Below are 72,089 nucleotides of genomic sequence, written 5' to 3'. Positions count from 1 at the left end.
AATCATGGTTCAATTCTTGAAGCTGTTCAGAAAACGCATTCTAAAATTTGAAAGTCTTTTGGAAATTCTCAAATAAAAATATTGTCAAATGGGTTTGAAAATGTTCGTGCTTGTTTGACCATATTCAAACCTGTTTGGTAAAGTTCTTGTTGGTTTGCACAGGTTTGAGTTAAACTTAAAACAATTTTGGTGGTGTTTTATAGCGAGTTGTAAAAAAAAATGTCAAACATGAGCCTTAATTTAAAAGAAGATTTTTTTTACATTTTGTTTTTTTTGAAAACTAAAAGCAAAAGTTGAACATCATTCCTGAATTGTGAACCTTGAACACACTTTGTGAACCATAATTAGTAAGATTTCTGAACCTTCAAGTTCGGGGTTCATAACTGATTGAACCACAAACATATTTGCAGTAATTTGATCAAATTTCAAAGGAAATAAAAAATTTTGGCCATAACTTTTACAAATTAGAGTAACTGGAGTAGTCTATTCATTAGTCACTTTCCACTGAAAAGAATGCATTTAGGGAGCTGAGCAGGATCAAAGATAAGTAGTGTATATAAAGTTGGAAGTTGTAAAACTTATATTGGTGAAACTTTCAGACAGTTGGATGATGAAAACTTTTATATAAAATTGAATTTACAAACCTAAAGGAAGATGCCCTGTTGCAAGGCAGGTTGATGTCAATCATTCTGATATTATCATATGTCATCTCCCTAAAATTCAAAATGCCACAAATCATCTCCTGGATGTGCTATAAATCTGGCTATTTGTTCTTTAATCTCTTTTTATCTTTATATTTAATTTGTAACTTAATATGCAATGACATATATATCACTGACTGGCAGTATGAGTTCATTTTGAGTTAAATCATATTTCTTATAACACATAATTAGTTTCTATTTGTTTCACACCTTTATCTACCAACATTGTACATGAGTTTGGTACTAAGTTTGCCTTACCTTTACAAATACTTATATAGGAAAGTTTGAGTATGAGTGGGAGGACACATTCATGGAAAACCTCATATATTGATGATTTATTTTACTTAGCATGAGTCTTTAGATTTAGCACAATAAAATCGTTTAAATAATTGATATGGGAAAGTGGACTGCTGGTCTTTTTTTTTTTTTTTTTTTATATATTTTATCTTTTTCTTAACTTTTCCTGAGAGAATCATGCACAGATCTCACTGATTCTGTTAAAACTCACACCTTGTAATTAAACTTTCATTACAAGCTGCAAGTTTACTAGAAAAAATGCCATACATTGCACATTGTAATAGGCTCCAGCTTATAAACTTGCAGGCTATTGCTTTGTGCGAGTTGCGGGACAAACCCGCACCTTTCAATGTGCGAGAAGGTGCGAGTTTGTCACGCACAAAAAACTGGGACCCTAGTGCATCACGCACAAGTTATTTAAAATTATATCTTCAGTAGATGGTACAAAATTTATTTTAATAGATTGTATTAGCTGTGAATTGTCATTTGTTATCCACTTGCTGAAGTGTACATGCAGTTTACAGTTTACAAAGAGGATGACTCAAAAGCTAGAGCGAAGGCTGACCGTATATGCACTGAAACACACTAAACCATGAGGGGTCTTGAGTGTTGCCACTTTAAATAATGTGATGATACAGTATTTCTCTTTTAGGTAGTCAGCTTATGCACCAACCAATAGTTGATGAATGGGGAGGAACGTTTAGAGTTAAGACTAGTGTTAGGCAGAATAACTTCCTCTTTGTTAGTTTTCAGCACAGGGAAGTACAGTACTCCATTGTGCTCTGTATTATATTACTGCAGTCATTTCTCCTTTTCCTCCTATATCCTACCACTTTCAGACATACGACCTGAGACCTGGGAAATTACCTGGTCATTCCATTTCAGATATAAGCTTGGTCTGCCCTGGCATTTTACAAGCTAGGGCTGCCGGGCTTATGTAGTACACACCCATACAAGTCATATACACACATGTCACACTCATACACACATACATGTCACACTCAAGCAATCACATACTCCTTCTAATACCAGCTGCTTCTCCAGGCAGCACGGAGATCAGGTCCATCCTGGCAGCACGGAGTACAGCTGCCTCCTGGCAGCACAAAGCACAGTTCCTTCCTGGCAGTACACAACACAGCCCCCTTTCGGCAGCCCTACCCCAAACAGCCAAACAGAGGCTTCTAAGTGTGACCAAGGAGTAAAACCCCGGGTCGCACCATTCACACTTAACCCTAGTCAATAGCAGGGGCGTCGACCCAGGAACGTGTACTTTTCAGACATACAGAAATCCTGGGTTGATGTGCGTTCACGCACAAAATCCCGGAATGTTTAAGTAAGTCTGAAAGAGTTATTAGATGTTGTTTCTTGTCCCTTTCTTTTATGTCATTCTTATTTCTTTCTTTTTCCCCTTGCTCCTCTCTACTCACCGTTCCCCCACAATACATACAGCATGGCAGCTGTCAAAGGATTTTCCAGTTCCAGATACATTATTCCTGTTAATCCTAATCAAATAACTTAGAAGAGGGTGGGAGCACATACATAGATTACTCACATGAGATGAGCTGCAGATTATATCACCTGACCATGCTGCTTCGTGTATAGTAAGGACAGGGTATGTGACCCATACTAGTGATTTTGAGTTATCTATGTTGTCTTAGTCAGGTCTAGCTGCTGGATTTAGCATATACTGATGTGTCCACTTACATCTAGCCTCCTGCGCATTAAACAGCCCTTCTAGTCATGTAATGGCGTGACTCAGTAGAGCCTAGTGTGCTACTTTTTTAAATTATTATGTGTTTTATTCACAATAAGATGCCAATTGGACACACAGGCATCTTATGCTGAATACAATGATATGCGGCATACAGATGTGTCCTCCTACATCGTTGCTGCAGTCACGTTAAATAGCACTTCTATTCATGCTCTGTCGTGGCTGAGCATCTTTATGTGTGACTTTCTCCATTTAAAAAAGATGCCCGATGTTAGCAGAGCTGCCCGGGAGCAGCCGGATGACCACGCCAGGCATCTCCTGCTGCGTGGTGAATTGATGCAAGCTGTATGAGGACACATCTGTACCTACTGTATATTGTGCATGCAACCATGGTTGTATCTGCATACGAAATGGGGTGCTACAGAGTTTTTCTAGAAAAGATTGTAACATAACATTTCTTATGCAGTTACAGCTGCAGACGAACAGAGAATATAGGTATGCCACATATCATTTAATCAGTAGAGTCTGCTTGTGCCTCCTATTAGCATAGCAATGCGAATAAGAGGCTTTTTGGAAAAAAAAGATTCCTGACGCTAATGGAGATGCATGGGACCTCCCCAGCTACGTGGCATACTGAGGCAAGATGTATGAGGGCACATCTGTAAGACATAGGAAGAGTCTGCTCTGTGGCCCAGCCACTAATTGCATAGTCTGGGATGTATTATTTTTCTTACACAGTTTCATTTCATTGCAGCTGCAAGTTTTATACCCTGCGATGACACATATTGGTTTCAAGGCATGATACAGGATTATACCAAGGACTGTGTACTTCATGAGTGTATCCCTGTACTTGCTGTCTGGTGCGCTAGCTAACTGCCCCTCCCATGGCTACTGTAGGTGCTGCCAGAGGGTCCAGTCATGAAAGATAGTGTGCCACCTATTTGTTTTGCTGTGAATCGCTGCTGCCATTTTAGTGCTGGGGTGCTGCCTATGCCTGCTGTAGGGTCAGCAGCCAGCCCACCCAAGGGGATATAGACTGCATTGGGGAGCCCCAGCCTAGGAGAGGTTATGATGTCACTAATGAGCCCTAGAATATAAGGGGCACTCCTATGGGCTATGAACCGTAGTTCCTGAAGGGCAATCCTCCTTGTAATAGGGAGCCCCAAGGGTTATTATGGGTCAATCCCTATGCTGGAATGTGGGTTTTGGTTTCAGTTTAAGTGATCTGATTGAAGTCCTGACGATCAAACTGTGTATTTGTAGCTCTAGCTGGTATGTAGCTTATAGAGGGGGGAGGGTGCATGGTTACAGCTGCATTATATTTTTCATTCCTCTTCCATCCTCCACAACCACTCCCCATGTCACTTGCGCCTGCTGCAGTTCTTTTTGTGTTACGTTGTATAGAGTGTATAGCTACAGCGTGCTAGGGAACTTATAGAAGGGGTGCCTAGATCTGCAACAGTTGTCCAGCTTTATTTTTATGAACATCATACTACTTTATTATGTTTATACCATCTGTATTCTCACATACTGCACCATCTTCCTGTTAATCTTCAAAGTTATGTAATGCTATGAATATATTAACCTGTACTAATCGTAGGCCCTCATTCAGCATCAAGTGCAAACCTGCATTTTCACACAGATTGATCGATTTTTGGCTGTCTGCGCATGCGTAGAGTTTGCATTCCGTGTGCGCGGGTACTACAGTGTGATCACATCCCGTCATGATGTGATTGCACTGTGATTGACAGCAGCAGCCGTCGGGAAGGGGGGGGCACAAAGTGGTATTAAGGGGGTGTGGTCCGTACAATGCAGGCATGTCTGGACCATTTTAGGGGGTTACCAGTAATCGATGCTTGCAATGCATTTTTAAATGCGAACACAGCACTGGGCGGCGCTTCTCATGCTGGCCGGCCTTGCCCGGTGCTGGGCGGCCCTTTACACTAGCAGATTTTGCGATTTAGCACACTCTGCTACTGAAGCTAAATGAGGGCCACAGTAAGGTTTATCCTACAATCTGGACCTTATTCAGTAAAAATTGCAGATTCTGCTTTTTAGATGTGCTGGTGGCACCATTGACACAATTATTCAACCCATCACTAGATACAGATGCCATTCCAGAGGACTGGAGTTGAGCAAATGTAGTTCCACTGCACAAAAGTGGAAGCAAGGAAGAAGCAAGTAACTACAGACCAGTAAGCCTTACATCAGTAGTAGGAAAAGTAATGGAAAAACTATTAAAAGAAAGAGTTGTGGGATATTTTAAATCAAACAATTTACAGGAACCAAAACAGCATGGATTTACTGGTGGGAGATCATGCCAAACAAATCTTATTGACTTTTTGACCCTGTGATGAAAATAATAGATCAAGGAGGGGGCTGTAGATGAAGCATATCTAGACTTTAGTAAGGCATTTGACGCTGTCCCAGACCGCAGACTGCAAAATAAAATTTAAAGCATGGGGTTGGATTATAAAACAGTTAAATGGATAACAACCTGGTTGCAGGATAGAAAACAGACAGTTGTAGTACATGGAGTGCAATCTATGGAGGGAAATGTTATCAGTGGACTACCCCTGGGATCTGTACTTGGACCACTTCTCTTTAATATCTTTGTTGGTGACATTGCAAATGGTATTGAAGGGAAAGTATGCCCTTTTGCAGATGATACAAAGATATACAACAGGGAAGACACGCCGGGAGGGGTATAACAAATGTTTGTTGACCTAAGTAGGCTTGAGAAATTGTCAAGAACTTGGCAACTACAGTTTAATGCTAAAAAATGCAAAATCATGCACTTGGGTCTCAAAAACCCAAAGGCTAAATATAGTATCAAGGGTACTATAATGGAAACTACTGAGGAGGAAAGGGATTTAGGAGTCACTATTTCAAGTGACTTAAAGGCAGGAAAGCAATGAAACAAAGCAATGAGAAAGGCTAGTCAGGTGATTGGTTGAATAGGGAGAGGAATCAGTAACAGGAAAAAATAAGTAATAATGCCACTGTACAAAGAAGGGCAACTAAAATGGTGCATGGACTACATCCAGGGCCGGTTCTAAGGTGCTCGGTGGCCCAATGCAAACTATAAATTTGCGACCTCCCACCCACTCGTAATAATGGGGTGTGGACTCACAAGGAAGGGACGTGGCCACACAATAGTTACCCCAATTAAATTACACCACACAGTAGCACATTCTTATTCACATTACACCCCATGTAATGCCCGATTAATATTGCAGCACAAAGTAGTGTACCTTATTCATGTTATATAAGCGCCTTGAGTCCTATTGGAGAAAGAGCGCTATATAAATAAAATTATTATTATTATTACGTCACACAGAAGTGCCCCTTAGTCACGTTAAGCTACACAGTGTCACGATCCAGGTAATTCCTTATTAGTATTTACCTTCCAAATGCCTCCTGAGACTGTCCCAGTGTCCCAAGCCTGGATTCCATCTGCGCTGTCTGTGTGCAGCATGCTGCATCTCATTGTCTCAAATCTCTTTACTGTGATTCTGGCAGCTTCATGGTTAAACTCACATGCAAGTTACAAACAGTCTTTCCCTCCAAGTTCAAACATGGGCGCAGCCATGTTTGTTTTCATCACATGTTACTTTTCAGCCAATCAGCTGCACTCTGCTCCCAGCCTGATTACACAGCAGCTGCACTCTGGTCTCTGGTTAATTGCCCACCAATCCCTGCTAACCTGTGGGTTTAAATAGCCTGTCCCAGCACTGAAGGATGTCAGTGCTTCCATGGTCTTCAGTGTTTCCAGTGAGCAGTTCTTCCATGGACTTTCTCTGCAGTGCTTCATTTGTCTCCAGTGGTTTCTGTGTGCAGTCTTCTACAGATTCTCCAGTGAACTCTCCTGCATTCAAGCCTGACTCCTCTGTGTTACACTCTGTGGTGTAACACGACACCTCTGTGATTAACCCTCTACAACATCACCTTACTCACCTGTGTCTGTATTCCGGCTTTCCAGCAGCCACTCTTCAACAACTACAGTTTTCCAGCGAACCCTAGTTCATTTACAGTTTACAGAACTTTTCTCTACATTCCAGGTTACTGGTATTAACCAGTTGCACGCCTAAATTTCCACTTGTGACTTTCTATTGTTTTTGCAAGTTTTATGACTTTTCATTTAATAAAATCACTGAAAGATATTTCCAGTTGTCGTGGTCACGCCTTCGGGCATCCTTGCTACTGTCTTTACGCATGTCCAGGAGTCACATGGCTCCTCCTAAGTTCAAGTACCCGTCAACCCCTACAACTGAGGCTCCCAATCACGGTCATCAGCCCTCAGTTGTGACAGTAAGCACTGACCAAATGGATCCAGCCGGAGACCAGGCCCAAGCGATTAGGCTGATACAAGAACTGGCAATCCGCCTTGAACGTCAGGAGGATGCTCAAGGCCATGTTGTTCGCTGTCTCCAGGACCTCTCCTCCCGGTTGGATGAAATTCAAGCGGCCCTCCGTGGTTCAGGGGCTTCCAGTGTCCTGACTCTCAGTCAACTGTTGGTTCAGTTACAAGACCTTCTCTCTAGCATCGTTCCAGTTATTTCAAAGTGTCTCTGTGATACTCCTATTATCTCTGCTCCCATCTCCATGAAAGCCTGCCCACAGTTTGCTGAGAACACAGATGCAACAGCTGCCAATCTCTCTATGTCCAATTCGTTTCCCCTTGCTCCAAGTAAAGATAAGTTCCGGAGTAAGCCACGGTCTAGACTTTCTGAAGAGGAACGCAAGCGTCGCATGCAGTTTCAACTCTGCTTCTACTGTGGGGGTTCTGATCACTTTATTAATGACTGTTCTCTCCGTAAGCAAAGGAAGTGGGATAGATCTCCACATCACAGCATTCTTAGTTTCCAACCTTCCTATGTGGAATCTTCAGCTCCTTCTGAGCCGGTCAAGAAAAATATAAAAGTTGATCAAAGAAAAACCCAATTCTACAATTGGGGTCCTGTGTCCAGGAGCCCCATTTCCAATTCTGGGAAACAAAAGAGATTTAATGAGACTTTCTTCACCAAAGGGAAATCCAATTCCGCAGCCCAAGACGGGGCGTCTGTTTCTGCAGCCCAAGACGGGGCGTCTGTTTCTACAGCTCCAGGAAAGGTATCCAATGTTCAAGCTCTACTAGGGGCATATGAGTCTTCTCAAAAAGGAGTTTCTGATCTGTTAACCCCAGGAGGGGTGCTGGAGAAAACAACCCTGAGAGAGGTGTCTGATTCGTCAACCCCAGGAGGGGTCACCGAAATTTCAGCCCCAAGGGAAGTATCCAGAGCCAAGTTCCCAGATGGAAATTTTTGTGCTACAGATGCAGTTATGAACTCCTGTTTGCCGTTTTCAGAGAGCACCACCCTGTTGGCATCCAGCATGGACCAGGTCCAGGATGGTCTAACTGAACACTTGGATACCACTCATTCCGGTTCCAACCGGATTCTGACTCCTTCGGTTCCAGCCGATTCCAGTAAGCCTCCTTCAGTTCCAGCCGATTCCAGCACCTTCAAATCTAATCAAGTCCTATCCGTTAGTCCAAAGACTCCACTGGTTCCAGCCAGTTCAAGTTCATCAGGATTCAATTCAGGTTCCGAAGGTGAATTTGTTGATGACTCAAGCTACATTATGGGAGGTCCTGCTCTTTCCTGTTATGCTTTCACGCATGAAGAGGTTCCAGAATTACCAAAAAATTCTACAGGTCTCTGTATGAAAAGTCCTCGTTCTAGAACAAGATTTAATTTAAGACTTATTGGAGTGCTAGCTTCAAAAGCACGATTTTCTCGTACTTCTAATCCAGGAAAGGGACCTTCTACATGTTATTCCTCAGTCCTTTCAGATGAAGAAGATTGGGAGGACTTCTAGCAATCCGGTTGCTTCAGGCTTTCCACGCCAGATTTCCTCCTCAAGCCTAAGAAGTGTCCTGGGGCCACTCCTAAAGGGGAGGGTACTGTCACGATCCAGGTAATTCCTTATTAGTATTTACCTTCCAAATGCCTCCTGAGACTGTCCCAGTGTCCCAAGCCTGGATTCCATCTGCGCTGTCTGTGTGCAGCATGCTGCATCTCATTGTCTCAAATCTCTTTACTGTGATTCTGGCAGCTTCATGGTTAAACTCACATGCAAGTTACAAACAGTCTTTCCCTCCAAGTTCAAACATGGGCGCAGCCATGTTTGTTTTCATCACATGTTACTTTTCAGCCAATCAGCTGCACTCTGCTCCCAGCCTGATTACACAGCAGCTGCACTCTGGTCTCTGGTTAATTGCCACCAATCCCTGCTAACCTGTGGGTTTAAATAGCCTGTCCCAGCACTGAAGGATGTCAGTGCTTCAATGGTCTTCAGTGTTTCCAGTGAGCAGTTCTTCCATGGACTTTCTCTGCAGTGCTTCATTTGTCTCCAGTGGTTTCTGTGTGCAGTCTTCTACAGATTCTCCAGTGAACTCTCCTGCATTCAAGCCTGACTCCTCTGTGTTACACTCTGTGGTGTAACACGACACCTCTGTGATTAACCCTTTACAACATCACCTTAGTCACCTGTGTCTGTATTCCGGCTTTCCAGCAGCCACTCTTCAACAACTACAGTTTTCCAGCGAACCCTAGTTCATTTACAGTTTACAGAACTTTTCTCTACATTCCAGGTTACTGGTATTAACCAGTTGCACGCCTAAATTTCCACTTGTGACTTTCTATTGTTTTTGCAAGTTTTATGACTTTTCATTTAATAAAATCACTGAAAGATATTTCCAGTTGTCGTGGTCACGCCTTCGGGCATCCTTGCTACTGTCTTTACGCATGTCCAGGAGTCACATGGCTCCTCCTAAGTTCAAGTACCCGTCAACCCCTACAACTGAGGCTCCCAATCACGGTCATCAGCCCTCAGTTGTGACACACAGTAATGCCTCTTATACACACTATGCTACACAGTAGTGCCTCATACACATTACCCACAGTAGTAGTTTCCCTTACACATAATGCCCACAGTAGTATTGCTCCTTACATATAATGCCCACAGTAGTAGTGCCACACATAATGCCTACAGTAGTAGTGCCACACATAATGCCCACGGTACAGGGGAATTTTAACAGAGGAAGGGGCCCATGTGCAGACTCCGGGTGGACCCCTCCTGTCCTCTTCACAGTAAGCACTGGCACTGTGCTAATCACTACTGCGCATGTATGGCGGTCATTTTGCTGGTGATTTTGACACAACGCCATCATACAACGCACCACACACACTGCACCCAATAAAGAAATGTCAGTGCCACAGTAGTAGTGCTCCTTACACACAATACCCACAGAAGTAGTACCCCCTTATACTTAACATTGACAGTAGTAGTGCCACACATAATGCCAACAATAATAGTGCCGCACATAACATCCACAGTAGTAGTGCCCCACATAATGTTCACAGTAGTAGTACCTCTTATACAATGCCCACAATAGTAGTGCTACACATAATGCCCATGGAGTAGTACCCCTTACACTTCACGCCGACAGTAGTAGCACCACACATAACACCCACAGAAGAGGTGCCCCTTACACATACAGATGTAGTCACGCTTATCATTGCCAGCAGTGGTGCGGCTATTGTGCCTGCAACTGTGTGCATGCGAGCGCGTGTGTACGCACATGCACACATTGAAATCTATGGAGCGAATGCCCGCTGTAGCCAGCTGCAGAGCAGGGCATTTGCATCATGCTGCAATGCGTGCGCACATGCGTACGCATCACGGCAACAATGAGCATGGCTGCATCTGTATCGCCATAGGAGGTGAGACGGGGGGGGGGGTGAACAAAACTGGAAGGACAGCAGGACAGCAGCTACCTCCAATGCTGCAGTCCACAGGATGGCAGAGAGGAACAGCTGGGACCAGCAGCGAGGGCAGCTCCCTGCAGGACAGGACTGCAGCAGCCAGTGCAGCCCACTCCCTCCTGAGGACAGGCAGCAGGGATTCAGTACCAAGCCACAGCTGTCAGAGGCCAGTCAGGGATGCAGTCACCCTCCAAAGAAGCAGGGAATGGAGCGGGAGCTCGAGGAAATGACGGGGAGTTCCCTACCGCAAGGAGGCACATGGAGAGTCACTGATAGCTGCGCTACCCACTGCCGTCGCTGCTGCCTGTCATACAGTAACAGGCACAGTGGCAGCCGGCAGCAGCAGGGTAGCATTGCGGGGACAGCACCTCCTCTGCCCAGCGCCTCTCTGCATTGCATACCCTTGCTGAGCAGGTTGCGCCGGCACTGGCCACACCTTTCCTGATGCTGAGGTAGCAGATGGGAGAGGAGAGAGCAGGGCTCTCCACAGTCACACAGGATGGAGAGGAGCTGGGTGGCTGGCTCATTAGCAGTTAATGGAGAATGATAGCTTACATGACCTGGCCGCTGATGCCTTGCGGCCATTGCCACTGCCTGATGAAGTATTTTGGGACTACCATGCAATTTTACCCCTTGACCGCGGAGGGCACCACCGGGCAGCACCCTCCCTCAGCCAGGCACTCCTGGCGAGCGCCACCCTGGCCAAGGAGTAGATACACCCCTACACACACATACACACACACACACACACACACACACACACACACACACACACACACACATATACACTTTCTTTCTGTCACTCACTCTTTTCATGCACTTACCAATCTGGCTTTCTGGTTTGCAGGCAGGATCTGTACTATCCTTCTGCTGTGTAGCTCCACCCCTTAGGTCCTGTGTAGCTCCGCCCCTCGTTATTGTGTATCTCCACCCCCTTTTTGGGCGGACACTGCCGCTGTCACAGGGGAGGTGGAGAGGAGGCTTCAAGCTGCCAGCGCCGCTGCCTGTCAGTGTCAGTGGGTTCCGCCGGGCCTGCCTACATCACAAAACTTACCTGGAAAGGCTAAAAGATCTTAACATGTATAGTTTAAAGTAGAGATGAGCGCCTGAAATTTTTCGGGTTTTGTGTTTTGGTTTTGGGTTCGGTTCCGCGGCCGTGTTTTGGGTTCGACCGCGTTTTGGCAAAACCTCACCGAATTTTTTTTGTCGGATTCGGGTGTGTTTTGGATTCGGGTGTTTTTTTCAAAAAACCCTAAAAAACAGCTTAAATCATAGAATTTGGGGGTCATTTTGATCCCATATTATTATTAACCTCAAAAACCATAATTTCCACTCATTTTCAGTCTATTCTGAATACCTCACACCTCACAATATTATTTTTAGTCCTAAAATTTGCACCAAGGTCGCTGGATGACTAAGCTAAGCGACACTAGTGGCCGACACAAACACCTGGCCCATCTAGGAGTGGCACTGCAGTGTCACGCAGGATGTCCCTTCCAAAAAACCCTCCCCAATCAGCACATGACGCAAAGAAAAAAAGAGGCGCAATGAGGTAGCTGACTGTGTGAGTAAGATAAGCGACCCTAGTGGCCGACACAAACACCGGGCCCATTTAGGAGTGGCACTGCAGTGTCACGCAGGATGTCCCTTCCAAAAAACCCTCCCCAATTAGCACATGACGCAAAGAAAAAAAGAGGCGCAATGAGGTAGCTGACTGTGTGAGTAAGATTAGCGACCCTAGTGGCCGACACAAACACCGGGCCCATTTAGGAGTGGCACTGCAGTGTCACGCAGGATGTCCCTTCCAAAAAACCCTCCCCAATCAGCACATGACGCAAAGAAAAAAAGAGGCGCAATGAGGTAGCTGACTGTGTGAGTAAGATTAGCGACCCTAGTGGCCGACACAAACACCGGGCCCATTTAGGAGTGGCACTGCAGTGTCACGCAGGATGTCCCTTCCAAAAAACCCTCCCCAATCAGCACATGACGCAAAGAAAAAAAGAGGCGCAATGAGGTAGCTGACTGTGTGAGTAAGATTAGCGACCCTAGTGGCCGACACAAACACCGGGCCCATTTAGGAGTGGCACTGCAGTGTCACGCAGGATGTCCCTTCCAAAAAACCCTCCCCAATCAGCACATGACGCAAAGAAAAAAAGAGGCGCAATGAGGTAGTTGACTGTGTGAGTAAGATTAGCGACCCTAGTGGCCGACACAAACACCAGGCCCATTTAGGAGTGGCACTGCAGTGTCACGCAGGATGTCCCTTCCAAAAAACCCTCCCCAATCAGCACATGACGCAAAGAAAAAAAGAGGCGCAATGAGGTAGCTGACTGTGTGAGTAAGATTAGCGACCCTAGTGGCCGACACAAACACCGGGCCCATTTAGGAGTGGCACTGCAGTGTCACGCAGGATGTCCCTTCCAAAAAACCCTCCCCAATCAGCACATGACGCAAAGAAAAAAAGAGGCGCAATGAGGTAGCTGACTGTGTGAGTAAGATTAGCGACCCTAGTGGCCGACACAAACACCGGGCCCATTTAGGAGTGGCACTGCAGTGTCACGCAGGATGTCCCTTCCAAAAAACCCTCCCCAATCAGCACATGACGCAAAGAAAAAAAGAGGCGCAATGAGGTAGCTGACTGTGTGAGTAAGATTAGCGACCCTAGTGGCCGACACAAACACCGGGCCCATTTAGGAGTGGCACTGCAGTGTCACGCAGGATGTCCCTTCCAAAAAACCCTCCCCAAACAGCACATGACGCAAAGAAAAATAAAAGAAAAAAGAGGTGCAAGATGGAATTGTCCTTGGGCCCTCCCACCCACCCTTATGTTGTATAAACAAAACAGGACATGCACACTTTAACCAACCCATCATTTCAGTGACAGGGTCTGCCACACGACTGTGACTGATATGACGGGTTGGTTTGGACCCCCCCAAAAAAAGAAGCAATTAATCTCTCCTTGCACAAACTGGCTCTACAGAGGCAAGATGTCCACCTCATCATCACCCTCCGATATATCACCGTGTACATCCCCCTCCTCACAGATTATCAATTCGTCCCCACTGGAATCCACCATCTCAGCTCCCTGTGTACTTTGTGGAGGCAATTGCTGCTGGTCAATGTCTCCGCGGAGGAATTGATTATAATTCATTTTAATGAACATCATCTTCTCCACATTTTCTGGATGTAACCTCGTACGCCGATTGCTGACAAGGTGAGCGGCGGCACTAAACACTCTTTCGGAGTACACACTTGTGGGAGGGCAACTTAGGTAGAATAAAGCCAGTTTGTGCAATGGCCTCCAAATTGCCTCTTTTTCCTGCCAGTATAAGTATGGACTGTGTGACGTGCCTACTTGGATGCGGTCACTCATATAATCCTCCACCATTCTTTCAATGGTGAGAGAATCATATGCAGTGACAGTAGACGACATGTCCGTAATCGTTGTCAGGTCCTTCAGTCCGGACCAGATGTCAGCATCAGCAGTCGCTCCAGACTGCCCTGCATCACCGCCAGCGGGTGGGCTCGGAATTCTGAGCCTTTTCCTCGCACCCCCAGTTGCGGGAGAATGTGAAGGAGGAGATGTTGACAGGTCGCGTTCCGCTTGACTTGACAATTTTCTCACCAGCAGGTCTTTCAACCCCAGCAGACTTGTGTCTGCCGGAAAGAGAGATCCAAGGTAGGCTTTAAATCTAGGATCGAGCACGGTGGCCAAAATGTAGTGCTCTGATTTCAACAGATTGACCACCCGTGAATCCTTGTTAAGCGAATTAAGGGCTCCATCCACAAGTCCCACATGCCTAGCGGAATCGCTCCGTGTTAGCTCCTCCTTCAATGTCTCCAGCTTCTTCTGCAAAAGCCTGATGAGGGGAATGACCTGACTCAGGCTGGCAGTGTCTGAACTGACTTCACGTGTGGCAAGTTCAAAGGGCATCAGAACCTTGCACAACGTTGAAATCATTCTCCACTGCGCTTGAGACAGGTGCATTCCACCTCCTATATCGTGCTCAATTGTATAGGCTTGAATGGCCTTTTGCTGCTCCTCCAACCTCTGAAGCATATAGAGGGTTGAATTCCACCTCGTTACCACTTCTTGCTTCAGATGATGGCAGGGCAGGTTCAGTAGTTTTTGGTGGTGATCCAGTCTTCTGTACGTGGTGCCTGTACGCCGAAAGTGTCCCGCAATTTTTCTGGCCACCGACAGCATCTCTTGCACGCCCCTGTCGTTTTTTAAATAATTCTGCACCACCAAATTCAAGGTATGTGCAAAACATGGGACGTGCTGGAATTTGCCCATATTTAATGCACACACAATATTGCTGGCGTTGTCCGATGCCACAAATCCACAGGAGAGTCCAATTGGGGTAAGCCATTCCGCGATGATCTTCCTCAGTTGCCGTAAGAGGTTTTCAGCTGTGTGCGTATTCTGGAAACCGGTGATACAAAGCGTAGCCTGCCTAGGAAAGAGTTGGCGTTTGCGAGATGCTGCTACTGGTGCCGCCGCTGCTGTTCTTGCGGCGGGAGTCCATACATCTACCCAGTGGGCTGTCACAGTCATATAGTCCTGACCCTGCCCTGCTCCACTTGTCCACATGTCCGTGGTTAAGTGGACATTGGGTACAACTGCATTTTTTAGGACACTGGTGAGTCTTTTTCTGAGGTCTGTGTACATTTTCGGTATCTCCTGCCTAGAGAAGTGGAACCTAGATGGTATTTGGTAACGGGGGCACACTGCTTCAATAAATTGTCTAGTTCCCTGTGAACTAACGGCGGATACCGGACGCACGTCTAACACCAACATAGTTGTCAAGGCCTCAGTTATCCGCTTTGCAGCAGGATGACTGCTGTGATATTTCATCTTCCTCGCAAAGGACTGTTGAACAGTCAATTGCTTACTGGAAGTAGTACAAGTGGGCTTACGACTTCCCCTCTGGGATGACCATCGACTCCCAGCAGCAACAACAGCAGCGCCAGCAGCAGTAGGCGTTACACGCAAGGATGCATCGGAGGAATCCCAGGCAGGAGAGGACTCGTCAGAATTGCCAGTGACATGGCCTGCAGGACTATTGGCATTCCTGGGGAAGGAGGAAATTGACACTGAGGGAGTTGGTGGGGTGGTTTGCGTGAGCTTGGTTACAAGAGGAAGGGATTTACTGGTCAGTGGACTGCTTCCGCTGTCACCCAAAGTTTTTGAACTTGTCACTGACTTATTATGAATGCGCTGCAGGTGACGTATAAGGGAGGATGTTCCGAGGTGGTTAACGTCCTTACCCCTACTTATTACAGCTTGACAAAGGGAACACACGGCTTGACACCTGTTGTCCGCATTTCTGTTGAAATAGTTCCACACCGAAGAGCTGATTTTTTTGGTATTTTCACCAGGCATGTCAACGGCCATATTCCTCCCACGGACAACAGGTGTCTCCCCGGGTGCCTGACTTAAACAAACCACCTCACCATCAGAATCCTCCTGGTCAATTTCCTCCCCAGCGCCAGCAACACCCATATCCTCCTCATCCTGGTGTACTTCAACACTGACATCTTCAATCTGACTATCAGGAACTGGACTGCGGGTGCTCCTTCCAGCACTTGCAGGGGGCGTGCAAATGGTGGAAGGCGCATGCTCTTCACGTCCAGTGTTGGGAAGGTCAGGCATCGCAACCGACACAATTGGACTCTCCTTGTGGATTTGGGATTTCGAAGAACGCACAGTTCTTTGCGGTGCTACTGCTTTTGCCAGCTTGAGTCTTTTCATTTTTCTAGCGAGAGGCTGAGTGCCTCCATCCTCATGTGAAGCTGAACCACTAGCCATGAACATAGGCCAGGGCCTCAGCCGTTCCTTGCCACTCCGTGTGGTAAATGGCATATTGGCAAGTTTACGCTTCTCCTCCGACAATTTTATTTTAGGTTTTGGAGTCCTTTTTTTACTGATATTTGGTGTTTTGGATTTGACATGCTCTGTACTATGACATTGGGCATCGGCCTTGGCAGACGACGTTGCTGGCATTTCATCGTCTCGGCCATGACTAGTGGCAGCAGCTTCAGCACGAGGTGGAAGTGGATCTTGATCTTTCCCTAATTTTGGAACCTCAACATTTTTGTTCTCCATATTTTAATAGGCACAACTAAAAGGCACCTCAGGTAAATAATGGAGATGGATGGATACTAGTATACAATTATGGACGGACTGCCGAGTGCCGACACAGAGGTAGCTACAGCCGTGAACTACCGTACTGTGTCTGCTGCTAATATAGACTGGTTGATAAAGAGATGTCGTAGTATGTATGTATGAAGAAGAAAGAAAAAAAAACCACGGTTAGGTGGTATACAATTATGGACGGACTGCCGAGTGCCGACACAGAGGTAGCCACAGCCGTGAACTACCGTACTGTACTGTGTCTGCTGCTAATATAGACTGGTTGATAAAGAGATGTCGTAGTATGTATGTATGAAGAAGAAAGAAAAAAAAACCACGGTTAGGTGGTATACAATTATGGACGGACTGCCGAGTGCTGACACAGAGGTAGCCACAGCCGTGAACTACCGTACTGTACTGTGTCTGCTGCTAATATAGACTGGTTGATAAAGAGATGTAGTAGTATGTATGTATAAAGAAGAAAGAAAAAAAAACCACGGGTAGGTGGTATACAATTATGGACGGACTGCCGAGTGCCGACACAGAGGTAGCCACAGCCGTGAACTACCGTACTGTACTGTGTCTGCTGCTAATATAGACTGGTTGATAAAGAGATGTCGTAGTATGTATGTATGAAGAAGAAAGAAAAAAAAACCACGGTTAGGTGGTATACAATTATGGACGGACTGCCGAGTGCCGACACAGAGGTAGCCACAGCCGTGAACTACCGTACTGTACTGTGTCTGCTGCTAATATAGACTGGTTGATAAAGAGATGTCGTAGTATGTATGTATAAAGAAGAAAGAAAAAAAACCACGGTTAGGTGGTATACAATTATGGACGGACTGCCGAGTGCCGACACAGAGGTAGCCACAGCCGTGAACTACCGTACTGTACTGTGTCTGCTGCTAATATAGACTGGTTGATAAAGAGATGTCGTAGTATGTATGTATGAAGAAGAAAGAAAAAAAAACCACGGTTAGGTGGTATACAATTATGGACGGACTGCCGAGTGCCGACACAGAGGTAGCCACAGCCGTGAACTACCGTACTGTACTGTGTCTGCTGCTAATATAGACTGGTTGATAAAGAGATGTCGTAGTATGTATGTATAAAGAAGAAAGAAAAAAAAAGCCACGGTTAGGTGGTATACAATTATGGACGGACTGCCGAGTGCCGACACAGAGGTAGCCACAGCCGTGAACTACCGTACTGTACTGTGTCTGCTGCTAATATAGACTGGTTGATAAAGAGATGTAGTAGTATGTATGTATAAAGAAGAAAGAAAAAAAAACCACGGGTAGGTGGTATACAATTATGGATGGACTGCCGAGTGCCGACACAGAGGTAGCTACATCCGTGAACTACCGTACTGTGTCTGCTGCGACTGGATGATAAATAATGATATAAAAAATATATATATATCACTACTGCAGCCGGACAGGTATATATATTATATAATGACGGACCTGCTGGACACTGTCTGTCAGCAGAATGAGTTTTTTATAGAATAAAAAAAAAAAACACCACACAAGTGAAGTCACACGACGAGTGTTTAACTTTTTCAGGCAATCACAATATAGTATACTACTAACTATACTGGTGGTCAGTGTGGTCAGGTCACTGGTCAGTCACACTGGCAGTGGCACTCCTGCAGCAAAAGTGTGCACTGTTTAATTTTAATATAATATGTACTCCTGGCTCCTGCTATAACCTATAACTGGCACTGCAGTGCTCCCCAGTCTCCCCCACAATTATAAGCTGTGTGAGCTGAGCACAGTCAGATATATAATATATACATAGATGATGCAGCACACGGGGCTGAGCAGTGCACACAGATATGGTATGTGACTGTCTTGTACTCCTGGCTCCTGCTATAACCTATAACTGGCACTGCAGTGCTCCCCAGTCTCCCCCACAATTATAAGCTGTGTGAGCTGAGCACAGTCAGATATATAATATATACATAGATGATGCAGGCATGCAGCACACTGGGCTGAGCAGTGCACACAGATATGGTATGTGACTGAGTCACTGTGTGTACCGTTTTTTTCAGGCAGAGAACGGATATATTAAATAAAACAACTGCACTGCTGGTGGTCACTGTGGTCAGTCACTAAACTCTGCACTCTCTTCTACAGTATCAGCCTCATGTCAATCTCTCTCTCTCTCTCCTAATCTAAATGGAGAGGACGCCAGCCACGTCCTCTCCCTATCAATCTCAATGCACGGCTCCTTATATAGAATCCGAGTCTCGCGAGAATCCGACAGCGTCATGATGACGTTCGGGCGCGCTCGGGTTAACCGAGCAAGGCGGGAAGATCCGAGTCGCTCGGACCCGTGAAAAAAAACATGAAGTTCGTGCGGGTTCGGATTCAGAGAAACCGAACCCGCTCATCTCTAGTTTAAAGTAGTGAAGGGAAACGGGGGACATGATAGTATCTTTCAAATACACCAAAGAGTCTTAACAAAGTACAGGAGGGAAATATTCTTCAAAGGAAAAAAAGTATTAGAATTTGAGGACATGCACTGAAACTGGAGGGAGAAAGGTTCAGGGGAAATTTAAGGAAAATTTACTTCAAAGCAAGGGTAGTGGATAAGTGGAATAGCCTCCCATCAGAGGTGGTAGAGGCTAAGAATGTAGAGCAATTTAAACATGCTTGGGATAGGCATATGAATATCCTTACAGAGAACTAAGGTTCAAAAAGGGTTGAGATTACCTAAAGCAGTGGTTCCCAAACTTTTTTGAATCACGGCGCCCTAGAGCATTAGAATTCTTTTCACGGCACCCCTAGGCCAGAAGTTTCTTATTGAGAAATTTAGAAAGAAATATTAAATTAAGTAAATTGTGTTTAAATGTCATCCTTAGGTTCAATTGTGTGGTGAGGGACAAGATGTGCTTCTATCTGTCCACATATTTTATGGTTGACAGCCACCAGCTCTGGTTTTGCCTATTACAATCACCATAAATCATTTGAATTGGTCCTGGACCACCAATCCAAGGCACCCCTGCAAGTGTCCTGAGGCACCCCACAGTTTGAGAATCACTGACCTAACAGATAAGTTATATTTTCATTCTTTTTTAAAAGATCAAAGGATTTGTTTTCAATGTTTTTTTTTTAAGATTTCAAAGTTTTTCTTTAATAATCTGAATATAATTGTTTCAGACAGAAATGAGTTTGGTAACATAATGATTATCACAGCGGATGACTGAGTAATGAGAGGAAGAATATTTTATTCAGCAAACTTCCTGTGTATAAATACACAAATGCACTCCATTAACTAAATGTGCTGTGAAATAGTATTGTATTAGACAATGCGCATAGTGGACATGTGGTATAAAGTACATTTCACCTGAGAACAGTCCCATAGAATTATCCTAGAACTACTGTTTAAGGAGAAGACCATCCGGACAACATACAGCTTCAGATGGTCTCCTGTATTTGTTTGGAAAGTAACAAATACATAAGAACCAGAATTCATAATCTATCTGTGTGAATATAGTGGGTCAATAAAACTGCTTTTTGTAACTAAGGGAGTGATTCCAAGTTGAACGCAGCAGGAAATTTTTTAGCAGTTGGGCAAAACCCAAAACCATGTGCACTGCAGGGGGGGGGGGGGGGACGGGGACAGATATAACATTTGCAGAGAGAGTTAGATTTGGGTGGGTTATTTTGTTTCTATGCAGGGTAAATACTGGCTGCTTTATTTTTACACTGCAAGTTAGATTGCAGATTGAACACACCACACCCAAATCTATCTCTCTCTGCACATGTTATATCTGCCTCCCCTGCAGTGCACATGGGCCCTCATTCCGAGTTGTTCGCTCGCTAGCTGCTTTTAGCAGCATTGCACACGCTAAGCCATCGCCCTCTGGGAGTATATCTTAGCTTATCAGAATTGCGAACGAAAGATTCGCAAAATTGCGAATAGAAATTTCTTAGCAGTTCTGAGTAGCTCGACACTTACTCTGCCACTGCAATCAGTTAAGTCAGTTTCGTTCCTGGTTTGACGTCACAAACACACTCAGCGTTCGCCCAGGCACTCCCCCGTTTCTCCAGCCACTCCCGCGTTTTTTCCCAGAAACGGCAGCGTTTTTTCACACACACCCATAAAACGGCCAGTTTCCGCCCAGAAACACCCACTTCCTGTCAATCACACTCCGATCACCAGAACGAAGAAAAAACCTTGTAATGCCGTGAGTAAAATACCTAACTGTTGAGTAAAATAACTAAGTGCATGCGCTCTGCGAACATTGCGCATGCGCAGTAAGCGACTAATCGCAATATAGAGAAAATCGGCAACGAGCGAACAACTCGGAATGAGGGCCATGGTTTTGCCCAATTGCTAACAAACTTGAAGCTGCGATCAACTCAGAATTACCCCCTAAGAGTCATGAGCCAGATACACTATGTAGACAACAGTGATTGGACACCGACAGCAAATAGATCAATTACATTTTATTGATGTAAGTACTCTGTAGGTCCACCACATACAGTGATTACCACGTCGAAATACCAACGCCGGAATCCTGACTCTGATCGAAATGTAGGCATCCATACAAAGAACACCATCCCAACCACTGGGATCCCGAACGAGTGTTGACTGGGCTACCAGGCAAGTAAACTGCGTAGGGGATGGGGGTGGTAGGGGGGTTTAGGCTGCAGAGGGAGGGTTAGGATTAGGCTGTGGTGAAAGGAGGGTTGGGGTTAGGCTGGGGGGTTTAAGGTTAGGCACCCTTGGGGAGGGTTAGGTTTAGGCTGTGGAGGACAGAGTGTTAGGTTTAGGCTGTTTGAAGGGGGGGGGGTTAGGTTTAGGCACCACTGGGGAGGGTTATGGGAAGGACGACAGTAAGAGTTAGGGGTGCATTGGGGTAAGGTAAGTAAATGCCTGCAGACACCCTTCTTGGCAAACTGTCCGCAAGTTCCTGGACAACAGCAGGTGGGATGTTTTGCTATTCTTCCTTAAGTACAGTGTCCAACTGTGACTCTGAAGAAGGTTGAGTCAGTCTAGAACGCATCCGTCACTCCAACTCATGCCATAGAGGTTCTCAATGGGGTTATGATCTGGACTCTGAACTGTCCAGTCCATCCGGGTTATCAAATTTTCTTTATGCTTGTCCAGCGTCACCATGGAAACATAACATTGCGCAGCCTACGATGATCCCTTTTCAAAACTCAGTCAGCTCCTTCTGGCAAGCCATTTCATTAGCAAATGAAGTACTCAGTGCCCCTCTACCCATTTTATACCTTCACAAACACGTGTCTGTTGCACGAGCACGCCATGTTGTTTTCATATTTTGTTGATGTTTAAACAAACATTCATTTAAAAAGTCAATCTTTTGAATCTGCCAATAGTTTGTGTAATTAGTGCTGTTTATACAGTAATATTTTTGGAGTTCTTAAAGTTTGTAATGAGATTTTTTTTTAGATATATAGCCTATTTGGATTGTGATCCAAATAGGTGCACAATGGATGTGAAAGTGACTGTTAGGACACAATGGGGGGAATTCAAATGTTTGAAAAGTCAGTTGGGTGTCTGTTTTTTCCTGTCTATTAGATAGGAAAAAACAGACTCCCAACTGACTTTTTTTCATACAATTGAATCTCCCCCAGAGTCCTAAAACAGAATCCTGGGTTTATTGGTAAACCGCAGGTACAGGGTAATGCAGGAACACTAATAAACAGAGAAGATAATCCAGGTGCCAAAATGCAATGGATGTCTCAATAGGCTAGATGTAAGTAGCTCTCTCACAGAGAATACACAGACAAAAAGGTAGTGGGGGGCGCTACACACATCAGCCAAAATGCCAATAACAAATAGTACACTTACATTTATTCAAAAAGCACATATAAATGTGTATTAAACAACACAGTACAATCATAAAATATCAATAACACTCCCGGAAATGTATTACAATCAATGTATATATAATATAATCATCACCACAAACTCAAAATAAATATTAGCCTCCTATAAACATAATAGTATGCGGCACATGCTGAATAATACCTTGGTAGATGATAGTGGCCGGCTAGCAATAATCCGAATAGAGGAATGGGATTTCACCAGGCTCGGACTGGCCCACAGGGGTACAGGGGAAACCACCGGTAGGCTCCACTGCCTGAAGAGCCCTCCTCCTCTAGGGATCAGGTTCTAGACTGTGCACTTGAATTATATATTATACATATGTTACCTTATACTGCACAGGATTATGATGTATTCTCTACAGTACATTGCTGTCATTAATCTGGCACATTATCATGCATGCACTAGTATTAATTATTATATAAATTATCAAGGAGTCCAGACAAGGTACTCTATAATCGTTAGCCAAACCTCTGTGGTGGCTGGACACCCCCCCTTTGGAGGCTGGCCACACCTCTAATCATGGGCCCCTACCACTGCATACCTCCGGTGGGCACTTCATGCTCCAGTCCAACACTGGATTTCACCCATACAGTATATCAAAGTCTCACTGTAATGTATAGTGCAACTAGAACCCAAATCCGGAATTTGCAATTACACAGAAATATATTGTTCCAGTCATCCTGCTATATATAAACTGATGGTGCAAGAAAAGCAGACCCAGTGGTTGTAAATGCAGCTGAGACACCTCAGTGACAGTGCAGTGGAAACGCTGCTCTTGCCTACTCACATGTGAATCTTATGCAGGAACACAGTGGTATTGCAGGGGTCACCAGCAGTGGTATCAAACATATCTTATTGCAGCTAATCGGTGTCTCATTTTAGGAGTACTGGAATTGTGTACAGCACTGTGACACTCTTACACACAGGAGGAAGATGGGTGCAGTCTGCACATGTGCAGTAGGCACATCAGCTTGGAGGTCACACCTCCCTGCAGACTCTGAAACTGAGTACCCAGAATGCATGCAGCATAGGAGACAGTGCTGCTCTTCCCAAAAAATAGTACCTGAGGTATGTATATATATATATATATATATATACACACACTGCTCAAAAAAATAAACTGAACACTTAAACAACACAATGTAACGCCAAGTCAATCACACTTCTGTGAAATCAAACTGTCCACTTAGGAAGCAACACTGATTGACAATCAATTTCACACGCTGCTGTGCAAATGGAATAGACAACAGGTGGAAATTATAGGCAATTAGCAAGACACCCCCAATAAAGGAGTTGTTCTGCAGGTGGTGACCACTGACCACTTCTCAGCTACCATGCTTTCTGGCTGATGTTTTGGTCACTTTTGAGAGCTGGCGGTGCTTTCACTCTAGTGGTAGCATGAGACGGAGTCTACAACCCACACAAGTGGCTCAGGTAGTGCAGCTCATCCAGGATGGCACATCAATGCGAGCTGTGGCAAGAACGTTTGCTGTGTCTGTCAGTGTAGGCACATCAGCTTGGAGGTCACACCTCCCTGCAGACTCTGAAACTGAGTACCCAGAATGCATGCAGCATAGGAGACAGTGCTGCTCTTCCCAAAAAATAGTACCTGAGGTATATATATATATATATATATATATATACACACACACTGCTCAAAAAAATAAACTGAACACTTAAACAACACAATGTAACGCCAAGTCAATCACACTTCTGTGAAATCAAACTGTCCACTTAGGAAGCAACACTGATTGACAATCAATTTCACATGCTGCTGTGCAAATGGAATAGACAACAGGTGGAAATTATAGGCAATTAGCAAGACACCCCCAATAAAGGAGTTGTTCTGCAGGTGGTGACCACTGACCACTTCTCAGCTACCATGCTTTCTGGCTGATGTTTTGGTCACTTTTGAGAGCTGGCGGTGCTTTCACTCTAGTGGTAGCATGAGACGGAGTCTACAACCCACACAAGTGGCTCAGGTAGTGCAGCTCATCCAGGATGGCACATCAATGCGAGCTGTGGCAAGAACGTTTGCTGTGTCTGTCAGTGTAGTGTCCAAAGCATGGAGGCGTTACCAGGAGACAGGCCAGTACATCAGGAAATGTGGAGGAGGCCGTAGGAGGGCAACAACCCAGCAGCAGGACTGCTACCTCCGCCTTTGTGCAAGGAGGAACAGGAGGAGCACTACCAGAGCCCTGCAAAATGACCTCCAGCATGCCACAAATGTGCATGTGTCTACTCAAACGATCAGAAACAGACTCCATGAGGGTGGTATGAGGGTCCGACGTCCACAGGTGGGGGTTGTGCTTACAGCCCAACACTGTGCAGGACGTTTGGCATTTGCCAGAGAACACCAAGATTGGCAAATTTGCCACTGGCGCCCTGTGCTCTTCACAGATGAAAGCAGGTTCTCACTGAGCACATGTGACAGACATGACAGAGTCTGGAGATGCCAAGGAGAACGTTCTGCTGCCTGCAACATCCTCCAGCATGACCGGTTTGGCAGTGGGTCAGTAATGGTATGGGGTGGCATTTCTTTGGGGGGCTGCACAGCCCTCCATGTGCTCGCCAGAGGTAGCCTGACTGCCATTAGGTACCAAGATTAGATCCTCAGACCCCTTGTGAGACCATATGCTGGTGTGGTTGGCCCTGGGTTCCTCCTAATGCAAGACAGTGCTAGACCTCATATGGCTGGAGTGTGTCAGCAGTTCCTGCAAGACAAAGGCATTGATGCTATGGACTGGCCCACCCGTTCCCCAGACCTGAATCCAATTGAGCACATCTGGGACATCATGTCTCGCTCCATCCACCACAGACTGTCCAAGAGTTGGCGGATGCTTTAGTCCAGGTCTGGGAGGAGATCCCTCAGGAGACCATCTGCCACCTCATCGGGAGCATGCCCAGGCGTTGTAGGGACGTGGAGGCCACACACACTACTGAGCCTCAGTTTGACTTGTTTTAAGGACATTACATCAAAGTTAGATCAGCCTGTAGTGTGTTTTTCCACTTTCATTTTGAGTGTGACTCCAAATCCAGACCTCCATGGGTCTATAAATTTGATTTCCATTGATAATTTTTGTGTGATTTTGTTGTCAGCACATTTAACTATGTAAAGGACAAAGTATTTAATAAGAATATTTCATTCATTCAGATCTAGGATGTGTTATTTTAGTGTTCCCTTTATTTTTTTGAGCAGTGTATATAGAGAGATAGATAGATAGATAGATAGATAGATAGATAGATAGATAGATAGATAGATAGATAGATAGATAGATAGATCTTCTTTATGGATATGTATTTATTCATACATTCATTGATTTATTTATTTATTTATTCATATTCATTATTAATATTGAAAAATAGATATTTGATCCATTAATATTTTTTTGTGGTTTCTAAAAAGAGACAAGTGGCAATATGCATGGTATGAAAACACTGTATGTGGTATGAAAGCTTTACGTAGTTATCACATAAGACCACAGTAGAGACACAACCACGTACCATGCAACCAAAACATAAGTTTGGGACTTTTATTGAATGTAATTTGTGAAGCCTAAACAGTTTTATGGAGCAAAATGTTAATTTTGGATGATTTCACAAGTGTGTTGAGATACCACATGGACACATACTTTAGTCATTAGGTTGTTACAGTATATTGTTGAAGCAGTTGAAATGGATATTTAAGTTGGAAGACCTTAATATAACACCCAAAGAAACTTAGGGGCTGATTCCCAGTCAAACACTTTCAGAGACCTCACTCCTATCCCTGATTTTTCAGAAATAACCCTGCGCTCTAACTATTGGTCAGAGCGCAGTAATTCAACACATGGTAACATAAAATAAGGGGTCATGGGTCCCCAAACACTTTATATAACAATTGTACCGGCATGACAACCCCAAACTCCACGCAGTACACGATTTGCCACCTGCATCAGCAATTAATAACAGTCTGTAGAATAGTCTAGCGGTCTCACAAGCTCTTCAAAGGATTGGTTTCTGGGAGCATATATGAATTAACTAAATAAAGAAAACTAGTTATAAAAAGGGTGCAATGCTTATTTAGAAAATAACAAGAAACTGTTACAAAGTACATACTGTACAGGCAAGCAATCAAAATAAAAATGACAAACCTTACAGTTAATATACAGCTAATTTATTCTGGAAAAGATGGAAGGAAATTGCAGAGACTGCAAGTTGCAAACATCTATGACAAGCATAGATTCTTCAAAGTCTGAACATAGGGGGTAATTCCAAGTTGATCGCAGCAGGAAATTTTTTAGCAGTTGGGCAAAACCATGGTGGTCATTCCGAGTTGATCGCTCGTTATTTTTTTTCCGCAACGGAGCGATTAGTCGCTAATGCGCATGAGCAATGTCCGCAGTGCGACTGCGCCAAGTAAATTTGCTATGCAGTTAGGTATTTTACTCACGGCATTACAAGGTTTTTTCTTCGTTCTGGTGATCGTAATGTGATTGACAGCAAGTGGGTGTTTCTGGGCGGAAACAGGCCGTTTTATGGGTGTGTGTGAAAAAACGCTGCCGTTTCTGGGAAAAACGCGGGAGTGTCTGAAGAAACGGGGGAGTGTCTGGGCGAACGCTGGGAGTGTTTGTGACGTCAAACCAGGAACGAAACTGACTGAACTGATCGCAGTTGCTGAGTAAGTCTGGAGCTACTCAGAAACTGCTAAGAAGTGTCTATTCGCAATTGTGCTAATCTTTCGTTTTTACTATGCTAAGATTCACTCCCAGTAGGCGGCGGCTTAGCGTGTGCAAAGCTGCTAAAAGTAGCTTGCGAGCGAACAACTCGGAATGACCACCCATGTGCACTGCAGGGGAGGCAGATATAACATGTGCAGAGAGAGTTAGATTTGGGTGAGTTATATTGTTTCTGTGCAGGGTAAATACTGGCTGCTTTATTTTACACTGCAAATTAGATTGCAGATTGAACACACCCCACCCAAATCTAACTCTCTCTGCACATGTTATATCTGCCTCCCCTGCAGTGCACATGGTTTTGCCCAACTGCTAAAAAAATTCCTGCTGCGATCAACTTGGAATTACCCCCATAGAACAATAGGAGGTCCTACCTTTTATCAGCAGAGTATTGTACCTTGGCTGAGTTCAATTAAGTCCCCGCTGATTGGCTTGATAGGTAATTGAAGCTGAGAACCTCCCTGACTTGCTCAACTAACTTCCGCTGCGATATGATGGTCTAGAACATAGGTTCTCAAACTCGGTCCTCATTATCCCACACAGTGCATGTTTTGCAGGTTACTCACTGACACATTTTAAAAGGTCCACAGGTGGAGCTAATTATTTCACTTGCGATTCTGTGAGGAGACCTGCAAAACATGCACTGTGTGGGGTCATGAGGACCAAGTTTGAGAACCTGTGGTCTAGAAAATGGGATGTCCATATTACTCTCTGCTATTTTAGTTCCAAAATGACACAAAATACAATACATTGTGAGGTTGGATTGGACCCCGATACTTTATATATTGGAAACAATGCTTCTTAGAGATCTGCAACTTGTACCTCACCTGCAAATGGACCAGATATGCCTTTATGGAACATGTAATGTTCTTCGTGATTATGGATATATTAATTTTACTTCATAAGTGTCACAACTGAGGGCCTGAGCTGACGGGAGGCAGCCTCAGTTGTAGGGGCTGAGATGTACCGGAATCTGGGAGGTTGTATCAGACCCCTGGACATGTAAGTAACATGAATAATAACTGCCCGAAGGCGTGACCACGACAACTTGGATAAAAGTCAATGATGTTTATTATGACAACTCCGCAACACAGCAGCAGTAAAAGAAAACGTAAAAGTCAGCAAAGAATAAATACAGTTCCTGGGTACTACAGGATGGCAGGAGCCACAGGGCACTGGTAGTGTGAGATAGTTCTTATGATCTTCTAGATGGAAAGTCCTTACCAGGCCCGACTGTAGCAATGGAGATAACCCAGGATTGTGCCAGCTGGTGTTCCAGGAAAAGCTGGGTTGCTGAAGATAAAACAGCTGCTGTGGATACTGGCTGGAACCAGACTGTTGTTAGCACGGAGTGGATACTGGCTGGAACCAGTTAAATAATAAATGAACTTGGGAGCGATGAAATATGAACTGAAATGTAGAACTTGAGAGCGGAGAAATAATAATACCGGTGGAGAGTGGTAAAGTGTAGAAAGGACACCGGCCCTTTAAGGGAAGCTGTACTCTGCTGGAAGCTGAGCTGGAAGCAGGTAATGTTGTAGCTGGAAACAGATGAATCCACAATGGATTGGAGAGTCAGGCTACACCGCAGGTGGAATGCTGGTGCGGGTCTCTATGGTGGAAGTCTTGAGACAGGAGCTGGAACCTGGAAGACAATCACAGGAGAGAGACAAACAGGAACTAGGTTTGACAACCAAAGCACTGACGCCTTCCTTGCTCAGGCACAGTGTATTTATACCTGCAGCAAGGAAGGGATTGGCTAGGCAATTATGCAGATTATCAATACTGAGAACAGATTGGTGGAAATGATCAGCTGACAGAATCCAAGATGGCTGCGCCCATGCAGACACTTGGAGGGAAGTTTGGTTTGTAATCCATGTGGTAATGAAAACAGTAATGGCGGCGCCGGCCACCGGAGACAGGAGGCGCCAGGCTGACAGATGCACATCCAACCACGCGGACACAGCGGAGGCCGCGGCTGACGTAATCGCCACTCAGACACTCTGCATGCAGAAGTTCAGGGACGGCGGCGGAGGCCGCGGGAGACGCCATGCCAGGTGTAATATGGCGTTTACTGTGACAGCGTCCCAGAGTGACAGGAGAGGATACAGGAATGTACACATCAGGATAACAGATGGGATCCGGTCCTGGAGCGCTGAGCCAGCCTTAGGAGGCATCTGATGGGTAAGAAATGCCGTCCAGATACCCGGATCGTGACAGCACCCCCCCCTTTAGAAGTGGCCCCAGGACACTTCTTTGGCTTTTGAGGAAACTTGGAATGGAATCTCCGGACCAAGGCAGGAGCATGGACATCAGAAGCATTGGTCCATGAACGTTCCTCAGGACCATAACCCTTCCAGTCAATAAGATATTGTAGTTGACCGTAACGGTGACGTGAGTCCAGGATCTTGGCCACTTCATACTCAACGCCTCGTTGAGTTTGGACTTTCGGAGTTGGAGGAAGTGAGGAATGAAACCGATTCAAGATCAGCGGTTTCAACAGGGAAACATGGAATGTCCTGGGTATTTTTAAGAAGGGAGGCAACTGGAGTCTGTAAGCAACAGGATTGATGACTTGTTCAATCTTGAAAGGACCGATATAGCGAGGTGCAAACTTCATACTGGGAACTCTTAACCTCAAATTCTTCGTGGATAACCATACCCGATCACCCACCTTGAGAGCAGGAACTGCTCGACACTTCTTATCCGCAAACTTCTTGTACCTGAACGATGCCTTGAGCAGAGCTGATCGTACGCTCTTCCAGATATTGGCAAACTGATGCAAGGTGATATCCACTGCGGGAACAGAAGTTGCTGGAAGCGGTTGGAACTCAGGGACTTTAGGGTGGAATCCAAAGTTAGTGAAGAATGGTGTTGAAGCGGATGAAGAATGATACTGGTTGTTATGACAGAACTCGGCCCAGGGAAGTAATTGAACCCAGTCATCTTGAGAGGAGGACACATAGATGCGGAGGAAGGCCTCCAAGTCCTGATTCACCCTCTCGGTTTGACCATTGGTCTGAGGATGGTAAGCCGTGGAAAACTTTAGCTTGACTTGGAGGACTTGACATAAACTTCGCCAGAATTTGGCTGTGAATTGAACTCCTCGATCTGAGATAATTTCTTCAGGAAGACCGTGGAGTCGGAAGATCTCTTGTATGAATACTTGAGCCAACTTGGAAGCTGACGGAAGACCGGTGAGAGGAATGAAGTGTGCCATCTTGGTGAACCGGTCAACTACCACCCAGATGGTATTGAACTTGTTGCACATGGGTAAGTCTGTAATGAAATCCATCGACAAGTGGGTCCATGGTCGACGGGGAACGGATAGTGGAACCAGTTGCCCCGCAGGCGACTGGCGGGATACTTTATGTTGGGCACACTTTGGGCAAGATGCAATAAACTCCAAGACGTCCTTTTTCAGAGTTGGCCACCAATAGGACCTAGAGATAAACTCCAGGGTTTTTTGGATACCTGTATGTCCGGCAAAACGGGAAGCATGGGCCCAATGCATGAGCTTCTTCCTTAGCATCGGCTTCACAAAACTTTTCCCTGATGGGGGCGTAGAGTCCATCCCTACCGCGGAGAATGCCAACGGATTCATAATAGGATGCTTGTCTGAAGACTCTGACTCATTTTCTTGCTCCCATGAGCGGGAAAGGGCATCGGCCTTGCGATTCTGAGAGCCCGGACAGAACTGGAGTTTAAAGTCGAACCTGGAAAAGAAAAGTGCCCATCTGGCCTGACGAGGGTTGAGACATTGTGCGCCCTTCAGGTATAAAAGGTTCTTGTGGTCTGTAAGTATGGTGATTGAATGAGAAGCTCCCTCCAACAGATACCTCCACTCTTCTAGAGCGAGCTTGATGGCTAGCAACTCCTGGTCGCCAATGGCATAGTTGCGCTCAGCTGGGGAGAACTTCCGGGAGAAGAAACTGCAAGGGTGTAAATGGCCATCTTTAGCCCTCTGAGATAACACCGCTCCTACTCCAACGGAGGAGGCATCCACCTCTAAGATGAAAGGAGAGTCGATGTCAGGCTGTTTCAGAACAGGCGCAGAGATGAACCTTTGTTTTAAAAGATGAAATGCTTGCATGGCTTCTTCAGACCACTTGGACGGGTTAGCACCCTTCTTAGTGAAAGCAGTAATAGGCGCCACAATGGTGGAAAAGTCTCGTATAAACTTTCGGTAATAGTTGGCGAACCCTAAGAACCTCTGGACCCCTTTGAGGGTTAAGGGTACCGGCCAATTTTGGATTGCTTGTAGTTTCTCAGGATCCATCTCTAGTCCGGAACCGGACACAATGTACCCTAGAAACGGAATGGACTTGACTTCAAAGACGCATTTTTCTAATTTGCAATAGAGATGATTGACACGGAGACGGGACAGAACCTCTTTAACCCAAAAACGATGTTCCTCTAAATCGTTGGCAAAAATGAGGATATCGTCTAGATAGACCACGACATGACGGTATAGAAGGTCTCTGAAGATCTCATTGACAAAATGCTGGAAGACAGCTGGAGCATTGCTCAATCCGAAGGGCATGACGAGGTACTCATAATGTCCGTCACGGGTGTTAAAGGCGGTCTTCCACTCGTCACCCTCACGGATCCGGATGAGATTGTATGCACCTCGCAAGTCCAGCTTTGTAAAGATGGTAGCTCCGCTAACTCTGTCAAAGAGCTCAGTAATCAGGGGTAAAGGATAACGGTTCTTGATGGTAATGTCGTTCAAACCTCTGTAGTCGATGCACGGCCGCAGACCACCATCTTTCTTTTTTACAAAAAAGAAGCCTGCGCCGGCTGGAGAAGAAGAAGGTCGAATGAACCCCTTTGCTAGGTTCTCTTTAATATATTCCTCCATAGAATGCGTCTCAGGCAGAGACAACGGATAAGTTCGGCCTCGGGGTGGAACCTTCCCTGGAACGAGATCAATCGGACAGTCCCATTCTCTATGAGGAGGAAGGATATCAGCAGAAGCTTTACTGAACACATCCGTGAAATCTTGATATGGAGGAGGTGGAACATCAGACGACCTGGGGGAGGAAGAACAGACAGGCAATACTTTAAACAAACATGTCTCAGCACAGGAGGAACCCCATGCCAGGATTTGCGTAGTCGTCCAATCAATTGTAGGATTGTGAAGACGGAGCCATGGAAGGCCCAGGACCACAGGATGTGTGGCTCTTGGAATCACTAAAAAAGAAATAAGTTCGGAATGAAGAACTCCCACTCTCAGACGAACTGGTAGAGTCCTTAAAGAAATAACTGCATCAAAAATTTTGCTGCCATCCACGGCAGTTAAAGAAATGGACGAAGGAAGTCTCTCGGTGGGTAGGGACCACCGTTTAACATAGGCTTCGGTAATAAAGTTCCCAGCTGCTCCGGAATCAAGGAGGGCAATGACGTTCCGATAACGTTGAGCAACTTGAAGCGAGACTGGGAGATTACAATCTTGAGGAGATGGAGAGGAGATCATTACTCCTAGCCGGCCCTCTCCTTGGCGAGCTAGGATTTGGAGTTTCCCGGACGTTTGGGACAGGCATTAATGGTGTGAGACGGAGCTGCACAATAGAGACAGAGAGACTCGGAGAGGCGTCTTCGGCGCTCAGCAGGAGTTAAACGGGAACGGCCAAGATGCATGGGCTCATCTTTAGATGGTGACAGTTGACGAGGAGGAGGAGCAGAAGATTTTGGAGCAGATGATCTTTCACGCTCAGTTGCTCTCTCTCTGAAACGTAAATCAACTTTCGTGCAGAGTGAGATTAGCTCATCTAACTTAGAAGGTAAGTCTCTGGTAGCTAACTCATCTTTAATACGCTCAGATAAGCCATGCCAGAATGCAGCATACAGGGCCTCGTCGTTCCATGCCAGTTGGGATGCCAGGATCTGGAACTGTATCAGATATTGTCCTACAGTACGTGACCCCTGGCGTAAACGGAGAATCTCGGATGAAGCTGAGGTTACCCGGCCTGGCTCGTCGAAGATGCGCCTGAATGTTGACACGAAGGCAGTGTAGGAAGATAGCAGGGTGTCGGACCTCTCCCATAACGGTGATGCCCAATCAAGGGCTGAGCCACTGAGAAGAGAAATAATGTAGGCAATTTTTGTACGGTCACTGGGAAAATTGCCAGGTTGTAGCTCAAACTGAATCTCACACTGGTTGAGAAATCCCCTGCAGAATCTTGGAGATCCGTCAAATTTTGCTGGCGTTGGAAGATGAAGACGTGGAGCAGAAATGGGTAAGGTGGGTGGGGTTATAGCTGGAGTCACTGTGGTTGACGCACCAGACGCGCCTGATCCACGGAGAGTTGTCTGAATCCCATCCAGCCGAGTAGAGAGATCCTGGAGACAGCGGATGATGTGGCCCTGTGCAGCCTCCTGATGTTCTAGTCGGGCTGCCAGTTCTTGCATCGGCCTAGCCGCTTGATCCTGGTCTCCGGCTGGATTCATTAGGTCAGTGCTTACTGTCACAACTGAGGGCCTGAGCTGACGGGAGGCAGCCTCAGTTGTAGGGGCTGAGATGTACCGGAACCTGGGAGGTTGTATCAGACCCCTGGACATGTAAGTAACATGAATAATAACTGCCCGAAGGCGTGACCACGACAACTTGGATAAAAGTCAATGATGTTTATTATGACAACTCCGCAACACAGCAGCAGTAAAAGAAAACGTAAAAGTCAGCAAAGAATAAATACAGTTCCTGGGTACTACAGGATGGCAGGAGCCACAGGGCACTGGTAGTGTGAGATAGTTCTTATGATCTTCTAGATGGAAAGTCCTTACCAGGCCCGACTGTAGCAATGGAGATAACCCAGGATTGTGCCAGCTGGTGTTCCAGGAAAAGCTGGGTTGCTGAAGATAAAACAGCTGCTGTGGATACTGGCTGGAACCAGACTGTTGTTAGCACGGAGTGGTTACTGGCTGGAACCAGTTAAATAATAAATGAACTTGGGAGCGATGAAATATGAACTGAAATGTAGAACTTGAGAGCGGAGAAATAATAATACCGGTGGAGAGTGGTAAAGTGTAGAAAGGACACCGGCCCTTTAAGGGAAGCTGTACTCTGCTGGAAGCTGAGCTGGAAGCAGGTAATGTTGTAGCTGGAAACAGATGAATCCACAATGGATTGGAGAGTCAGGCTACACCGCAGGTGGAATGCTGGTGCGGGTCTCTATGGTGGAAGTCTTGAGACAGGAGCTGGAACCTGGAAGACAATCACAGGAGAGAGACAAACAGGAACTAGGTTTGACAACCAAAGCACTGACGCCTTCCTTGCTCAGGCACAGTGTATTTATACCTGCAGCAAGGAAGGGATTGGCTAGGCAATTATGCAGATTATCAATACTGAGAACAGATTGGTGGAAATGATCAGCTGACAGAATCCAAGATGGCTGCGCCCATGCAGACACTTGGAGGGAAGTTTGGTTTGTAATCCATGTGGTAATGAAAACAGTAATGGCGGCGCCGGCCACCGGAGACAGGAGGCGCCAGGCTGACAGATGCACATCCAACCACGCGGACACAGCGGAGGCCGCGGCTGACGTAATCGCCACTCAGACACTCTGCATGCAGAAGTTCAGGGACGGCGGCGGAGGCCGCGGGAGACGCCATGCCAGGTGTAATATGGCGTTTACTGTGACAGCGTCCCAGAGTGACAGGAGAGGATACAGGAATGTACACATCAGGATAACAGATGGGATCCGGTCCTGGAGCGCTGAGCCAGCCTTAGGAGGCATCTGATGGGTAAGAAATGGCGTCCAGATACCCGGATCGTGACAATAAGCCATATCCAATGTGATGTGCCTTTAATTTAGTGTAATTAGCAATGTGGGCATCTCAGTACACATGTGGCTTAATGATACCCCACTGGTTTGCTTTCCTGTAGATGGAAACAAAGACAAAGGACTGTCCTGTCAGGTAGTTGGCCTCTTCCTCTGAATTCAATTATCTTTCAGTAGACTGGACCATTTGGTTAGTACTGTGACAGTCAGATGTTAATCTGATTTCCAGCTCCTGGGTCATCCTACTTAGGATACACAATTATGAATGCTGATGACCACAGAGGCTCACCTGAGCACTTCCTAAGTGTATTATCATAGTATCTGAGGTTGAAAAAGACAATTGCCAATCGAGTTCAACCTATTTGTGGACTCCTATGCAAAATTATTTGGTCTAAAATTTTGACTGATGCTGATGTCTGCCATTGCTTTCTATCCCTCTTTTTATAGTAACTATAGTGCGTGACTATGCACCATAACTCTGGATATCCTTATCCATTAGGAATTTATCTAACCCATTCTTAAAGGTGTTGACTGAGTCCGCCATTACAACTCCCTCAGGCAAAGAATTCCAAACACGTATTGTCCTTACCGTGAAAAAGCCTTTACGCCATATTGTGCGGAATCACATCTCCTCTAACCTGAGCGAGTGTCCACGAGTCCTCTGTGTTGATCTAATCAAAAACAGGTCCCACGCAAGCTCTGTGTATTGTTCCCATTTATATTTGTAGATATTGATCATGTCCCCTCTTAGTCTCTTCTTTTCCAGTGTAAACATGCCTAGTCTTACAAGCCTTTCCTCTTATTGCAGCGTCTCCATGCCCTTAATTAGTTTGGTAGCCCACCTCTGAACCTTTTCTAGCTCCAGGATATCTTTTATGTAGTATGATTCCCAGAATTGTACACAGTATTCAAGATGTGGCCTCATTAGTGATTTATATAACGGGAGTGTAACACTCTCGTCCCTTGCATCAATTCCCCATTTTATGCATGCTAATATCTTATTAGCCTTCTTTGCTGCAATCCTACTTTGGGTACTGCTGCTTAGTTTGCTATCTATGAGGACACCTAAGTCCTTTTCCAGTACAGAATCCCCTAATTTTACCCCATTTAGTATGTAGGTGTTATTTTTGTTCTTGTTACCATAGTGCATTACCTTACACTTGTCTGTATTGAAGCGCATTCTCCATTTGGCTGCAAATGCTTCTAATTTAACTAAGTCGTTCTGAAGCGACTCATCCTCCTCCTCCATATTTATAGCCTTACACAATTTGGTATCATCTCCAAAAATTGACACCATGCTCTCTAGACCATCTGTTAGGTCGTTAATGAAAATATTGAACAATAGCGGTCCTAATACTGAGCCTTGTGGCACACCACTTAGAACTTCAGTTCAATTTGAAAAAGATCCATTAACCACAACGCGCTGCCCCCTATTGTCTAACTAATTTTTGACCCAAGTGCATATTGTGCTTCCTAGCCCTATTAACATGCTAATGCAACTTCTATGCAGTGGCGGAACTTGCAGCGGTGCAGCCGGTGCATTGCACTTGGGCCCGCCGCCTAGAATGGGCCCAAAGCCAGCTGCATTATAATGAGTCATGCTGGCTAATTATATGCGGTTCGCAACAAGAAAACGAATTTTATGGTAAGAACTTACCTTAGTTAAAACTCTCTCTGCGAGGTACACTGGGCTCCACAAGGAATGGACAATGGGGTGTAGAGTAGGATCTTGATCCGAGGCACCAACAGGTTCAAAGCTTTGACTGTTCCCAGAATGCATAGCGCCACCTCACATATCACCCCGCCTCCCTGCACAGGATCTCAGTTTTTAGTTAACCAGTCCAATGCAGTAGCAGGAAAAGAGACGACAACGGTTAGTAGCCACAACACCGCATTCTCACGACAGGAGACGTGTCAGCGGCTAATGCCATACCATCCCAAAGAAGCTAAGTGCATCAGGGTGGGCGCCTTGTGGAGCCCAGTGTACCTCGCAGAAAGAGTTTTTACAAAGGTAAGTTCTTACCATAAAACTCATTTTCTGCTGCGGGGTACACTGGGCTCCACAAGGAATGGACAATGGGGATGTCCTAAAGCAGTTCCTTATGGGAGGGGACGCACTGTAGCGGGCACAAGAACCTGGCGTCCAAAGGAAGCATCCTGGGAAGCGGCAGTATCGAAGGCATAGAACCTTATGAACGTGTTCACAGAGGACCACGTAGCCGCCTTGCACAATTGTTCAAGGGTTGCACCACGTTGGGCCACCCAAGAAGGTCCAACAGACCGAGTAGAATGGGCCTTAATGTGATCAGGAGCAGAGAGACCAGCCTTCACATAAGCATGTGCAATCACCATTCTAATCCATCTGGCCAGAGTTTGCTTGTGAGCAGGCCAGACACGTTTGTGAAACCCAAACACAACAAAAAGAGAATCAGATTTCCTAATAGGAGCAGTTCTTTTCATATAGATACGGAGAGCCCGTACCACATCCAAAGACCGCTCTTTGGGAGACAGATCAGGAGAAACAAGTGCCGGAACTACAATCTACTGATTAAGGTGGAACGAAGAAACCACCTTAGGTAGATAGCCGGGATGAGTCCTAAGAACTGCCCGGTCACGGTGAAACATCAGATATGGGGAACTACAGGACAAGGCACCCAAATCCGACACTCTTCTAGCTGAAGCAATAGCCAGCAGAAACACCACCTTAAGGGAAAGCCACTTAAGATCAGCTGAACCAAGAGGTTCAAACGGAGACTCTTGTAACACCTTCAAAACCACGACAAGTCCCAAGGAGCCACAGGCGGGACATAGGTAGGTTGGATACGCAACGCGCCCTGAGTAAAGGTATGCACATCAGGTAAGGTCGCAATTTTTCTCTGAAACCACACCGACAAGGCAGATGTTTGAACCTTGAGGGAGGCCAGACGCAGGCCTAAGTCCAGGCCCTGCTGAAGAAAAGCCAACAACTTGGCTATACTACACTTGGAAGAGTCATAATCGCTAGATGCGCACCAAACAAAGTAAGAATGCCAGACCCTATTGTAAATCCGAGCCGAAGCCGGTTTCCGGGCCCGCAACATAGTTTGAATGATCGCCTCAGAAAACCCTTTAGCCCTTAAGACGGAAGCTTCAAGAGCCACGCCGTCAAAGACAGCCGGGCTAGGTCCTGGTAGACACAGGGGCCCTGAGCGAGGAGGTCTGGGCGTTGTGTAAGTAGAATTGGACGCTCTGACGATAGGCCTTGCAGGTCTGAGAACCAGTGCCGTCTGGGCCACGCTAGAGCTATGAGAAGCAGAATTCCTTTTTCTTGATTGAACTTCCGAATTACCCTTGGCAGGAGTGACACCGGAGGGAACACGTATGGCAGCCGAAACCTCCACGGTACCGCCAGCGCATCCACAAATGCTGCTTGAGGATCCCTTGTCCTTGCTCCGAAGACCGGAACCTTGTGATTGTGTCGAGACGCCATCAGATCTACGTCTGGAAGGCCCCACCTTTCCACTAGGAATTGAAACACTTCTGGATGGAGGCCCCACTCGCCAGCATGCACGTCCTGATGACTGAGAAAGTCCGCATCCCAATTCAGGACTCCCGGAATGAATATTGCCGATATGGTCGGTAGATGGCGTTCTGCCCACTGTAGAATCTGTGAGACTTCCTTCATTGCTAGGCGGCTTCGAGTGCCGCCTTGATGACTTATGTAAGCCACTATGGTGGCGTTGTCCGACTGTACTTGAACAGGACGTTTCTGAATTAAATGCTGGGCTAGGTTCAAGGCATTGAAGACCGCCCGCAACTCCAGAATATTGATCGAGAGGAGGGACTCCTCCTTGGTCCATCGCCCCTGAAGGGAGTGTTGCTCCAGCACCGCACCCCAACTTCTTAGACTGGCATCTGTCATCAACAGGACCCAGTCGGATATCCAGAACGGACAGCCCCTGCACAGTTGTTGGTCCCAGAGCCACCAGAGCAGCGACAGACGGACCTCCGGAGTCAATGAGATCATTTGAGATCTGATCCGGTGAGTCAGGCCATCCCATTTGGCTAGAATCAGCCCCTGGAGAGGGCGAGAGTGAAATTGAGCGTACTCCACCATGTCGAATGCTGACACCATAAGGCCCAGCACCTGCATCGCCGAATGTATCGACACTTGCGGACGAGATAGGAAGCAACGAATCCTGTCCTGAAGTTTCAGGACTTTCTCCTGAGACAGGAACAACCGCTGGTTGTGAGTGTCCAATTGTGCTCCCAGATGCACCATGCTCTGAGCAGGGATCAGGGATGACTTCTTCCAGTTGATGAGCCACCCGTGGGCTTGCAGAAACCGGACGTCACTACTAGATGCTGCAGGAGAAATTCTGGGGAATTTGCCAGGATTAACAAGTCGTCCAAATACGGCAGTACCCTGACCCCTTGATGGCGGAGTACCACCATCATCACCGCCATGACTATTGTAAAGACTCGTGGAGCCGTTGTTAAACCAAAAGGTAATGCCCGAAACTAGTAATGGCAGTTGCCAATCGCAAATCTCAGGTATTGCTGATGAAACACTGCTATAGGAATATGCAGGTAAGCATCCTGTATATCCAGGGAGACCATGAAGTCCCCAGGTTCCAAGGCCAGAATTATAGAACGAAGGGTTTCCATCCGGAACTTGGAAACCTTCACAAACCTGTTCAATGCCTTGAGGTTGAGAATGGGCCGGGAGGACCCATTCGGCTTCGGGACTTTAAACAGCGGAGAATAGTACCCCCGGCCCCTCTGCGTAAGAGGCACCAGTACTACGACTCCTGTATCCAGGAGGGTCTGTACCACCAAATGTAGAGTGTTTGCCTTGTCTTGTCCAATGGGACATCTGTCTGGCAAAATTGATGAGGGGGTCGGTTTTTGAAGGCTATGGCGTAACCTCAAGTGACGACTTCCCGTACCCAGGCATCTGAAGTGGTCTTCAACCATTCCTGGGTATACCCTAGAAGCTGGCCCCCCACCCTGGGATCACCCAGAGGGAGGCCCGCCCCATCATGCGGCAGGATTATCTGTCTTGAAAGCTGGCTGACGGGCCGCCCAGGCTCTATTGGGCATAGGCTTACCAGGTTTGGAAGTGCGAGCCTGCTTGTTGTACGCCTTACCTTTTGCTTTACCTGAAGGACGAAAGGGGCGAAAGGAAGTACCTTTAGCCTTCGACACAGAAGGAGCAGTACTTGGCAGACAGGCAGTTTTGGCAGTAGCCAAGTCAGCCACAATCTTATTTAAATCCTCCCCAAACAGAATATCTCCCTTAAAAGGGAGTACCTGCAGGGTTTTTCTAGAGTCCAGATCCACAGACCAGGATCTCCGCCACAATATCCAGCGAGCCAGGACTGACGTAGTAGAGGCCTCGGCTGCCAGGATACCGGCATCAGAAGCCGCCTCTTTAATATAACGAGAAGCTGTGACAATATAAGACAAGCATTGTCTAGCATGGTCAGAGGATATTTCAGCATCTAACTCCAAGGCCCATGCTTCAATGGCCTTTGCAGCCCAAGTAGCTGCAATAGTGGGCCTTTGTGCAGCACCCGTGAGGGTGTAAATCACTTTCAGACAACCGTCCACCCGTTTATCCGTAGGCTCTTTTAGAGACGTGACGGTGGTGATCGGCAGAGCTGAGGAAACCACCATCCTAGCCACATGTGAGTCCACTGGAGGAGGCGTTTCCCAATTCTTAGACAGCTCCGGCGCAAAGGGATAGCGAGCCAGCATCTTCTTTTGATGCACAAACTTCGTACCCGGGTTTTCCCAGGGTTCCTGACGTATATCAATTAGGTGGTCAGAGTGAAGTAAAACTTGTTTAATCACCTTCTGACGCTTGAACCTATCTGGTTTCTTAGGAGGAACGGATGGCTCGGGATCATCCGTAATCTGTAAAATTAACTTAATAGCCTCCAAAAGATCAGGAACATCCACATGTGAACCACCCTCCCCATCAGCCGTATCTGAGTCAGAACCTGTGGGGTCAGTGTAAGTGCCGTCTTCATCCGACGAGGTGTCAGTGACAGCAGTGGATTGTGAGGAGACAAGCGCTCGCTTAGAGGACCCCTTGGATGTAGGCGAGCGACGGTCAGACCTTTTAATAGTCAGGGACTGGTTCAACTTCTTTATTTGAGCAGATAAATCGTCCGCCCATGGCGGGTTAGCTGCAGGGACCACAAACGGTTGTACCGGCATTGGGAGTCACATAGGGGGTGTTAGTTTATGAACTAGCGTATGCAGAAGCGTGGAAAAAGCGCCCCACGGCGGGTCATTATTTGCCCCCGTTGCCACCGTCCCACTGGGGGGCAAGGAGCCCCCAGAACTAGAGCCCAAAGCTGCTATATTCTCCTCATAAGTATCTGCGGCTTCAGCAACAGCGGCAGTGTGTTCAGCCTCAGAACCGTTACCCTCAGAAGCAGACATGATATAACTTGCAGTATCAGGTAACACAATACAATTTGTCAGCAGCACAATACCTCTAGCCCAAACCCCTGCGCAGTGTACTCAGCACCAGCAGAGATAAAGGAGAGATATGGTGACTAAATCACAGAGAAAAATACGTAATACAGTCTATCTTTGTGAAAATCCTATATTAGATAAAACCTGACGCACCAAGCCCCCTCAGGTTATATAATATAGGGATAGCAGGTTGAGTGAAAGACACGAAATGGACACCACTCAGCTATCAAATGCACACACAATAGTCACCGTTTGTACAATGCAGAGGTTATTACAGACAATAATACTGCACTGGACTAGCTGACACAGCTATATAACAATAGATATAACAGTACACAGTAAGAACTGGATGTATATCACAGGGTAATTGTACTAGGAAACCCTGACTAAATGCACTCTTTCTTAACTAATACTGACTAAAAAAGGCAGGTAGAATACTTAAGTGTCTTGTAAAGTCACAGCACTGACAACCAGGCGGCTTTACATAGGAGGATTTGCCCAAGCATTCCCAGGAACAGTGAGCTGAGGGATAATGGCGCCGCAGACACTGCCAGGGAGTGAGGTAGAGACAGATATGCAGCTCCAGGGCGGGAACATTTGCAGAAAATGGCGACCTGGGGCTGGGGGAGGGGCTTCAGGTCCAAGCTCTATCCCCCTGCTGGTAAATCCACCGGGTACTGCGGGCTCTAATAAAACGGTTTATAGAGAAAACCTGACCTGTACCATGCCCTGGTGATCTAGTGGGATCGCCTGTACTGCCACAGTGTCCACCGCCAGCGCGCGCGGCCCGCCTCCCACTGACCGCGCCGTATCACGATAAAGACCGGGTCCCGCAAGCGGGACCCACTTACCACCTCCCGAAGCGCGCCCATGCGATCCCGGAAAGCCCCCGTCGTGTGTGCCTGACAAGAAGAAAACCGGAGCCTCCTGCTGTAGTTACCCAGCAACCAGGGCTCAGGAGTGTACAGCGCCGCTGGGGAGAGCTGGAGCTGGAGCTGCAGCCGTGAATGTCCACTGACATGTAACACTGCTGCTGCCCTTGAAGTTTTCACTTTTTTCCTCAGAAAAAAAGCTCTTCTTAGGGCTGCCTGGAGCAACCCCTCTGTTAAGTGCCTGCTACTGCAGCACCAACTACAAAACTGAGATCCTGTGCAGGGAGGTGGGGTGATATGGGAGGCGGCGCTATGCATTCTGGGAACAGTCAAAGCTTTGAGCCTGTTGGTGCCTCGGATCAAGATCCTACTCTACACCCCATTGTTCATTCCTTGTGGAGCCCAGTGTACCCCGCAGCAGAAAGATCCATTCCGGTGTGGTGCGGGAGAAAGGAGTAAGGGGGGTGGGGGGAGCTGCGGCGACGGCAGCATTAGTATAAAATTATGGGTGCCGGTAAATAGATTCACAGCATTCATTAATCCTTTGTATCTGTGCAGCTGCAGCTGGATCTCTAGTGGCGAAGGGAAGTGAACTGAGAGCTGGAGGACAGACAGGAGCTACAGTACCAGTCTGTCAGTGTGGATGCACTAGACTAGAGGAACCTCACCAGCGGAGCTAGCCAGCCAGCAGCAAGCATACACTACAGCACAAAGAATGTAGTGTAGCTAGATAATGTGTGTATGTGTGTGTGTATGTATGTATGTATGTATGTATGTATGACAGGTCACAGTGTGTGTGTGTGTGTGTGTGTGTGTGTGTGTGTGTGTGTGTGTGTGTGTGTGTGTGTATGTGTGTGTGTGTGTGTGTGTGTGTGTGTGTGTATGAGAGGGTACAGTGTGTGTTTGTGTGTGTGTATGAGAGGGCACTGTGTGTGTGTATGAGAGAGCACTGTGTTTGTGTGAGGGTACTGTGTGTGTATATGAGAGGGCACTGTGTGTGTGTGTGTGTGTGTGTGTGTGTGTGTGTGTGTGTGTGTGTGTGTATGAGAGGGCACTGTCTATGTGTGTGTGTTTGTGTATTAGAGGGCATTGTGTGTGTGGGTGTGTTGTATGTATGAGAGGGCAATGTGTGTGTGTGTTTGTGTATGAGAGGGCACTGTGTGTTTGTGTGTATGAGAGGGCACTGTCTATGTGTGTGTGTTTGTGTATTAGAGGGCATTGTTTGTGTAAGTGTGTTTTTGTATGTATGAGAGGGCAATGTGTGTGTGTGTGTGTGTGTGTGTGTGTGTGTGTGTGTGTGTGTGTGTGTGTGTGTGTGTTTGTGTATGAGAGGGCACTGTGTGTTTGTGTGTATGAGAGGGCACACCTCCACATATAAAAACACCCTATTACTTGCATACTACCAGTTGTCACTGGCAACACTGAACCGTTCCATATTATGAACAGCTCTGAAAACTGATGACCAGTACAGAAATGTTCATATATTAATGATGAATTAATATATTAATGATTAATATATGAATATTGCTTAACTGGTTATATGCTTTGAGAGCTGTTCATAATATCGAATGGTTCAGCGTGCCAGTGACAACTGGTAGTATTTAGTAATAGGGTGTTTTTAACTTTTATACTGGGTGGTGATGAAGAAATAAAGTATAAAATTCATGAAATTTGACAATTAATGTGGAAGTGTGCCCTCTCATTCGGACTTGTATGGAGGTTATCACTGTATTGTGGTCACCACTGAGAAAGCACCTTGCTTGTAGAACTTGAGACTGTAAAGGCATTCTCATGTATATATATATATATATATATATGTGCAATGGAAGGCGGCACTCAGAGGCTGTTATCAGGTGAAAAACATGTGCTTTAATTCACCTGATAACAGCCTCTGAGTGCCGCCTTCCATTGCACATACATTGAGCTTTCACAGCCTAAGGCGGGCACCAGAGCAGGTACCCAGCAGGGACGAGGAGTGCCGGACCCTTTTGCACAGTATATATATATATATATATATATATGTATATATATATATACATACACATACAGAAAAGAGGGTTCCTAAGGGACATGAAACTTGTCCTTTTGCCACCAATAATATTCCAACATATGTTCACAACAGTTAAAATAATACAGATTTATTCATAAAAGACAATTTGCAGATTTGACATAAAATGACTAATAGTCTCTGTTTTGACAATGGTGTTTAAAGTCCACAATGTACAATAATAGAGATTATTGGCATCAAAACCAGTAACAGTGTAGATATATCATTGCGTAATACGAAGATTCTGAATACAATTCAATTCAGCATATAAAACTCGCTCTGCACATGTTATATCTGCCCCAGCTGCAGTGCACATGGGGGGTCATTCCGAGTTATTCGCTCGGTATTTTTTTCTCGCAACGGAGCGATTAGTCACTAATGCGCATGCGCAATGCCCGCAGTGCGACTGCGCCAAGTAAATTTGCTATGCAGTTAGGTATTTTACTCACGGCATTACGAGGTATTTTCTTCGTTCTGGTGATCGTAATGTGATTGACAGGAAGTGGGTGTTTCTGGGCGGAAACAGGCTGTTTTATGGGTGTGTGCGAAAAAACGCTACCGTTTCTGGGAAAAACGCGGGAGTGGCTGGAGAAACGGAGGAGTGTCTGGGCGAACGCTGGGTGTGTTTGTGACGTCAAACCAGGAACGACAAGCACTGAACTGATCGCAGATGCCGAGTAAGTGTGGAGCTACTCAGAAACTGCTAAGAAGTGTCTATTCGCTATTTTGCTAATCTTTCATTCGCAACTTTGATAAGCTAAGATTCACTCCCAGTAGGCGGCGGCTTAGCGTGTGCAAAGCTGCTAAAAGCAGCTTGCGAGCGAACAACTCGGAATGACCCCCATGGTTTTACATGGTTTTAGCTAACAAATTTGCTACTGCAATCAGATCTGAATTAGGCCCATTGGGGGTAATTCAGATCTGATTCCTGCTGTGCGTTTTCGCACAGAGTAAGATCAGATCCGAACTGCGCATGCCGTAGGCACCGTACTGCACCGGCGCATCGCACGGCTGCAAAGGGGATCGCCGGTCAGCAATGGGATTGTGCAAAGGATCCATTTGCATGGGTGTTCGCAAGCAGATTGACAGGAAGAGGGCGTTTGTGGGTGGCAACTGACCGTTTTCAGAGACTGTCAGGATAAAACGCAGACGGGATCAAGCGTTTGAAGGGAGGCTGTCTGACGTCAAATCCGGTCCTGAACAGGCTGATGTGATCGCAGCTGCTGAGTAAGTCCTGGGCTGTGCAGAGACTGCACAAAATCAGTTCGTACATTTGCACAGCTAAAATACACTCCCCCTGTAGGCGGAGACTATCTGATCGCAGGACAGCAAAAATCGCTGCCTAGCGATCAGATCTGAATTACCCTCATTGTCTTAACTAATATTACATTCAGGGTCTGGGAAGCTGGGTTCAGTAGTCATTCACATAACATAATTTATGTTATATTTGACAGGTGTCTCCTTTCACCCACTTATGAATACAGTACCCCAAACATATACTAGATAGTTTCCAGCTAAAATACTGATAATAGGAACATATATTTATCATAATCAGCCAGCCTAAAAGCTATCTACACTCCTCACTCATTATGTCTTTCACACTACAGTAGGTCAAAGGTAAAAGACAACTTGTAGCTTAACATGAGACAATATTCTAACTGGTACCTATATGTCTGCAAAGCACTAATCCCAATAAAAAGTACAGTACATATATAAAGCAATAAGGTCATACTTATACAAAATGGAGTTACACATGGACAAAATGGCAAAAAAAAAGTAGTTAAAAATATCAACCCATACATTAATAGTACACAACCATGTGACATTGTAAATGCGATTAGCACAACCATATCTTAATAATAAAACCCAGGTCACCCCCATCTTAAAGGCAAATACAGCAACAATATACCATGGTTCCAGGTAACCAGAGAAACATACTCTATATCAAATGTGGAGAGTAAATAGGAGCCAGGGATGCTGTACAGACAAACAACACATATAAATTACCATATTACAAAAAAATTATAATAATAACAGACATATTAATTGAGTGTATTGGTCAAAGGAGAAAAAAAAGTGTAGAAAAACATTAAGTTATTTGATGTGGCACATGACAATATACTTTTAACACTGAAGACCACCCCTTTATATATATATATATATATATATATATATATATATAGGGGTGGTCTTCAGGTTGCCAAATGTCGGGATCCCGGCGCACAGTATACTGGTGCCGGAATCCCGACACCCAGCATACTGACAGATATTCTCCCTCGTGGGGGTCCACGACTCCCCTGGAGGGAGAATAAATAGGGTGCCATGCGTAGCGCGCCACCGTGCCCTGCGTAGCGCGCCACCGTGCCCCGCAGCATGGTGAGCACAGCGAGCCCACAAGGGGCTCATTTGCGCTCGCCACGCTGTCGGTATGCTGGTGGTCGGGCTCCCGGCGCCGGTATGCTGGTCGCCGGGAGCCCAGCCGCCGGCATACCATACTACACCCATATATAGACATATACATATATTTAGATATTTATGTGTGTGTATATATATATATATATATATATATGTAGAGAGAGAGAGAGAGAGGGGTATGTTCAATAAGAGTCGGGTCCATTCCGACATGCAGTTGTCGGAATGGACCCGACAACCCCTATTCAAAAGAGCGGCCAATCCGACTGTCGGATTTGGCCACTCCCGTTGTCATGGCCTGCTGCTGCTGTCAGCGGTGCCTGGTGGTGTTCTAAGACCATTTACAGTGCAGCAGTGCAGCCAGCACACACCATCTTTTGGGTGCGTGTGGGTTCACTCCTGCCAGACACCTCTGACCTTTCTCCCTCTCTTGGTGCATGCGTGTGATGTCACATGCACGTGCGACGTCATTACATCACACTCGCAATGCAGCAGCTGGAAGCCAGAAACGTGAGCCTCTGGAACCGGCACCCGACAGCAGGTCACCAGGCTGTCAGCTATTGACAGCTACTGCTTTTTCAAATCACTTTTGCTTATGTCTACTACAACAAAAATCTTTAAAAGACTAAGGGGGACATTTACTAAGCAGTGATAAGAGCGGAGAAGTGAGCCAGTGCAGAAGTGCCCATGGCAACCAATCAGCACTGAAGTTACATCTATAATTTGCATACTATAAAATGATGCAGAGCTGCTGATTGGTTGATGCGGCAACTTCTCCACAGGCTCACTTCTCCGCTCTTATCACTGCTTAGTAAATGTCCCCCTTTTGGTCCAATGCTCCCTGTGACATGGAAAGTTAGTTCTCTAGTGTAAAGATATCATATTTCTGAAGACTGTAGAACAACTTATTTTCAGATTACTTTCACAAAATCTAATACAGTACTTTATTGAGCATAAAATTGCATGTGATAAAGTGTGTTCACTTTTGATTTTTTGGTTTGTTTTACATTTTATTTTTAGCCCTAAGAATATATAATACAGAGGGCTTTATCTAAAAACAACAATGTAAGCAAAGAACTTGTTTAATATGAAAATAAGGACAAAATAAGCATTAAAACATCCATGCTGAGATAATGGTTATTTAATGGGTATGCGGTCAGCATACTGATGGACGTGATCCCGGTTGTCACAATACCGCCGCTGGGATCCCGCCAGGGGCGCCATACCACCGCCGGGATACTGGTGAGGTAGGTGGTTCCCCCTCTGTGGGTGTCCACGACACTTATAGAGGGAGAATACCAAGCCACTGCGTGGCAAGTGCAGCGAGCCCACAAGGGGTTTTGTTACAGTCGTACCCCCCCTCCTCCCCGCTGGCATTCTAATGCCAGGGATCCCGACGTCGGTATAATGACCGCCGGGATCCCAGTCGCCGGGATCATTTACTGACCCCATTATTAATGAAGGATCTAAAGTCTAAAAAATCTGGACATAGTAATCTTGTGCAGTTGGAAAATGATCCTAGTATGTCCAATATACTTGTTCCCATACACCATGACGTTCTTCATCTATGTAGTTAAGTTACAGTGTTAATTGTGGTCAAGGAAAACATGAGTTCCTCAACAGAACATATGGCCATTTTTTAAATATCCTTAATTAACTACAGTAACATCAGTTTTCCTATGCACAATAGTACCAGCTCTCAGTATTTCCATAATCCAGTGCCAAGTAGTTCCTAGTTGTTTGGTTCATGATTAAAAAGAAAGATTGTTATGTTACACATTTCTTTACTCATATGCACTATTTGCAAGTCATATGACAGCAATGAATAATTTACCGCAGATGACATTAAATATATTAGAATATCTATAAAGGCATCTCCTATTTTTTGTTTTGTCTGTGTTTTTAAAGCCAGTGTCCTATGATGGAAATGCTGTTTCCTTGTAATGCACCACAGTCATAGTGTGAATAATGGACTAATTTACCATGATGCATAACAGCAAAGATGAATCAGCGGGGAAAGGAACTGATGAATATTTATGCTGCACTACTCTCCAGATACTTATTCTTTTGGGGGGAAAAACAGCTAAGATTTTAAACATTAGTTTCTTTTACTCTGCAAATCTATTTAAAGGCTATGGCTCATGAAATATGTGAACACAGCAAAATACTATTACATTTTGTTTTTGTTAATAATGATTCAACATGAGAGCAGATTGGCTTGATTGTAAAGATGAGCAGGATTTTTAAAACTTGAGGCATCTTACATGTTTCGCTGACATTGTTTGCCCTTAGTTAATGCAAGTCCCAGGGCTAGGACTAGGCGAACCAGTAACTCATCCAGTGTTTTTAATGGCCCAGCAGCAATCCTACACTGAGCACCGGATGCTATTATAGAGGTGCCGCTGTCAGCTTCTTATCTGTGAAAATGCTGGCTACTGCTGAGAGTGTGGCATTGGACTACGATGTCCACTACAGTACAGCACCATACTTGCAGTTTTCCCACATCCTACCTACTATGGAAAGAACAGCTAATGTGCCCTCAGAGCTCACGTCAACCCTGCAAAGTCCTTCAGTAAGTACACCACACCACACAGCAGAGTGAAGTGACCCAACTCTATTCAAAGGCCATAAAGTACGTGAAACATGAATACACTATTGGCAGAAACTATAGGTAAGTATAGTAGTGAAAAACACAGGTTAACAAAATTGTACTTACTTTTGGTCACAAGAGTGAATGTAATGGTATTTTCTTTGCTGAATTCAAACATTGGTTTAGAATGTCACGTAAGAATTAAGAGTGACACCCAACTAAAGTTTACAGTATTACGTGTATTAACAATACATACATAGTAAATGATTAACTCACTTAAAATGTAGAACTATAGGATTTTCTGCTGTATTTTTCCTCAGGAGCATCCCTTTTAAGGGTCCAACAATAGCCAGAAAGCATACTTGGACTCCACTTGTCCTGATACAGCTTTTCCATTATGGAAATGTTGTGGTGGACCTGTTCGCTGTGTTAATTTCTGACTGATCCAAGATCTGCTGAAATCAGTCAGCAAAATTGTGGTGTGAGCCCAAAAAATGGATTTTCAAATACATGACACATCCCGTGGTCATGAAAGATATTAAAAGATTGCCCACTATTTCTTCATAGTCACTCCATCTTTGTGGAGGAGATTCCAGCCTAACAGTTCTGCTTGCCTTTTAGATACAGTAAGTTCAAATCTTGGATAAGGGCATTGAGATCTCCTTGGGTAAGTAAATGTGGTTCAGAAGATGAACAGGAAGCTTCAAAGGTTGGATCAATCTCTATTTTGTGTTCCTCATCACTAAGTATGACATTTTCTGGAGGCTTTGGCACAGAGAATTCTTCACTATGAGGCACTATGGTAGATTATTAATTAGGATTCTGTAAGTCACAGTGTGCTTTGACATAGAACTGATGCCTGAAATCACAAAAAAGAAAAAAATCTGACACTGATTTAAATGTGTAAATCACCTATTTATCCAGCAACTATCAGTTAGGGCTACTCAACCCCCAGAATATACAAAACAATAAAAGAGAAAAAGAAGCGCTAGAAAATAGGTAGTTTATTGCGCCAAAAAAATAAAAAAACATACAATATTATACACTACTGTAGTTCACATCAGCCAGTACATAAACTCATATAACAATAAAAATGTGGTTTTATAGTGTTTTTCTAAAGATTTTATCATTATATGAACTTATGTACTGCCTGGTGTGAACTAGTGCATAATATGTTTTTCTATTCTTTTGTAGCAATAAACAATTGACACCTGAAATTTTCGTAAGACAAAAGTAACAGTCTGTTCAGTGATCTTTTGGTTTCCGACAAATCATTGGAACAGTAAAATTAATTTGCTGAGAACTCTTTGACCAACCTGTGAGGAGCTTTACACAAGTGAGAAAAAAGGGTCCATATTTTATATTGGTCTTCAACTTTACATCTTAATGAATAAAACTTCTTAATGAGTGGATGAAAACGATGTTTCTGAAATGTAAATATCACCACAAATGTATGGTTGGTTAGCACAATTTCTAGGCATTGTCCTACTTGGTATTGTAAATGCTGTAAAATATATACTGTACTATATAAATATCAACTTATAATGAAGCACACAGCATTAAATGTTTACAGAGCAAACTCTGTCCACCAACTGGCTGGGAATGGTGATATAGTAAGAAAGGTTTACTTGCTTAGTCATTCCTCCTGTGACTCATCATGTCCAAAGTGCATCATTTATCTGTTTATTAAACTGTACCCTACTTAACTTATACTAATCTTCTCAGACAAGTATAACTAAAGAAATCAATGGAATCTTACTGAAGAAAAAAACTCCCAAAATGATCTTTAAATGGGTTATACCAGTGGTTCTCAAACTGTGTGCTGTGGCATCCTGGGGTGCCTTGAGGAACTTGCAGGGGTGCCTTGGATTGGTGGTCCTGGACCAATTCAAATTATTTATGGTCAATGTAATTGGCAAAACCAGTGCCTGTTGCTTCCAATCATAACATATGTGGACAAACAGAAGCACCCTCACCATAGAACTAACCCTAAGGATGATGTATAAACACAATTGACTTAATTTAATATCTCTTTCTAAGTTTCTCAATAAGAAACTTTTGACCTAGTGGTGCTGTGAAAAATAAATTCTGATACTCTAGGGTGCCATGATTCAAAAAAGTTTGGGAACCACTGGGTGATACAGTATATCGTAATGTATATTCTCATAGAAGGTTTTACTTTAAAACTATGGGGGCCATGGCCTAACTGCAGTGGAGTGTGGACGGGTATTTGCAGAGCTCCTACCTCAAAGCTACTACTTGCCCCTTTATCACTGTTCAGACTCACTGTGGGCACACCAGTTGGATTCCTCTGCCTCCCTGGGGTCCGACTGAGCTGAGCGCTGATTACTGCAGAGCCGGGGATCAACTCTGTCTGTCCCTGCAGGTTGTGGCCTAAGCGTGTATGGAAGCTAGGGGGCTCAGGTTTCTCCTGCACCCGTGATTCAAGCTCCGGAGTGTGGACGGATCGCGGTAAAGGAGTGCGCGATTGCGGGAATTACCCTGCATATCCTCACCGCATACAAACCTCCTTGGACTCACTGATGTGGAAATCAGCTGGGTCTCCGGGTCGGGAGGACACTGGGCAGAGAGAATCAGCGGTGAGTCCAGCATCTGGAAGCTGCAGCAGCCATCTTGAGTCCCCTTACCTGTGCTGGGAATGATTAAAGCTGTGTGCCTGACTGCCTTGGGAGGGCTTGGACACTGGCTGGACAATATTTTATAATCCAAAGAGGCCAGCTCCCAGTGGAGGGTGAGTCCCCAATACATATTACAGAAATCACTTGTCATTTATAATAAGCTATGGGAAAACTGCTGTCTCCATAACTAGTATATTCCCATGTTACAATACTCCCATCTTGTGGTCACTGGTCATAATTGCTTGCTCTGCACTGCTCATTGGCCCTCATTCCAAGTTGATCGCTCGCTAGCTGCTTTTAGCAGCAGTGCACACGCTAGGCTGCCGCCCTCTGGGAGTGTATCTTAGCTTAGCAGAAGTGCGTTGAATGGTTAGCAGAACTGCTCGTAAAAATTTTCATGCAGTTTCTGAGCAGCTCCAAACCTACTCCTACCTTGCGATCACTGCAGACAGTTTAGTTCCTGCTTTGACATCACAAACATGCCCTGCGTTCGGCCAGCCACTCCCCCGTTTCCCCAGGCACACCAGCGTTTTTACCTGACATGCCTGCGTTTTTTAGCACACTCCCAGAAAACAGGCAGTTACCACCCAGAAACACCCACTTCCTGTCAATCACTTACAGATCAACAGAACGACAGAAAAGCGTCGCTCGACCTTGTGTAAAACTACATAGTTTTGTGTGAAAGTACTTGGCGTGTGCGTAGTGTGGCCCATACGCATGTGAAGAAATGCTGCTTTTTCACCTAATCACCGCTGCGACCGAAAGCAGCTAGATTCAACTCGGAATGAGGGCCATTGTTCTTTGTTTATACAATTAACCACGATGCTGGGTCTGTGAGGTCATCTTTACTTCTGAACCAACTGATTATTTCAGATACGATGTCCTCGTAGTGAATTGATATACCCGCGCCACCATCACTCTGCATATATGTGAATACTTAATGTGACATTCTAGTACAGAATTGTACCTGCAACATATCACCCTGTTCTAGTCTGTTGTGATCAGCTTACTTGAATATTTTTTCTCTCTTGAAGATGTAATGCCACCTAAAAGTCAGAAAGATTCAAACAGGGTCCCCCCCGGTGAGCTTTTTTAAACAATCACCTTCATCACAAGGTACCAAGGGCAAACTCTCTACTGATAAAGTACATAAGCCACTTTCTACAATGCATAACCCGCTCGATCCATCAGCATAGATTCTGGTGGTGGTACCCGAGATGGGGGATGATGCCCCGTTAATGATTGGCTCTATGAAACAACTCCTAGTCTCCTTTAAGTCAGACATCTCGCAGGAATTTAAACTGGCATTGCAAAGCTGCCAAAAATCTGTAGATGCTATAGGCCAGCGTACAGACCACTTAGAAAACAAACTTTATGAAGTGATCAAATCCCACAACGAAGACCTTCATGAAGACCTTCAAGTGGAGGTTTTGGCTTTGCGCAGTAAGGTCAGAGATTTGGAGCATAGATCACGTCGGAATAATATGAAGATCAGAGGTATTCCAGAGTCTGTATTGAATTCTGACTTAACAGAATATGTCACTGATCTCTTCACAAAATTGCTGCCTATTGTTTATATTACAGACTTTCTGCTGGATCGTATCCACCTTACTGCCTAAGGCAAGATCTGCACAAGGGACGTGCCAAGGGACACTTTCATGCGGTTCCATTACTATCACGTCAAGGAATGGGAGATCCAAGCTTCTAGATCCGTGGACACTGCCAACTCAATACTAGGAGATCTTCAGGTCTTTGGTGACTTATCTGCTGCTACGTTTCCACTTCGGAGGTCTTTCACTCCGATCACGAGTGTTATGATTCCAGCACTCTGGTCAGAGGAGATCTTATGGCAAGGACCGGAGCACTGGAACGGAATGCTGGGGAAGGGAGCAGGACAGGAAAATAGCCCCATGCGCCCTAACTCTGTTGTCTTACCCGTGTTGTCAGAAATCCCCTGCGAGACTATGGTTTCTTGAGCCCTTGGCAGCCGCGTTTGAAGGGCGGATTATGTCTGCCCAACTTCGATGCCCCCCGGTCTTAATGAGAGACAAAGGGAAACCCGAGACAGGGTGATAACAAGAGGCCCTCTAACTAAACAACCAGGCCAGGGGCTAAGCAAACTCAAAACTATAATATGTGCGGAGAAACCGCCAAGGAAAAGAACAACCAAAATATCCACTTGTCCAATTCTCCTACCCGGCACCGCCGAGTACCAGAGAGGACTTGTGGAAGCGGAACCCTCCGCAAATGCTCCAAACACAAAATATAAAAGGTAAAGCGGCTGAGCCGCAACACACGGCAGAGCCGCAACTCACGAACACCACTGGATATAAAACGGTGATCAGTCAGGACTCCAGGGACGAGATGGTAACTCCCGAGTACAGGACTTCTGAGGACTGGAATGACCGGATACAGCAGGACTGGAAACAGACTCTCAGCAAACAAAGGCAGCATGCAGGAAGCTATTACCGGCGTCTGTGAGAAGCCCTGGGAGTGTACTTAACAGGGAGTCCTCCAATCAGCTGTTTAGAGGCTGATTGGACTAAATGCCGTGCAGCTGCCTTGCTGCACGGCCAGAGAACAGGTGAACGCATTAAATCCTAAAACCCAGCAACGGGGAACGCGGTCCGCCAGTGGCGTCCCCGTTGCTAGGGTCCGTGCGGCTTCAGCGCGCCCGGCGTCTAGCGTTGCTAGGGAGCCGGCGGCTGTACGTGCACGGCGTCCCTAGTTGCTAGGCGCCGGGTCGCGCGGACAAGCGGACCCCGGCGCCTAACAACGAGAGCCCTCTGGGGCAAATATCCAGTATCGCTGGGGCTTCCCTACTCATCTGATTGTCAGGTGAAATGGTAATACAAGTGTCCTTACTTCTCCAGAGGAAGGTACCTGACTTCTGGTTTCCTGGAGCTTAGAAGCGATTTCTTCTGGCCTCCCAAACACATCCAAATTAGCCCAGGACTGGTCAACTGTGAGCAACTCAACCTGAGTGTCGATATTCTCTGTGTTCTGTTTATTCATTTATCTCCTCTAACAGACCTGAAGTTTATTGGTCCTTGATAAAAGGATCCATATTTGCAGACTGATAAACGGACTTCACTTGATATTATTGATATTGTAGGGTCTCTCTATGTATGTGGATTGATGTTCTTTTATTTACTGTTTTCTTTTTTACAGCTCACTTTCCTGGTACTTGCTTTTTCTATTGCTATGGTCCCTACTGACATAGTTTGCACGGAAAAAGACACAAAATAGGGCGCTAATGTTTAAATCAAATGTTAGCCGCACGTTCCTGGGGCTTGGTTCCTCTGCCACCACTTAGATACAACAAGAAAAAATAAAAAAACTTGGAACTGCGCTTAGCATTTAATTAAAGATTTTTATTCATTCCCATAATAAAATATATATAAATATATAAGATGTATATAATTATACAGTTACCGGACGGATTTCATATAATGCGCAAATCAAACATATAACATTTAGTGTCTCTAAAACACATCCTAATCTATACAGAGAAATTATCTCCTAAAAACATAAATTAAAACCTTAGTGCACATATGGGAACTCCACTAATTAGAAATAACTGCCTTTAGGTGACTCCTATGACCTCGCAGGCGTCCCTGCAATGTAAGATAACTCGTAAACTATCCGTTTGCTTTTATGACGGAAAGAAATTGGTAAACTGTTACCTCAGTCACTTATTATAAACTGTCCCAAGGATCACAGGTCAGCAGAGCAGTATTTGCTGGGACAATTTTTATAAACTTATAATATGTCCTTCCTTATAGCATCGGAGTATCCCAGCTGCCTCTGAATGAGATATAATGGAGCTCAGGTATAAGAGTGTCCATAGGTCAGCAAAGCGGCATTGTTAATGCGATTAAATCAAGCTGGTGGTGTGTTCTTCCCTTTAGCACTAGGGTGTCACATCTGCCTCTGATTACGATAACTCAGGTAGGGGAGCGTACTCCCTATTCCCCCTTAGCAATGGGGTCCGGGTGTCCGGGTGCTCTTACTCAGCAATTCATGAATATGAACTACAGTATATGATGTTTGGAGAGCCAAAAACCCTACCGGTAGAGATTATACTTTTTATTCCCCTGTACATGGGTCATTCTCCAGGATTGATCTAGTGTTCTCAGATAAATGAACCCTCCAATAGATTAAAAAAGCTACTATCCTTCCAGTTGCATGGTCCAATTATTCAACCCTGTTCTTATGCTGGGATCCCCATTCTTTTAGAACTGTCCTTGGTGCCTTGGTGAACACTAGGAGCTTAATTGCCCAAAAGCTTACTATGTACCGAGAAATGAATAACTTAGTTGACATTTCTATGTTTACACATTGGTGCGCCCTCAAGGCAGTGGCTCGTGGATCTGCAATTCAGGCGGCTGCACGTCTGCGTAAACAGAAGGCCTATTGGAGGGATGTAGAGACTAGGTTAACTGACCTCGAGAATAAACTCAAATCCTCCCCCTCTAATTAACCCCTCTACCGTGAACTCCTTAAGGTTAGAGAGGAATGGAACGTTCTTGCTCTGACAGAAGCTCAGAAGAATCTGTTTAGGTTGAAACAGAGGTTTTATGTCCAAGGAGATAGAGCGGGCAGATTATTAGCTAGGAAACTAAGAGCAAAAACTGCAAAGGATCATTGAAGGCGGTCACCAATTCCCAAGGTACAAAAGTGACTCGGTAGACATAGTATCAGCCTTCGCAAGCTACTATGCTTCTCTGTATATTCTAAAAAAATTATTCTTCGACTCCACAACCGACATCTGAATATATCAATAATTTTTTGGAGAAGATGTCCCTGCCCCGTCTGGAGAAGTCAGATCTCCAGACCCTGGAACTCCCCTGGTCGGAGAGAGAACTTTGACAGGTTATTAAAACCCTTCCGCTAGACAAAGCACCTGGCACAGATGGCTATATTGACAAATTCTATAACTACTTCCAAGAGATTTTGATCCCAGTGTTGCTTATGGTTTTTAATGAAGCCTCTACGGTAGGGGTTTTCCCCACTGAAATCAAAAGGTAGAAAAGAGATATACTCTTTGGTGGTGAGCCAACCCCACCCTCCCGGCGCTATTTACTAATTGAATTTACAGCTGTGTATGTTTTGAGACTTGGTTAGAGTCTCTGGCATGTAGGAATAGATAAATAGATAAAACATTGAAATGTACAAAACATACATTTAATGTTAGACACACATACAAATACAAAAAGTAATCATAATAAACATATTAAAAGTAACTGATCATCTAAATGGGACTTATACCCTGAGAGTCCCATGGAATTAGCAAAATGATTTGTAGGATCCTTAGTATTTCCAAGAGTTCATAGACAATGTAACACTGAATAATAAGTTGCTACTAATAGTGTCCTTTAAGACAAAATGAAACTTTTGTTGCAAAGTTTTGACTAAAGCCAATTGCTTCACTCTATCCACAAAAATCAACAGGTGTGCTTAAGATATATTTTGTTTGCCGTGGTCCCGGCAGTAATTAAGCACAGTTCATATAATTGATGAAACATTTGCTGAAATATTTACCCCCAAGCAGATGTGTTGCTTTTTCCACCATTGTAACACCTCCGTCTCTCTGTTCCTGGTGGTGGGGTGGTCTTCAGTATGCCGACTGACGGGATCCCGGCGCACAGTATACCGGCGCCGGGATCCCGACAGCCGGCATACCGACATTTATTTTCCCTCGTGGGGGTCCACGACCCTCCTGGAGGGAGAATAAAAAGTGCCCATAGCGCGCCACCGTGCCCGTAGCGTGGCAAGCGCAGCGAGCCCGCAAGGGGCTCATTTGCGCTCGCCACACTGTCGGTAAGCCGGCGGTCGGGCTCCCGGCACCGGTATGCTGGTCGCCGGGAGCCCGACCGCCGGCATATCGTAGTGAACCCCTGGTGGTGAGACTATCACCGCCCCAGCTAATGTTAGTGTCGGTGCACAGTCAGCTCAGTATGAATGAGGAGGCAAGTCCCTGCAATGCTCACACCCACCTCGGCCGTGGGAGTGAATCCCGTTCAGGCCAGGTGATCAGTGCCGCCTGCACATGTCACAGTAGCGGGAGTGCCGCACGGTGCTTTATCCATTTTATCCTCCGATATTGGTGGTGCAGTGAAGTTGCTCCCGTGGGTGTATCATCAACGCGTTTTTTCCCACAATGCCCTGGGACTTCCTCAAGACTACAACTCTTTGGGCTTTCTCTCCTTTTTCTCCTTTTTAAAGCTGCCGGTACTCGTTAAGTCACCACAGCTGTGTCTAATAATTTACCTCTGTCAGTATATCTGCAATCCTATGTTTTAATCCACACATGCTAATACAATATATTACCATATAAAAATACACATTGCATGTAATATATATAAATGGAAGTCTCCCAACAATAAACAAATTGGTTTATCAATTATTTATCTTCAAATGACATTTAGATTATCCAAATATCATTATAAGGCGAATCTTTAGCAAAACTTATGTCTATAATAGATATGTAAAATACATGCAATCAGGTGTATATTCTATATAAATTATCCCTACTGTCCGATAGCTCTCCTGAACACGGAAGTAAAGATCTACACGAAGCTAATAGCGAATAGGCTGAATCCGCCGGTTCGTTCAGGGTAGACAGGCTTCAGATAACACCAGGAGGATCATTGATGTGTTGTTTACCTTCTCCGCATCTTCGCGGCTGCTATTACTGCTTTCGCTGGACGCGGAGAAGTCATTTGATAGACTTCACTGGGGATATCTTCACACGGTTCTTGGGAAGTTTGGAATGGGGGGTAGAGCTCTTTCCTCTGTAGCAGCGCTGTATATAAACTAAACTGCCAGAGTCTTTGTGAACGGTATCCTTTCTTCCACATTCCAAATCACTAATGGCACCTGCCAGGGTAGTCCATTATACCCACTGGTTTTCACTTTAGCGGAAGCTATTCGATCCAAGGGGGCTGTATAGGGTCCAGTTGTTCATGGCCGCGAATATAAAATCAGCTTATTCTCGGACGATGTTCTCCTCACATTAATGAACCCAGACACATCGTTACAACACCTACAAATGATTTTGGAGGAATACTCTTCTGTCTCGTATTACAAGTTGAATACCTTCAAAACGGAAGCATTACAAATAAATTTTTCCCCGTCCCAATTACATTTGTTGAAATCTCAATATGAATATGCCTGGCAGGATAGGAACTTAAAATACCTGGGGATTCAGATCAGTCCGAGAGTCTCAGACCTCATATCCAGTAATTATCTACCTCTTCTTAGTAAAATATCCCTATTGTTATCAGACTGGATGATACATCACGTGACTTGGATGGGCCATATTGCAGCTCTAAAAATGTTGGTACTTCCCAAATTGTTATACCTGATCAGAACAATCCCTATTCTGATTACCAAAGCTTTACTAGCCAAATTTAATTCAGCCTTCATAATATACAGTGGGGATCGAAAGTTTGGGCACCCCAAGCAAAAAATAATTTTAATGTGCAAAAAGAAGCCAAGGAAAGATGGAAAAATCTCCAAAAGGCATCAAATTACAGATTAGACATTCTTATAACATGTCAAAAAAAGTTTGATTTTATTTCCATCATTTACACTATCAAAATAACAGAAAACAAAAAATGGCGTCTGCAAAAGTTTGGGCACCCTGCAGAGTTAATACCTTGTACTGCCCCCTTTGGACAGCTGAGACCTGGCAGTGCCATGGATTGTTCTCAATCATCGTCTGGAAAGGTTTTAAAAGCCCAGACTCATCTGACCTTGCTCCAGCAATCAGCACCATGGGTTCCTCTAAGCAGTTGTGTAGAACACTGAAATTGAGAATAGTTGACGCTCACAAAGCAGGAGAAGGCTATAAGAAGATAGCAAAGCGTTATCAGATGCCCATATCCTCTGTTCGGAATGTAATTAAGAAATGGCAGTCATCAGGAACTGTGGAAGTTAAAGCAAGATCTGGAAAATCAAGAAAAATATCAGACAGAACAGCTCGCAGGATTGTGAGAAAAGCAAGTCAAAATCCACTTTTGACTGCACGATCCCTCCAGGAAGATCTGGCAGACACTGGAGTTGTGGTACACTATTCCACTATAAAGAGATACTTGTACAAATATGGTCTTCATGGAAGAGTCATCAGAAGAAAACCTCTTCTACGTTCTCACCACAAAAATCAGCGTTTGAAGTTTGCAAATGAACATATAGACAAGCCTGATGCATTTTGGAATAAAGTTCTGTGGACCGATGAGGTTAAAATAGAACTTTTTGGCCGGAATGAGCAAAGGTACGTTTGGAGAAGGAAGGGCACAAAATTTAATTAAAAGAACCTCTGTCCAACTGTTAAGCATGGGGGTGGATCAATCATGCTTTGGGGTTGTATTGCAGCCAGTGGCACAGGGAACATTTCCCGAGTAGAAGGAAAAATGTATTCAATAAGATTCCAGCAAATTTTGGACGCTAACTTGATGCCATCTGTGAAAAATCTGAAGTTAAAGAGAGGCTGGCTTCTACAAATGGATAATGATCCTAAACACACCTCAAAATCCACGGTGGATTACATCAAGAGGCGTAAACTGAAGGATTTGCCATGGCCTTCACAATCTCCTGACCTCAACATAATTGAAAATCTATGGATAGACCTTAAAAGAGCAGTGCGTCACAGACAGCCCAGGGATCTCAAAGAACTGGAAGACTTTTGTAAGGAAGAATGGGTGAAGATACCTCAAACAAGAATTGGAAGACTCTTTGCTGGCTACAAAATGCGTTTACAAGCTGTGATACTTGCCAAAGGGGGCAGTACAAGGTATTAACTCTGCAGGGTGCCCAAACTTTTGCAGATGCCATTTTTTGTTTTCTGTTCTTTTGAAAGTGTAAATGATGGAAATAAAATCAAACTTTTTTTGACATGTTATAAGAATGTCTAATCTGTAATTTGATGCCTTTTGGAGATTTTTCCATCTTTCCTTGGCTTCTTTTTGCACATTAAAATTAATTTTTGCCTGGGGTGCCCAAACTTTCGATCCCCACTGTATTTATGGAATGGAACAAAACCTAGGTTAGCTCAGGCCGCAATGTGGGTGGTCTTCAGTATGCCGACTGTCGGGATCCCGGCACACAGTATACCGGTTCCGGAATCCCGACAGCCGGCATACCGACACTTTTTCTCCCTCGTGGGGGTCCACAACCCCCCTTGAGGGAGAATAAAATAGCTTGGTGCGCGTAGCACGCCCCCGTGCCCGCAGCGTGATGAGCGCAGCGAGCCCACAAGGGGCTCATTTGCGCTCGCCACGCTGTTGATATGCCGGTGGTTGGGCTCCTGGCGCCGGTATGCTGGTCACTGGGAGCCCGGCCGCCGGCATACCATACTATACCCCCATGAAGTCACTACCCAAACTAAAAGGGGGTCTAGCGTTCCTGATATTTGTTCATATCAACTAGCATTCTCTCCCATATTGGTGCTTGGTTGGTAGAATCCCAAACCTTGGTTGATTTTGTAAAGGGGCTTGGTCTCCCCACTTCCTTTAGCTGATGTTCTTTGGCTTCCAGAGTCAGAGGGTCTGCGTTATGTGTCTTGTTCGGTGGTGGTACTCTCAGCGCGTAAGGCCTGGCTAGAATTTTTTTCTAAAATGAATGATACCCATCTTCCTTCAACTTATTTGTCGCTAACTGGTATAGCTTCCCTGATCCCGGATTTAAAAATGGATGTCTGGGTTTGCCATGGCCTGTCCTCGCTTGGTGGAGCGATCATGGATGGTGCCCTCCTGTCATATAGTCAACTTCAATCTAGATTTTTTTCTATCCCATAGGGACTTCTATAAATATCTACAATTTCATCACTGGTTGCACAGCGTTATACCGACCCCTCAGAGTTTCCCCTCTTCCTAAACACTTACGAGTTTTATTAGGTAGAGTTGACAGTGAAGGGGGTATTATTAGGTGGTATAATCTCATTATTGGCCTCTATTCTCCATCGAAACTAAATGCATTAGAGAAATTGGAAAAAGATCTTGTTTGCACGGTCTCAGATGAGGAATGGAAGGGGGTGTTCCATACCTGTTTCCATTTATCTAAATGCATGTCCCATTTGGAGCATTTTTATAAACTCTTACATTGCCTATATTTAACTAGAGATGTGCACCGGAAATTTTTCGGGTTTTGTGTTTTGGTTTTGGATTCGGTTCCGCTGCCGTGTTTTGGATTCGGACACATTTTGGCAAAACCTCCCTTAAAATGTTTTGTCGCATTCGGATGTGTTTTGGATAGTAACATAGTATTTGAGGTTGAATAGAGGCAAATTGCACATCGTGTTCAACCTGTTTTAAGTTGTGATGATTCTACATACTTGCTAAATAATGTTTTATGACTAGTTAGCTACTATAACTCATGTTACCCACGGATTAACCACGTTGATATTTTAAGTATTATAACCTTGGATAGTTTTTTCATACAGAAATGTATCCAATCCTTTTTTAAATCCAATTACAGAGTCCGCTATTACCACCTTCCCTGGCAGGGAATTCCACATCCTGATTGCCCTAACAGTGAAGAACCCTTTCCTCAGTTGCATTCTGAACTTTCTCTCCTCCAGTCGCAGCGAGAGCCCATGTGTCCTAAACTGTGTTCTTTTAATAAATAATTCCTCTGATAACTCTTTGTGATGTCCCTTTACATATTTGAAGATATTAATAATATCTCCTCTTAGGCGCCTCTTTTCTAGTGTATACATATTCAGCCTAGTAAGTCTTTCCTTATAGTCCAGTCCTTCTAGGCCTTTAATCAATTTAGTAGCTCACCTTTGAACACTTTCGAGTTCACTGATGTCTTTTTTATACAATGGTGCCCAAAACTGAACACAATATGCCAGGTGCGGACGTACCAATGCCTTATACAGCGGCATGATTACATCCAAGTCCCTTGTCTCAATTCCCCTTTTTATGCACGCTAGCACCTTACTTGCCTTCTTTACTGCGTTTTGACATTGTGTACGGTTATTAAGCCTATTATCAATGAATACCCCCAAATCTTTTTCCAACTCTGTTTCCCCTAGGTGTTCCCTATTTAATATGTAGGATGCAAGTTTGTTTTTAGTCCCAAAATGCATAACCTTGCAGTTATCTGTATTGAACCTCATTTTCCATTTAGACGCCCAGAGTTCAAGTTTAGATAGATCATTCTGCAAGGACTCCACATCCAATTCTGAATTAATTACCTTACACAGTTTAGTATCATCTGCAAAGATTGACACTGTGCTTTCCAGGCCTATTTCTAGGTCATTGATAAATATGTTGAACAGTAGTGGTCCGAGTACAGACCCTTGTGGTATTCCGCTGACTACTAAGGACCAGGTTGAGGACTTCCCGTTGACCACTACTCGCTATACCCTGCTATCCAACCAGCTGCTTATCCATGTGCAAATAGTTTTTCCTAGGCCAATCTCCTTTAATTTGATCATCAGTCTCCTGTGAGGAACTGTATCGAAGGCTTTTGCAAAATCTAGGAAGACCACATCCACTGCTTTTCCTTGATCAAGATTATTGCTCACTTCCTCGTAAAAGCTAATTAAGTTAGTCTGACATGACCTGTCCCTCACAAACCCATGCAGGTTCTTGCTAATAATCCTAGTGGACTTTAGATACTCCTGTATGACGTCCCTTAGAATACCTTCCAATATTTTCCTTACTATAGATGTTAAACTAACTGGTCTGTAGTTTCCTGGAAGATTTTTGGATCCCTTTTTAAATAATGGCACTACCTTCGGTACCATGCCTGATCTAATTGAACTATTGAAAATCAAGTATAGGGGTCATGCTAGTTGTGAACTAAGCTTCATAAGAACCCTCGGGTGAAGTCCATCAGGACCAGGTGATTTATTAATCTTAACTTTGCTTAGTCTCTCCCGGACTACTTTTTCGCTTAAACAAGTATCTAACCATGAATCATTACTGTCACAATTGTTATGCTCTACTCCCACCATCAGTTCTTCACTGGTGAATATTGATTAAAAGCATTTGTTCAGTATTTCCGCTTTTATTTTGTCATTTATCAATTCTCCTAATTCATCTTTTAATGGACCTATATTCTCCTTTTTTAACCTTTTACTGTTTATGCATTTAAAAAACTTTTTAGGATTGGTTTTACTCTCTATAGGGATTTGCTTTTCATTTTCCATTTTAGCTGCTCTTATTGCTTTTTTCCATTTCTTATTACACTCCTTGTAATACTTGAAAGACTCCTCCTTTCCATTAGATTTAAATGCTTTGAAAGCCCGCTTTTTTTTATCCAGTTCTGCCTTAACCTTCTTGTTAAGCCACATCGGTTTGAGTTTAATACTCTTGCGTTTACTGCCCATGGGAATAAAGTTATGAATATTGCTATCCAGCAACCCTTTTAAAACATCCCACATTTCCGAAGTGTTCTTGTTATTAAACAGAACCTCCCACTCTATGTCGTTAAGTGCACATCTAAGCATACTGAAATTAGCCTTCCTAAAGTTAAAAGTTTTGGTGGAACCCCTGTATTATTATGTAATTATTCGTTCTAATCAATGGTATTATTGGTCCAAATCACTGGAAGAAAATGACAAAATCCCTGGAATTAAATGGCAGTAATGTCGGGAATTATATCAAATGGCAGTACCACTGGACATATACGGAAGTATCAGACAGGATGGCACTTAAAAAAATAGTCCCCAAACAGCACATGATGCAAAGAAAAGAGAAAAGAGGTGCACTGTGGTCGCTGCATGGCTAAGCTAAGCGACACAAACACCTCAATATCACAGGAATTATTCATTCTAATCAATGGTATTATTGGTCCAAATCACTGGAAGAAAATATCAAAATCACAGGAATTATTTGTTCTAATCAATGGTATTATTGGTCAAAATCACTGGAAGAAAATGACAAAATCACAGGCATTATTCATTCTAATCAATGGTATTATTGGTCCAAATCACTGGAATAAAATGACAAAATCACTGGAATTATTTGGCAAGATCACTGTAATTAATAATTATAAATCACTGATATTAATTGGTAAAATCTCGTATCACCTGCCTAGTGAAGTGGAATCTAGATGAGATTTTGTACCGGGGACACAATAACTTCATTAATTGTCTAAATTCCAATGCACTAATGGCGGAAAATGGGCACACGTCTCTACGGAGAACTGACAATGAGCAGCGAGAACAGCACTGGACTATTGTACTGTAGTATACTGGTCCCCACAATGCAGCAAAGATATTGAACACTGATCCGGAGAATAGAACTGAGTCTGACACGGAGCTGCAAGATACAGCAATGGCCTACTGTACTGTACTACAATATACTGGTGGTCACCACAATGCTGCACTGTACTACTATATACTGGTCACAACAATGCAGCACAGATATGGATACTAGAAGTGACACAGAGCAGCAAGAAACAGCAATGGCCTACTGTACTCTACTACTATATACTGGTGGTCACCACAATGCTGCACTGTACTACTATATACTGGTCACAAAATGCAGCACAGATATGGATACTAGAAGTGACACGGACTTGCAAGATACAGCAATGGCCTACTGTACTGTGCAACTATATACTGTTGGTCACCAAAATGTTGCACTGTACTACTATATATACTGCTCACAACAATGCAGCACAGATATGGATACTTGAAGTGACATGGAGCAGCAAGATACAGCAATGGCCTACTGTACTGTACAACTATATACTGTTGGTCACCAAAATGCTGCACTGTACTACTGTATATACTGCTCACAACAATGCAGCACAGATATGGACACTTGAAGTGGCACGGAGCAGCAAGATACAGCAATGGCCTACTGTACTGTACAAATATATACTGTTGGTCACCAAAATGCTGCACTGTACTACTATATATACTGCTCACAACAATGCAGCACAGATATGGATACTTGAAGTGACACGGAGCTGCAAGATACAGCAATGGCCTACTGTACTGTACAACTATATACTGTTGGTCACCAAAATGCTGCACTGTACTACTATATATACTGCTCACAACAATGCAGCACAGATATGAATACTTGCAGTGACACGGAGCTTCAAGATACAGCAATGGACTACTGTACTGTACAACTATATACTGTTGGTCACCAAAATGCTGCACTGTACTACTATATATACTGCTCACAACAATGCAACACAGATATGGACACTTGAAGTGGCACGGAGCTGCAAGATACAGCAATGAGCTACTGTACTGTACAAATATATACTGTTGGTCACCAAAATGCTGCACTGTACTACTATATATACTGCTCACAACAATGCAGCACAGATATGGATACTTGAAGTGACACGGAGCTGCAAGATACAGCAATGGACTACTGTACTGTACAAATATATACTGTTGGTCACCAAAATGCTGCACTGTACTACTATATATACTGCTCACAACAATGCAGCACAGATATGGATACTTGCAGTGACACGGAGCTGCAAGATACAGCAATGACCTACTGTACTGTACAACTGTATACTGTTGGTCACCAAAATGCTGCACTGTACTACTATATATACTGCTCACAACAATATAGCACAGATATGGATACTTGCAGTGACACAGAGCTGTAAGATACAGCAATGGACTACTGTACTGTACAACTATATACTGTTGGTCACCAAAATTCTGCACTGTACTACTATATATACTGCTCACAACAATGCAACACATATATGGATACTTGCAGTGACACGCAGCTGCAAGATACAGCAATAGCCTACTGTACTGTACAACTATATACTGTTGGTCACCAAAATGCTGCACTGTACTACTATATATACTGCTCACAACAATGTAGCACAGATATGGATACTTGCAGTGACACAGAGCTGTAAGATACAGCAATGGACTACTGTACTGTACAACTATATACTGTTGGTCACCAAAATCCTGCACTGTACTACTAATATACTGCTCACATCAATGCAGCACAGATATGGACACTTGTAGTGACACGGAGCTGCAAGATAAAGCAATGGACTACTGTACTGTACAACTATATACTGTTGGTCACCAAATTGCTGCACTGTACTACTAATATACTGCTCACAACAATGCAGCACAGATATGGATACTTGAAGTGACACGGAGCTGCAAGATACAGCAAAGGACTACTGTACTGTACTACTATACTGGTGGTCACCAAAATACTGCACTGTACTACTATATATAATATATATATATATATAGTATATACTTGTCACACAACAATGCAGCAGATATTGAGCACTGATGATCAGGATACTGTCTAGAACTGAGTCTGACACGGAGCTGCAAGATACAGCAATGGCCTACTGTACTGTACTACTATAATTATATACTGGTGGTCCCCACAAGGTAGCACACTGAGCAAAGATATTTGCAGCACACTGAGCACAGATATGGAGCTTTTCAGGCAGAGAATGTAGATATTTGCAGTACACTGAGCACAGATATTTGCAGCACACTGAGCACAGATATTTACAGCACACTGAGCACTGAAACGGAGCTTTTCAGGGAGAGAACATAGCCACGTCCTCTCTGTTCAATCTCCAATGCACGAGTAAAAATGGTGGCGACGCGTGGCTCTTTATATGGAATACGAATCTCGCGAGAATCCGACAGCGGGATGATGACGTTCAGCCTCGTTCGGGTTAACTGAGCAAGGCGGGAAGATCCGAGGTTGCCTCGGACCCATGTAAAATAGGTGAAGTTTGGGGGGATTCGGATTTCAACTAACAAAACCCGCTCATCTCTATATTTAACCCCATAAAAAATTGGCGTACATCCCAAATTCCCACCTTAGCAGCTGTCCAATCCCATTATGAATTTGAGACTGCAGGTTTGATCTATTCCAGTCATCAGTCAAACTATCTTCTCCGCTAGTCTCCTTGGTCTACATATAGGTCTCTTCACGCATCGGGATAGACCCCTTGCACTATCTACCTCCGCTGATCACCCTCGGGCGCCCTTCGAGTTCGTTTTGTTGGATTTAATTTAGTGACCAGTATAAGACTATATCTGTATGTTAATTCTCGGTTCAAACATGTATTGGTAGACTGTCTTGTAACCTTGTATTTATATAATTGTACCCCCCCCCCCTTTTGTCCCAATTTCCCCTTTTTTCAGAACATTCTAATAAGCTGGAAAATCACTGCATATACTGTAGTATTAAAGGCTCATTTTCCACATAACTATATCAGTAAATGTATTATTGTTTTATGTGTTTAAACTGTAAAATAGATATTATTTTTAAGGAATTATGTGTCAAGTATTCAGGTCAGTATAGCACATTCTAATAATGTGTAAAGAGGACTTAAAGTACTATGGTCTCCTTTTTTAAATTTTATTTGAATTTTATTGGAAGATGTAGATTAAATCTTACCCTATTCTATTTGATCCTTAAGGCCTAATTTAGACCTGATCATAGCAGTAAATTTGTTAGCAGATGGGCAAAAACCGTGAGCCCACCGGGGAGTGAATTTTAGCTGTGCAAGTGTGCGATCGCATGTGCAGCCGAGCGGTACAAAAAAACTTTGTGCAGTTTCTGAGTAGCCCAGGACTTTCTCAGCCGCTGCGAACACTTCAGTCTGTCCGGGGCCGGAACTGACGTCAGACAACCGCCCTGCATATGTTTGGACATGCCTGCATTTTTCCAACCATTCCCTGAAAATGGTCAGTTGCCACCCACAAGAACCTTCTTCCTGTCAATCTCCTTGCGATCGGCTGTGCGAATGGATTCTTCGTAAAACCCATCGCACAGCAACAATCAGCTTTGTACCCGTGCAACGTGCCTGCACATTGCGGTGCATATGCATGCGCAGTTCTGACCTGATCGCAGCGCTGCAAAAAACGCAAGCGAGCGATCAGGTTTGAATTACCTCCCATGTGCACTGCAGGGGGGGAGGTGTTGGGCAGGTATAACATGTGCAAAGAGAGTTAAATTTGGGTGGGTTATATTGTGTCTGTGCAGGGTAAATACTGGCTGCTTTATTTTTACACTGCAATTTAGATTTCAGTTTTAACACACCCCACCCAAATCTAACTCTCTCTGCACATGTTAAATCTGCCCCCCCCCCCCCCCCCCTGCAGTGCACATGGGCCCTCATTCCGAGTTGTTCGCTCGCAAGCTGCTTTTAGTAGCATTGCACACGCTAAGCCGCCACCTACTGGGAGTGAATCTTAGCTTAGCAAAATTGCGAACGAAAGATTCTCAAAATTGCGAATAGAAATTTCTTTGCAGTTTCTGAGTAGCTTGGGACTTACTCTGCCACTGCGATCAGTTCAGTCAGTTTCGTTCCTGGTTTGACGTCACAAACACACCCAGCGTTCGCCCAGACACTCCTCCGTTTCTCCAGCCACTCCCGCGTTTTTCCCAGAAACGGTAGCGTTTTTTCACACACTCCCATAAAACGGCCAGTTTCCGCCCAGAAACACCCACTTCCTGTCAATCACATTACGATCACCAGAACGAAGAAAAAACCTCGTAATGCCGTGAGTAAAATACCAAACTTCTTAGCAAATTTACTTGGCGCAGTCGCAGTGCGAACATTGCGCATGCGCAATTAGCGGAAAATCGCTGCGATGCGAAGAAAATTACCGAGCTAACAACTCGGAATGACCACCATGGTTTTGGCCATCATCTAACAAATTTGCTGCTACGATCAGGTCTGAATTAGGCCCTTAGTTCTTTGTAAGGATATTCACATGCCTATCCCAAGCATGTTTAAATTGCTCTACTGTCTTATCCTTTACCTCCTATGATGGGCGTTGATTCCACTTGTCCACTACTCTGTGAAGAGTTTTTCCTTAAATTTCTCCTGAACCTACTTCCCTCCAGTTTCACCGCATGTCTTCATTTTCCAATACTTCTATTCCTATGAAGAATATTTCCCTCCTGGACCTTGTTAAAACTCTTGCTATATTGGAAGGTTTATCATGTCCATCCTTGCCTTGTAAGTGATTGTCCATTTGAAAAAAACGTCTGAGTTCAGCCAGCTTCTCGCATGGCCGCTGAACTTGGGCAGCATTACATCCAGCCCATAGTGTCAGATACACATAATGTTCTCAGTATAGTACCAGATACACATAATGTCCCCATTATAGTTCCAGATACACATATTGTCTCTAGTATAGTGCCGGATACACATAATTCCATCAATATTGTCAGATACATATAATGCCCCCAATAGTGGCAGATACACACAATGCCCACATTATAGTGCATGATACACACACTGTCCCCAATAGTGCCAGATACACATTATGCCCCCAGTAGTGACAGATAAACATAATGCCCCTAGTAGTGGTGTTCACCGCCACCGCTGGTGGGCTTGGCAGGGCCCTGCTGTTACTGCTAGACTCTACTGATTATGCTGCAGAGCTCTGCTGCTGCTGGCCTCCATGCCTGAGGGGCAGGAAAGGGCAGCACATGCCTCTCCTGCCCCTCAGCCTGGTCTCCCATCTCCGCTGCCAGTCTGTGGGCTCTGATTGGCTGACACTGGCACCATATTAGAAAAGGCTGGCCGCCCTTAAAAACCTAGCACTCAGCACGGCCACTACGGTTGACAATGCCTGGAGCCAGCCCTGTCCATACCTTACAACACTCCATTATGATAGCAGACAGTTAAAGTATCCTTACAACAGTCAGGGTTTGCTGCTGCTAGCCCCCTTTCCCCTTACTTACCTAGTGAAGTTTACATTTATGAGAAGGAGTGGAACCTTGATAAGCCTGTCTTCAAAAAGTAGTAAGAGCAGAGATTACAGCTATAAGGGACACCATCAGATGTAGTTAACTGGGAATTCACTTTTATTTTAATTAATTGAGCTCTATTTAAAACAACATTTTTAGTTTTGCATGTTTGTACTTTAAGGTGTGCATTATGAAACTGAGAAAATAAAAATCAACCAGTTCTAGCAGAGTGTGCTCAAACTAGTGTTAGGCCGGAATACTTGACTGACAAATAAATACAGTTCAAAGAGCTTACTGAATATTATACATTTACTTATTTGATATCAGTAGAATACATGTTATCTTCTGAATCTAAAATAATCTACACTATAAATGGGATCCAGTCAGGATCCCGATGGTCGGGATCCTGACAGTTGAAATTAGTGATGAGCGGATTCGGTTTTACTCGGTTTTACTCGGTTCTCAAAACGGCATCTTATTGGCTCACGGATGTCACGTGTTTTGGATAGCCAATAAGATTCTGTTTTGAGAACCGAGTAAAACCGAGTAAAACCGAAACCGCTCATCACTAGTTGAAATACAGATGCTGGAATCCCGACAATGGTGGTCATTCCGAGTTGATCACTCGCTACCGATTTTCGCAGCGCAGCGATCAAGTGAAAAAACAACAATTCTGCACATGCGCATGGTACGCAGCGCGCATGCGCAAAGTACTTTCACACAAAACTTTGTAGTTTCACTCAAGCTCGAGCTATGTTTTTCAGTCGCTCGAGTGATCATAGTATGATTGGCAGGAAGTGGGTGTTTCTGGGCAGCAACTCTGCGTTTTCAGGGAGTGTGCTAAAAAACGCAGGCGTGCCTGGAGAAACCGGGTAGTGGCTGGCCGAACGCAGGGCGTGTTTGTGACGTCAAACCAGGAACTAAACAGACTGAATTCATCGCAAGATAAGAGTAGGTCTGGAGCTACTCAGAAGCGGCATGAAATTTTTCACGCGCAGTTCTGCTAATCTTTCGTTCGCACTTCTGCTAAGCTAAGATACACTCCCAGAGGGCAGCGGCCTAGCATGTGCACTGCTGCTAAAAGCAGCTAGCGAGCGATCAACTCGGAATGAAGGCCCATGCTCGGAATACTGGCACCAGCATCCCAAATGGGATCAAAATCCCGGAACCAACATTCTGACAACCAGGATCCCGAATGAGTGATGACCAGGCCACCGGAGAGGTTAGGGTTAGGCTGTGGGGAAGGGGAGGCGGGCGGTGTCTAGGTTTAGGTTTTGGTACCCACAGCTAGGGTTAGGGTTAGGCTGCAGGGGGAGGGGTGTTAGGTTTAGGATGTGGAATAG

Source organism: Pseudophryne corroboree, chromosome 1 (genome assembly GCF_028390025.1).
Source record: "Pseudophryne corroboree isolate aPseCor3 chromosome 1, aPseCor3.hap2, whole genome shotgun sequence".
NCBI classification, from domain to species: Eukaryota; Metazoa; Chordata; class Amphibia; order Anura; family Myobatrachidae; genus Pseudophryne; species Pseudophryne corroboree.
Note: the sequence above shows the minus strand (reverse complement) of the source record.